Here is a 72,089-nt window from a genome sequence, read left to right on the forward strand (position 1 = left end):
ACAAAAACACCCACTTCTTATGAATGTGAGAATAATGCGCGCGCACGCACGCACGCACGCACGCACGCACGCACGCACGCACGCACGCACGCACGCACGCAACGCACGCACGCTACAATAATAAGTAATACAGTCCAGGGCAGTCCAATAAGACCGCAGATGAACCAGAAGAAATGTGGTGATGTCATCAAAAGGCATAACTGTAATACATTTTGAATCGTCTGTCTGAGTGACGGTCTGAGCGCAGTCTTCTAATCTGTTGACAAACAGATTAGTAAATATTTATTCTATATTCCTATTCCTTATAGTTGTTCTCTCTGCTCTCATACATACAGTATGTATATCTGCCCTGTCTCAGTCTGTGTTGTTGTTGTTGTTGTTGTTGTTAGTTTTTATGCCTACTGTGTTATAGCTATGCTATGACACCTGAATTTCCCATACAGATCAAAAACATGTATTATTGATTCAAATGTATTCTGTGTGAATTCATGTCAACTGAGCAACTTTCCTTCATTCTTGCCCTGATGAAGACCTGTTAGGTCGAAACATGTTGGCAGTTAGTTGCCTTTTAATTCAATAAAGGCGTTCCTCATTTTTTAACTTTGTGTGCCCAGATCCTTTTTATCCTTTATCCTTTTTTATCATGTATTGATCCCGTTTTTTTGATCCGTGTGAGCAGCTTTTTATCATGATCACATCCTGCTACCTCCATTGAGCACCTGGTTAGTTCCTCTTTTTATCATGATCACATCCTGCTACCTCCATTGAGCACCTGGTTAGTTAGTTCCTCTTTTTTCTCTTAGCAACTTTCCTTGTTCATTTTCCTTGTCCATATCCTGATGACATCACAGTCTCAGGTCAGAGGTCAGATCATTGGTTCTGCCTTCGGAAGAGAACATGGCGACATTTCGGCATGCTGTGACTATTATTGACTAATGGGTGTACCTTTAACCCATTCTGACCTGAGATCAGATTCTAAAAGTGTCTTCGATTTTTCAAAAATAGCAGACCTACAAGCTCGTATCGCGCCACTCGGTGGCGCGATATGAGCTTGTAGATCTGCTATTTTTAAATAGCTAAAGCACAACATGATGTGCCCGGTCAGAATGGGTTAAACTGAAAACTGATACCGAGTCTAATACTGTCCTATACAGTAAGTTTACAGAGTAGTAATTGAATAAAACAAGCTTGAAGTGCATCTTCCATTCATTTCAGTCCTATAAGCACAGGGCTATAGATCGAACCAAATTTGATATACTGTAGGTGAATAACAGTTTAAGGATACAACATAAACTGGCTGGTTATGTAAACAGTAGCCTACAACAACTTGCCCACAGACTGTCATCTCTTCCGTAGTCATTTGTCTATCTGATCGTGCCTGCATGACTGCAACCATACAATAAAGTTCCCTTTACATCTTGCCTATGTAAATATAGGAACCGTGTCATTTTATTTTTATTGTGTGTGTGTGTGTGTGTGTGTGTGTGTGTGTGTGTGTGTGTGTGTGTGTGTGTGTGTGTGTGTGTGTGTGTGTGTGTGTGTGTGTGTGTGTGTACAGTATACACACACACACACACACACACACACACACACACACACACACACACACACACACACCTGAAGTCTGACGTCACTTTCAGTAGAGGGTGCCAGTACACAGGTTCATGTATTTTTTTATTTGCATTGAAATCCCATTTTAGGTCGCTTTGCATATAAGAAATGTGTTTGAAAAATAAACCCATCATCCCGGCCTTTCTGTCAGGGGGGTGGCTGTGCGTCGTTAATGATGTCCATTCATATTTGATACAGCCAGTTTGAACAGCTACATATGAAAGCAATGTCGCTGCTAATATACGTCACGCCCAGCTGTCAACACATTGCGTTCCTGAGATTCTTCGTTGATGTAAGCTCAGCTGGCGGTGACTCGACTCATACTAACCACAAAATATTAAATATCAATACAAAATAAATAAATAATTAACATTGTGCAACGCCAACGGGCAGCTGCAGCCACCCCCCGCCTACCCGGAAATGTAGTGTAGTCTCTGGGTTGTTTGACTCGTTTCTAGCGCTTATTGTGTTACTCTTTGGGTATATTTGTACATTTCCACCTTCAGTCGATGCTTCATATCCATATGAGTGAAAAGGCCGGGATGATCGGTTTATTTTTCAAACGCAGTTCTTATTCATATAAGAACTGCGTTTGAAAAATAAACCGATGAGAGATCTAAAATCCCTCAAATCTAAAATGGGGATTTCAATGCAAATAAAAAGTACACAAACCTGTGGACTGGCGCCCTCTACTGACAGTGACGTCAGGACTTCGGCGCTCTATAGTAGCATTTTAGCTATAGATCTTTTTGAGTGGTGCAACCACTCCAAGGAACAGCAATGTCCGTGTTCACCTATGTGACTATGTGACTATGTCCGTGTTAACCTGAGCACCACTATGACTATGAGTACCAGTAGGGGCGCTGTTGTGCCAGAAACAGAGAGAGAGAGAGAGAGAGAGAGAGAGATAGTGCTGCACTGTTGCCTGCAATTTGGACCTCAGTTGAGTCAGTTGGCACTTTCCAAGACCGCTCAGTAGAACACTAAATCCAACACTTACACTTAACCAAGGCGCTTTACATAGATTCACCCATTCATACACCGATGGGCGGAGGAAACCATGCATTCATAGTCTATCTTGCTCAAGGACAGTTTGACACTAAGGCCTCTTTTAGACGGCGACCATCTCCATATAACACGTCAAAGTCCCGTTGCGTTCTCATTTTTTTGGACCATTTACATGAGAACGCACACTTGAATGAACACGCTACAAAGTGCATGCATATATATGCCAGGTCGCTAGGTGGCGCGTGTCCTTGTGGGGTCCGTGTGACGCAGCGCTTATATAAACCATAGACATAAGTCACGCATGCGTAGAACTACTTCCGTTCTTCTTCTACACAAAGTAAACAAACGTCACGTCCTCATCACACCTCCAGCAAACCGGACTATCCGACATGGTTGTTGTTGTTCGTTTCCCCTAGCAACTGACGCATGCCTATGACACCATGTAAAAACGTAGGACACGGGGCGAGCCGACCAGAGCTGAAGTAAGCCATGATGTCACAAGTTTTGCGGATCCACCGTTTTGCCTGTTTATATGGAGACCATAGGAAACGGCGTTCTAAAAGATTTCCACTCTGGGAGGTGGTTTCACTTCGTTGCGTTTTCACCTCCTGTGAACACGGTTCTCGTCTAAATGACAGCAGCAAACTATACTTTATTTTGCCGTTTTTTATGAACACCATCCTCGTGTAAATAGCACCTAACTCTGTCTCTGAGGGAGCCAGGGATCGAACTGTGAATCTCACAGTTTTCCCATCCGGCCACTCTACCCCCTGAGACTCTGCGGATCAGGGGGAATTCATTGATCATAATAATGATCATAGGCCTACATCACACAAAAACATAAAATAAAAAAAAACAGATCCTGCTTTCAGTTTATCGATCTGCTACTTTTGCCAGATTGGATTTGAAGACTCAAGATAACATTTTTGGATTTTGGACATATTGAGGTTTGCAAAGCAAGAGTAAGCAATCAATAAAACAATAGATCAATAGTAAACAATAAAAAAAAAAAGCAAAGCAAAAGTAAACAATCAATAGAACAATAGATCAATAGTAAACAATCAACTCACTCTGTCTAACTGGAAGCAGAGGCAGGCCAACTAAAACTATATGTTTACAAAGGTTGAGTCTTAATCCCATAGTCTGGCATGACAGTCACACATGATTGGCTGATCTGCACACAGTCCACTCCTAATCTAATTTGTTCACTTTAATAATTCTGGGAGGGGCTATTTGCGACCGCAGATCGCATTTATTCTGGGAGGGGCTATTTGGGGCCATTTACTATGGAATCTTGCATTTCCTGTCAGTGTAAGGTCACACCAGGCAAGCCCCCAGGTCATCGTGACATCAGACACCATATATGGTGCACAGGTCATCATGACACCAGTGACATCAGCTCCCATATTATGGTGCCCGGCCCGCCTATAGATCATCGTGACATCATCAGGGATGGATATCTCTGATGTCATAGTAAATGGGCACTGCTGTCACAGTTAAGCCCATATATGGAGAACCCCTGATGTCATCAATATTGGCCGGCAACTCTACATCTGACCTCAGACCTCCATATATGGATATATGTCAGAACCTGTTCGGACAGTATGTATGTAAGTTTTATAGGCTACAGGTATATATATATATATAAATATATATAAATTGCAATTAAAATACAGAGAGAGGTGTGTGTGTGTGTGTGTGTGTGTGTGTGTGTGTGTGTGTGTGTGTGTGTGTGTGTGTGTGTGTGTGTGTGTGTGTGTGTATGTCAGTGGCGTCAACTCCGGGGGTGCACAGGAGCAGAAGAACCCACTGGCAAAATAATAACACAACACAACAGCTCTTTTAAGAGCTAATAGCAGCCAGCCGCAGCGCAAATATGCGTGACTGCACCCACTGCCGTTATAGGAACCTTCCGCCACTGATGTATGTATGTATGTATTTGGTTAAAATGGGTAGGGTTTAAAAAAAAAGGCAAGAGTGTGCTCTGGTGCACTGGCCTAAAAGTGGGTCCTTAAAAACTGCTAAAACTTCTGAAATGTATGTATGTAGGTATGTATGTGTGTGTGTATTTTAAAAGGGGGGGCTTTTTGGTAAAAACCCCTGCCCGCAATACCTTCATATATTTAAAATGAGTCCAAAATAGGGTTACCAGTGAAGGGCCAACTGCCTATTCACTGGGGACTATATGCAAGGCAGAGGCGTCCACCCCCCTGAGTCCAAGTTTAAGCTAGACCGCATACCAAAATGTATGTATGTATGTATGTATGTATGTATGTATGTATGTGTGTGTGTGTGTGTGTGTGTGTGTGTGTGTGTGTGTGTGTGTGTGTGTGTGTGTGTGTGTGTGTGTGTGTGTGTGTGTGCGTGCGTGCGTGCAACCAGAGTTGACTTTCAGCGGCGACACCGGCCCGTCCCTCCGGGCTATGGGGTGTTGTTGTGGAGGTATAGCCTTTGCATCCTCCATCAGACGGTCGGCTCTTGGGACTTCAGTCCGCAGAGAGTGTGAGTCACGGGGGGGGGAAGTGGAACTATAGTGGAACTAACTAGACTACTACTAACGGCTGAGCTCAGCCAACTACACACACACACTACAGCAACATGACGGCTGCTGCTTCGCTGTGCAGGAGGAGCACAGCAGACTCTGGTTTCTGTTAACTATATAACTTCAAAACGGGACTATTCACGAAAACAACTTTATAAATGACAACTGACGTTATCCGTGAATTTCTGATACCTCGGGCAAAGTGCCACACCTTCGCTTAGAAGCGCAACAGGTAAGTTGAAACAACAAAACATCCCCCTATTGTGTCTGCTGTTCCTCTCTCTCTCTCTCTCTCTACACTTTCTCTCGTTGAGCTAATTCATTCTGGGAGTGCTGTGTGCTATATGGTTAGTGTTGTGTGTTATTATACAGTCGTTGATAATAGACTAATAATTCTTATAATTGTGTGATTAATACACAGCAACTGTAGAAAGTTTAGGCTATACGTACGTGCGTGTGCAGTCTTATGTCGGGGGTGCACTATAGGCTCTGCACCTGTTCCACATGGAAGCATATAGTTGTTATGATGATGACTATCACTGAAGTAGACAGAAACATGGTGTAGGCTATTATTATTATATATTATAATTATTATATTATATTATAATTATTAGTCTCTCTCTCTCTCTGTCTCTCTCTCTGTATTCATGCTTACTGGAAAACTACAGAAAAAACAACAAACAAACAAAAATAAACGTACAGAATATACAGGATAACTTTGTTGGCCAACACAGTGCAGTATGTTTTCCTCTGTGTGATATCTAAGCTACCAGAGAGAGAGAGAGAGAGAGAGTTTTCTTTTATATGGCATATGGCAGCCATGTCCAGAATGTCTCTCTATCACCATATGCCTCCAACAGATTGCAAATAGGTAGGTAGGTGCAGTTAATAGGAGAATGAATTGACTGGTCAGTCAGTTCAGTGTGTGTGTGTGTGTGTGTGTGTGTGTGTGTGTGTGTGTGTGTGTGTGTGTGTGTGTGTGTGTGTGTGTGTGTGTGTGTGTGTGTGTGTGTGTGTGTGTGTGTGTACATGGCCTTGGGCTGTGTTTGTATTTCCAACCAGAGAACCCGGGTCGATGCTGTTCTGTTGCCGTTTGACTGTAGCAGGCGCACATGCACCAGTGCTCCTCAAACCTTTTCAGGTCAAGGGCCCCCAAACAAACTGATATGTATTTGTGATGCTATGCTATGCCAATTACTTTGGCTGGGGACCCCCTGGGGGTCTCTGGACCGTCTGGACCACACTTTGAGAATCACTGACTGCGCTACAGTATGGTTATATGAACAACAAAAACAAAACTTGACAACCAATCATTTAATAAAAAGAATGATCAATCCGCGCTTTAAAACAAAATCCTTAAAAAGTTCAGGAGCTTAGGCCGATTTTATAACTATTTTGCCCCCTTATTCTAAAAGTACAAACTTTTGTGTATGTTCACATGACCCGATGAAGATCAAATAGATCGAGACGTTGTCAGATGTCTCAATAAAGAAAGTATTTTTGTACCTGTGGTGCTCCATCCATCATCTATCCATAGCATTATATATTACAGTTCTCACCTAGCTTCATAGAAGGTGTTTTAATAACTTATAAAAATAATTCAAGGACTACTAGTCTAGACTAGTAGTATCGATCCTAGTATCACTCCTCCTTGTGTTTACTGTAGCAGCTTAACCCATTCTGACCTGAGATCAGATTCATACGAGGTTTCCGCCGGACACACACTGGTTCTGATTAACCCATTCTGACCTGAGATCAGATTCTAAAAATGTCAGTCGTTCTTCGATGTTTCAAAAATAGCAGACCTACAAGCTCGTATCGCGCCACTCGGTGGCGCGATACGAGCTTGTAGATCTGCTATTTTTCAATAGATAAAGCATAACATATTATAACATATATTCAGTGGTATAAACTAAGGGCATTTACTCAAATACTGTATACTTAAGTGCAGTTTTGAGGGGTTTTTTTTCTTTTACTTTACTGCAAGTGTTTCCAATTTCCAATACTTTTCCTTCTACTCCACTACATCTCAGAAGAAAATATACTTTTACTTGACTACAATTATTTGAAAACTTTAGTTTGATTGATTGATTGATTGAAATCTTTATTAACAGTTTGTAGAATTTACAGTACATTTTAAGCACAAACTCAATACAAAGACTGTCAACTGTGAGTGGACGACCCAATTAAGCATTACACTTGTTTACAACAGGGTCCACATTGTTCAATTCATCAAAACATTTAAAGACATACAAACATTTAGAGACATACAAATAGACATTTCTCTGTAGGTAAAGTACAGAACAGGAATTCATCATATGGGAAGCAAAAAAGGGAAAAGATACTATATACAGTGAGGGAAAATGGGGTGGGGGGGTGGGGGGGATTCAGATTTTACAGAGGCCAGTTTCGAATTGCAGCCATCCGTAGGTGCCCTTTGAGAGCGGTTTTGAAGGAGTCAAGGGATTCACATGTCTTAATGACTGTTGGTAGGGCGTTCCACATTTTGGTGGCATAGGAGCGAAAAGAATTTAGTCCCTTGTTTGTGCCGAATCTGGGTTGTACATGGTTTGTTGCACTCCCTCTGGTGTTGTGGGTGTGGACTTCGTTTACATTAAGGAAGTATTTAGACAGGTACATGGGTATCTTGGTGGTGTATCGAATCTTGTGGACCAGACCCATTGCAAGATGCTGTACTCTGTCGTCGACCCTAAGCCATCCCAGCCTGTCAAAGTGGGCAGGGGTGAGGTGGGTTCGGGGGGTGAGGCCAAGTAGGAGCCTGACCAGTTTGTTTTGGGAGGTCTGGAGTTGCTATAGTAACTTTCTATATTTTTATTATTATTACTACATTATTATAATTATTACAAATTCAACAAATTTTTAGCTTGTATATGCACTTTATATTTCTTTGAAAACTTGTGAGAGGAGACATTCTGCATAAAGAGTACTTTTTACTTTTGGTACATTTTGATGCCAATACTTACTTACATACATACATATTATTGCCCTAGGCTATGTAAAAATGATGATTGGATAGTACACAACACTCACATTTATTCTCTCTCTCTCTCTCTCCACACACACTGGTCTGATGAACCCATTCTGACCTGAGATCAGATTCTAAAAATGTCAGTCGCTCTTCGATTTAAAAAAAAATAGCAGACCTACAAGCTCGTATCGCGCCACTCGGTGGCGCGATATGAGCTTGTAGATCTGCTATTTTTAAATAGCTAAAGCATAACATGATGCTGACACCAAAATGGGTGCCCGGTCAGAATGGGATAGGGTTGTTGTTGTTGTTGTTGTTGTTGTTGCCCTAGCCTAGCCCTTTAGATAGCACTTTATGTACACTCAGATAGTAGACTTAGGTTAGCATTGTTATTTTAGACAGACTTATAGCTCGTTACATAGACGGCACTAGAATTGCATTTCATGTAGTCATAGCACTTTATAGTACACATGTATATTATTGTATAATATATAATATAGTATAGTATGTTATAGTTGACATAGATACTCCACTGTTACGTTCTTAGTTTATACATGATTCATGATAACTACTTTTGATATATGTGATGCATGTCATGCTTTTTGTTCTTGCTTAAAGGTATATTCAGTGATTTCACTCAAAAAACCTTAGGTTTCGTTTTTGGCTGTGGGACCCAGCCTTTCGTCCAATCAGGATAGAGAGTCAAAAACGAAACCTAAGGTTTTTTGACCCCCAGGGGGTTAACTGGGGACAGGGAGGAACTCCTTATATGGCCAGCACACTATATAGTAGGGAGGATTATCACAACAAAACAAAAAAATAAGTGATGTTTGAATTAAGTGAAATCACTGAATATACCTTTAAATGTAAGTTGCTCTGGATCAAGAGCGTCTGCTAAATGCCTGAATTGAAATTGAAATTGTTGTTGATGTAGGTAGGCTACAGTAGGTAATAGGTATATAGCGATATTTTCAGAAAACCTATAGGTCATGATTTATAAGGCGTTTTTAGAATTCGGCCTCGAGCCTAAATGGGATAATCACTGCGATAAATCATACTGTATATTTTGCAAAACTGAAAAAATGAAGGTCTTCTTCTGCCATGGTCAGCTTTGTAGTGTACTTTCCCTGCACTACTTCATGTAGCTCCCCCCCGTTCCCCCCCTCCGTTCCCCCCCTCCCCGTCCCTCTGTCCAACTGTAGTCATTTGTTTGAATTATGGCATAATTATATGTATGGCATGATTTGTCATTTCAAAGATTTTAAAAAAGAGACTCCGCTGATACATGGGGTTCAATTAAATTATAGTTATTTACCTCGCTGGTAACACTAGCAATTGGTAATGCTAGTATGCACCCCCCATGTCTATGATGTATTATAAACATGCACAATAAGCTAGCTAATTATTAAATTGCATTCTAATTGCCTCTAATTGTATTAAAATTGCAGTATCCATCTCTATTCTTTTCCAAAGATAGACAGGAATATACTGTGCAGCGAACATTAGAGCCTGTATATCCCAAACCCCCCAGTGTCACAGCACAATAGACAACGTGCACGCTGCACAGTGCTCTGTAATTGCATTAACTCATTCTGACCTGAGATCAGATTCATACGAGGTTTCCACTGGACACACACTGGTCTGATTAACCCATTCTGACCTGAGATCAGATTCTAAAAAATGTCAGTTGTTCTTCGATTTTTCCAAAAATAGCAGACCTACAAGCTCGTATCGCGCCACTCGGTGGCGCGATATGAGCTTGTAGGTCTGCTATTTTTCAATAGCTAAACCACGACATGATGCCAACACCAAAATGGGTGCCTGGTCAGATTGGGTTAAAATGACAAAATGGCAATAGAGGAGCTACGCAAAGCAGTGTAGAGACGAGTCGTTCGCGGTCAAGTTAGACTACTTACTATATTATCCTCCTTCTGTGAGTATATGTGATTTCTCCAGAGACTGCCTGCCCCCCCCCCCCTTGATGAAAATGGATTTGTATGCCACATGGTCACCATGACAGCCCATGTGGTCTCCGTGGAGACGGCCACCCATGCAGGCAAAGCCCCACCTGGCTGCACCTGGTTTATTCAAATGATTGATCCTGTTAACCCATTCTGACCCGAGATCAGATTCATACGAAGGTTTCCACCGGACACACACTGGTCTGATGAACCCATTCTGACCTGAGATCAGATTCTAAAAAATGTCAAGTCGTTCTTCGATTTTTCAAAAAATAGCAGACCTACAAGCTCGTATCGCGCCACTCGGTGGCGCGATATGAGCTTGTAGATCTGCTATTTTTAAATAGCTAAAGCATGACATGATGCTGACACCAAAATGGGTGCACGGTCAGAATGGGTTAAGGCTCCAGAGCTCAAGGAGCACGGCGGTCAATTACAATACTCACCTCATATAACTCCATAGGCCCAGGCCAGAAATGTTCACTAATCAGGGACACTCAAGGTGGCAAATTCTATCTTTATTTTATATTATATCCCCAATACCCTTCCCAAGTGGTACAGTATAGCTTAGTTGCAGTTATCAGCCTTCAATGCCACCAAACATAGTTCCACAGAGTGGGAAAAAAAACGTAAAAATGAAGAATTATCTCTCTCTCACTCACTCACTTTAATCAATGAACATAATCATCACCGTCATATCAATATCCATTCTTCAGTATTCAATATCGTCCTCATAATCACTTTACCTATTTAAATCAAATCAACCCTAACATGCCTATTATAACACTCAGCAAAGAACATGTCATACAGAGGGAAAAACACCATTCAATCTCTTACAGACAGACAGACAGACAGACAGACAGACAGACAGACAGACAGACAGACAGACAGACAGACAGACAGACAGACATCTAAACAGACTTACACTGTTAAGATCCTTCTCAATAAATTAAAAGCAAACCATATGTATGAATTAATAGCAATTCATGGGTTTCAACCTAATTACATTTAAAGGTATATTCAGTGATTTCACTTAATTCAAACATCACTTATTTTTTTGTTTTGTTGTGATAATCCTCCCTACTATAGAGTGTGCTGGCCATATAAGGAGTTCCTCCCTGTCCCCAGTTAACCCCTGGGGGTCAAAAAACCTTAGATTTCGTTTTTGACTCTCTATCCTGATTGGACGAAAGGCTGGGTCCCAAGGCAAAAACGAAACCTAAGGTTTTTTGAGTGAAATCACTGAATATACCTTTAATAATGTATGCAAATAGGCTGAAAGGATAACACAAAAAAGGGTACTTGTTTCCATTGTGGTCAATTCATCAACATAGCATAAAAAAATCAAGTTAAACAACACAATAATACATGATCATGTGTTATTGTTTTTGACATGTCATCAACATGTCAAAAACAATGCATCGCAAGTTCGCAACGCAACATGTTGTGAGCTTGTAAATTGGCTGTCGCTGCTGAATGTTTTCACCCCAAATAAGGATGCTAGGGTTCATGTGGGTTAACCTTTACTTATCCCATTCTGACCGGGCACCCATTTTGGTGTCGGCATCATGTTATGCTTTAGCTATTTAAAAATAGCAGATCTACAAGCTCATATCGCGCCACCGAGTGGCGCGATACGAGCTTGTAGGTCTGCTATTTTTGAAAAATCGAAGAGCGACTGACATTTTTAGAATCTGATCTCAGGTCAGAATGTGTTCATCAGACCAGTGTGTGTCCGGCGGAAACCTCGTATGAATCTGATCTCAGGTCAGAATGGGTTAACCTTTACTTATAGTAGCTTAGTAGTAGCTATAGTGTCAAGCCATATGCTAGGATTACATACAAAGGCTGGCTTATCAAAGCTTTGATACATTTACAGTGTTGGTTTCAATTCATAGTTGTTGGATCTTAATAGTACAGTAAAGTGGTATCTGGCTGGTTAGATTGCCATCTCTATGGAGGTTGTAATTAAGAGCTGGACAACGCGTGGGAAAAAAAATATTATTTTGCCACTTGAGTGATATTGTAACAATGTATTGACCTTTCAGATACATTCATAAAAGCTGCACAAAGTTGATAAGGCGTCTAAATTGAACGCCTTATCAGATGTGGCTGTTTCCTTTTCAAACAGGGGAATGCACGATGGCCTGACGGGGTTATATATTGTAAAGAGTTAACAACTCAACCTTGAGTTCCTTGAATAATGGCTTTGTTTCCACTCGTTATTGATTGACCCCGAAAACCCAAACCTCAATCCCCCAAATAATCCCCCAAATAAAGTATGTAATTAGGAGTATTTAGCATGATGGAATGGGCTGCTCATGAGACTTGGCCTGCTGCATTATTGTGTGGTTTGTACTTCTTGTACGGCGTTAAAACGGGACCCATAGGAGGAAAGTACCAGAGAAAACAGGTGATATATGTAATGGATAAAGTACAATGTGCACATGAGCTGCTCGTTATTTGGAAATAAAACCCTGACAGGGGGTCCTGCTTAGTGAAGTAGATTCATTTTCCAATAATGACCTGTACTGTACATAATGCTGCTTGCTACTGTAACAAAATCAATGAGTTGACAGTAGTATAGTGATTTTAGAAGGCTTTCATTAGCATGCAGGCTTCCGCCCTCCATGGTTAAACAGAAAAACATAAAATAAATGGTTGGTTGCTATCGTAAAATAACAGAACGATTGTATATATTGACCAATTGGAATTCAGTATTTAACCAAAGCCATGTAATAAGCACATACTGCAAAGTAGTTCAGGTACTAGTCCAAGGCTATCAGGGTTTATTTTAACTCCCCATGAAAGAGTAAAAAGTAAACTAATAACTAATAATTATTGCCAGTCACATACTGTAGGCTGAATGGAAAGTAAAACAATCACATCAGTGAAGTGAGCGGTGCCTTTGGAGTCAAGCACAGTTGTTGACTTTAAACTAGAACGCAAAAATAATAAATATAATAATGGAAAATAAATAAAGAATACAAAAATGACATTGGTGTTACACTAAAAACTCAACTTCCCATCATGCACCTGTAACCCCAGACCAATACTTTCAAAGGCTACAAAAACAGCACTACTTGAGGGTAGGTCACCCAGAGGTATTGCAGCTGTCCGTACTCAAATAAACATAGGCCTACATAGACATAGAAATACATACATATAGAGAGTAGAGACACACACACGGCCAGTCATTGGAGCGGTTATAGGCAACGCTCAAAAACATTAAAATAAATGCAGTGGCTGGGAATTATCCTATAATCTTCGTTGACCGGTGTACCCCAGGGGTCTATCTGTAATGTATCCCACTCCTTTTTCTCCCTTTACACCAAATCTCTTTCCCGAAAATAGCTGATCTCAGCCCGTCCTCACCCAAACGGGTACAGGCATAAGTTCCGACATACTAATAGTCCGACAATCATTAGTCCGACACCCTACCCCTACCCCAAACCCTAACCTAACCCTAACTGCAAGCACGACGTAATCCATGTCGGACCAACGCATGTCGAGAACAACGGGTGATTTACAACACATGTCGGACTTCTGGTGTGTCGGATAAGCGCCCAGGGTCTATATCCGTGTCCCACTCCTTTTTTCCCCTTTACGCCAAATCTCTGTCCAAAAAAATTGCCGATCTCAGCCCAATCTCACCCAAACACGGTGAAATATGCACGGATTAGCAATTCTGTACATATTACACTGAAATCCTCCCCATAGACCGTGACGGAGGGGCGCCGTTTCTACCAAACTTGAGCCACGAGAGACTCCATACCGAGCTCACTTCCAATGTTGCAAAGTTCGGTAGAGCCGAGTCGGACCTAACCTGACGCTGCCAGATGGGGGCGGTATTGGGTAACCATGTTCCCCAACACAGCACTCATCTGGGATCTCTCAGGGAGTTGAGCTGACACAAATCCGTTCCGTACCGAACCAATCAGCGTGAGCTAAGGGCGGGATATGTGCGAAACCGGATGTGAAGCTATATAGACACGTCAATATGATTGGTTGTGTTTGCACGCCCACACGGTGATAGACAGACGGTCCCATCCAATCATCTACCAAGTATCTTGAAAAAATTGAACAGCCCCGTCATCGAATTTGCTTCCGCGATCCCAGATCCCAATAAGCTGTGACACAAATTTGTGTAGCAAACTTCTTGGTTCTGGCAGCGTCAGGTTAAGTCGGACCCCCGTCAGAGGGACAGGCATAAGGACGGTCCACACGGTTCTTATACCGCCACAGAAATGAAGTGACTGACAAATAAATAATGGCCCGATGGCCCAAACAGGCCATGAAAAAAATTAATCAATAAAAAACACAATGAGAATAACAGATTTCCCCCGCTATGAAAATGAATGAAAAATAAATTGCGATCAGGCGATTATGTATAACCATTGTGACAGGCCTATGTGGTGCAGAGAGGTGTGTGTGTGTGTGTGTGTGTGTGTGTGTGTGTGTGTGTGTGTGTGTGTGTGTGTGTGTGTGTGATGCATGTGTTTATTTGTTAGGATCACCATTAACTGACCTGGGTTCCAGTCTGGCTCATGAGACGAGTGTGTGGCTAGTTTAGCGGTTATAATATACAGTAGATGTACAGTAGGACGTTCGCTGATAGAAAGGGGGATTGTTTCGTTCATTTTCACTCTTCAGCATAAAAGAGGGAGGGAGAAGTCACCGCACACTGACTTTAGTAGTTTTATAGAATACAGAACGGCGTTTCGGTCCAACTGAACGTACCTTCATCAGGTGAAGGCTGAGCAGACTGAGGTCAGCTTTGAATGGCGCATCAGGCAGGGCTGTCTAGTGTGCATGCAAGGGGGAAATCAGGAGCACAGCGAGAGAAAGGGTTAAAAGTATATATATATATATATATATTTTTTTTTTTCTCCATTTCAGCTGTTCTTAAAATAACATAGTTGTGGATGACGGATTGGAGAAATATTCAGGGAATGTCTTCCTTGGCCTAATGCCGTGCACGCACGCACACACGCACACGTAAAGACAGACTGCCCTTTCTCATATGTTCAGTCTCACTTTGGTGTCAGCATCATGTTATGCTTTAGCTATTGAAAAATAGCAGATCTACAAGCTCGTATCGCGCCACCGAGTGGCGCGATACGAGCTTGTAGGTCTGCTATTTTTGAAAAATCGAAGAACGACTGACATTTTTTAGAATCTGATCTCAGGTCAGAATGGACCAAAGGCGTGCACCCATCTATCATGGTCAGCATCATATACTAATATGAAGGCTAGCTATACGTGTGTATCCGGGCAGTTTCTTTTCACATCCTGACCAAGTTTGCTTTACATTTTTCATATACATTTCAATTACTTCAGGTTACTGTAAATAACACACAGACAATATAGCTGGGTTGAAACATACGGGTACACATCTCATCATTGCTAAAGCTAAACAAACACTTACTTCCCTGTCACTGGTCTGATCCTCCCAAAAGAGTCAAACTAGCCGCAATTTGCAACTCTAGATTGTTTTACAATCTGTTGAATCTAGAGTTGCAACACCCTCCATCCACTTCCTATTCATGATTTTTGGTTTGTGATCTGCTGGTCTTAAATGACGTTAAACTCACCAACATTGCAGCTGTAGTCCAAGCTTGAATTATCCTCTTTCAATCTGCCGAGCTTGTTTTTCATAAAAATCCCCCGTAGACATGTTATGAGTTACTTTCTGTCCAAAATATTCCAAGAGTGACATTCCGAGCCAGCCATTTTGTATTTTTGCAACGTGCCGTAAAACAAGATGTGAGGGGGAGCGCTTGTTTAATAGAAGGCTGTGTGTGATGGGGCGTCGCACTGCGTCGGCCTCTTCTTTGGGTGTCTTACCTGCGCAGGTAAGATTCTATTAAACAAGCGCTCCCCCTCACATCTTGTTTTACGGCACGTTGCAAAAATACAAAATGGCTGGCTCGGAATGTCACTCTTGGAATATTTTGGACAGAAAGTAGCTCATAACATGTCTACGGGGGATTTTTATGAAAAACAAGTTGCGGCTAGGTCAGCATCATATACTAATATGAAGGCTAGCTACGTGTGTATCCGGGCAGTTTCTTTTCACATCCTGACCAAGTTTGCTTTACATTTTTCATATACATTTCAATTACTTCAGGTTACTGTAAATAACACACAGACAATATAGCTGGGTTGAAACATACGGGTACACATCTCATCATTGCTAAAGCTAAACAAACACTTACTTCCCTGTCACTGGTCTGATCCTCCCAAAAGAGTAAAACATGACTCCAGGGCTCCTTTCATAGGGAGGGGATTGTAATTGGAACGTACCACTTGAGAGGGGAGTTTGCATTTTACCTGACATTGTATATTGTCCATACAAAGAGTGGTGTTGCTAAAAACATGTAGAATACTTTGTGTATGGTGATAATTTACTTAATAATTATACTTAATTTGTGGCTTTAGAATTGTTTTCTTTGTTAATGTCACTTGAATTTAAAGGTGAAGTCATGTAGTGTTACTTGGCTAAAGACAGTTGGTTTGTCCCAACCACCCACTCCTAATGCTATCAACCCACCAGTAGGTTACTCATCAAGACCATGCAAAGGAGCCAGTATAGGCTGTACTGTTATAGCCTACTGGCTGCGATTAGGAATCGCGGAAGTGAAATTACTGCCGCCAAAGCCAAAACATTGTGAAACTGACCTCCGTGGCCGGAGTTATAGGGTTAGGCGTGACCAACTCCAGGTTTGACAATGGCTGACAACAACAAGACAACAACAACATCATCAGCGTCTCCGCTCCAGTAGAGCCTACTGGCTCCATTCAATGGGCTTGATGGGTAATCTACTGGTTGGTATGGGTTGATAACGCGCACCAAGGCCCGCCCCGCTCGATCCTGATTGGAGGAAGGGAAGGCCCTCCTCTATCCTGATTGGATGAAGGCTTACTCACCCACCACCAGCTGAGACTAGGGTGTTTTGACCCCTGCAGTTCACTGGGGAAAGGGGGGAACTAATTATATGGTCCTACTTTATAGTAGGGAGGATTATCACAAAAAAAGGGGGAAAAAGTGATATTTGAATTAAGTGGAATCACTGAATATACCTTTAATAAAGACAGCCAGTAGAGTCAGACTAGCTCTCTAGACAGTTTGAGAAATATTTGGTTGTTTATTCTGTACACGTAGCCCTCACACACACACACACACACACACACACACACACACACACACACACACACACACACACACACACAGCTTAACAACCTGAACGCTACATAATCCTGAAAGTATACTGAACCTACCGGACCACAGACACTGTCTAATAGAAACTGCCCAAAACTGTGTGTGTGTTCAGGTTCAACCCATGCATGCACCAATTTGAATTTCAACCAATACTATCATACAGTAAGTAACGTCATCCACCCATCAAGTTACCAACCTTAAACGTTTGATTGTATAGGCTGATTCCACGCGTTTTGTTATGGTGTCCGTCCCACTATATTCATTTCATCTCTGGACTTTAAAAGCCCCAAACAACACATCCACCAATCCATGGTGATTAATAATACCCCGGGGAATTCCTATCAACATTGGCACCATTGTTTTCCAGGCAGGGCATTTCAAAGGTCGGTGGGCACACGCGCACACACACACACACACACACACACACACACACACACACACACACACGCACACACACAATCTACAAAGTAGTTCAAATAATTGTAGTGTAGTAAAAGTACAACATTTGGATCCGAGATGTAGTGGAGTAGAAGTAAACTTAACGGAAATTGGAAGTAAAGAACACAAATACCTACAAAATGTAGGCTACTTAAGTATACGGTATACGTAAATGTACTTAGATTACTTTCCACGCTGGAGAAGCGTATATGATAGGGATGTCAGACCAGTTAGTCCACTTTACCATCACCACACCCTCACAAGTCAGCTATACACGAATATGATCTCCCTTCTCACTGTCCACACACACACACATGCATGCGCACGCACGCACGCACACACGCGCGCACACGCACACACACAAGGGTCAGAGAAAATAAATGATGACTATAACGTAATGGTACACCTTGCATATAGGCTGGCCTTTCTGAAAGATAGAGAAAGCTGCTGTGACAGACAGAGCAACAGTAGAGAAAGCTGCTGTGACAGACAGAGCAACAGTAGAGAAAGATGCTGTGACAGACAGAGCAACAGTAGAGAAAGCTGCTGTGACAGACAGAGCAACAGTAGAGAAAGCTGCTGTGACAGACAGAGCAACAGTAGAGAAAGATGCTGTGACAGACAGAGCAACAGTAGAGCGTTCTTGTCTGTTACGGTTCGGGTGTCTTTGTTCCACAAAGTGTCCTTGGACGATGCAAAAACGCTAATCCACGCCTTTGTTTTTTCTCGGCTTGATTACTGCAATGCACTTTTTTCAGGACTGCCTAAGAAAACAACTGACAGATTACAACTTGTCCAAAATGCAGCAGCCAGAGTTTTAACTAGAACTAAGATGAGAGAACATATTACTCCAGTTTTGGCATCACTGCACTGGCTTCCGGTTGTTTTTAGGATTGATTTTTAAATTATTTTACTTGTCTATAAAGCTCTCAATGGTCTCGCACCTTCCTACCTACATGACTGCCTGCCTAAATATGTCCCAAACCGCCCCCTAAGGTCTTCCACTGCTGGCCTGCTCGCTTTGCCTAAAAAAATGGCAACTAAAAAATACGGGGAAGCAGCTTTTTGCTTCTACGGGCCATCGGCATGGAACAAGCTCCCACTGTACCTTCGTCAGGCAGCCTCTGTAGACATTTTTAAAGCTCAGCTCAAGACCCACTTCTACAACATTGCCTTTAAGTGATCTTATATATATTTTTTGTTATTCATGTCCTCACTGTATTGCATTACTGCTTGTTTTTTAATGTCGTTGCCTTGCTTTTCTTTTATTCTCCATTGTTCTGTAAAGCACTTTGAGCTGCATTTCATGTCATGAAAGGTGCTATACAAATAAAGTTTTATTATTATTTATTACATGTCCGCCGCAGGAATTGCACGCAAATTCATATCTACGCCTCGAACCGTCGTCACTCTCCAACAATGCCAGCCCTGTCTCTCTTTGTGTTCAAATACCGTGTGGACAGAAAGGACAGGGAGAAGGGAGAGATTCAGGGAATTATCAGCAAAGCCCCATGTTTCTCTTTGCGATTATCCTTAAGCTGATGTTCTAACAACATGCCGTATATGTCGTAATGCCTCTATTTGGTTTTACTCAGTCGGTATGTGCAATGTTTAGACCAGCAGCTCTTAAGTCACCAGTTGCACGGATATGGTGGACGGTTTTCCTTTAGACAACAACAAGCCATCAGATAATGGTAGATGCATGTTCAAACAATATTCCCAGTAACTTAGTTTTTGAGCTGACATTTATATGCGGCGGTGAACTAAATTGTTTTAGTCATAGAATAGTCTTTTGAATAGTTTTAATTTAGTTTTAGTCACATTTTAGTCACTCTGGAATGTTGTATCGTTAGTCTAGTTTTAGTGAACTAAGATTTTAGTCGACTAAATCTACAGTTGATTTAATGGACTAAAATGTATTTTGGTGGGCCTTGATGCCGTCGATTTTACACTTGCTGAAAATAGGGATGGAGCTCGATAACCGATACCCGGGAAAAAAATCTGATTACAAGCTTATTGAGTACCCGTTATCAATAAGCTTTGAGCTTATCAAGCCTGTTATCGAGCATAGCAGCCCATGACGTCATGATCAATCAAGACAAGAGGCGACAAGAGGTCTTGGTCTAAAAGTGTATTGATCTGTCAACCAGCACTGTCTGGGTAAATTAAGCGAATTTAATTCGGTACGGCAGTGGCTATAGAGCAGCCGTCTTGGAATCAGCAGGTTCCCGGCTCCACCTGGCTGCATGTCAAAGTGTCCTTGAGCAAGACACCGAACTGCGATGAGCAGGTTGGTGCCTAGCATGGTTTCCTCTGCCATCGGTGTGTGGATGTGATTAGTCCTGTCTACATTGTAAAGAGCTTTGCAGAAAAGTGCTATAAAATAAAATACAGTACAGTAATTATTTAGTTTTGAAATCATTACAAACTTAATATTGAGTTTGTAATGATCATCTTTTTCTTTCTCTAATAACAACCTAAAACATGACAAAAAAAACTAAAAGTTGTCCTTTTATTTAACCCATTCTGAACGGGCACCCATTTTGGTGTCGGCATCATGTTATGCTTTAGCTATTGAAAAATAGCAGATCTACAAGCTCATATCGCGCCACCGAGTGGCGCGATACGAGCTTGTAGATCTGCTATTTTTTTTAAATCGAAGAGCGACTGACATTTCTATAATCTGATCTCAGGTCAGAATGGGTTAATCAGACCAGTGTGTGTCCGGCGGAAACCTCGTATGAATCTGATCTCAGGTCAGAATGGGTTAAGGTATAACCGCAAAGAAGACTTTCCCCGCCCACAGCAATTATTCAAAATGGCCTTGACTGCCATGGCTGGCTGCAGGCTTTCCCAGACTTCAATCCAATTCACATTTGGGGAAACAATCTACAGCTATCTCGCTTTTATTGCACCTCTTTTTCCAAGATGGAACGTTTCAATACCCTCCGAAGAAACCCATGTGTGAGAGAGAGAGAGAGAGAGAGAGAGAGAGAGAGAGGGCAGAATACAGAGAGCCAAGGTGCTACCGCTGACATTCCTCTCTGTCACTAATCCACCACCTATCTCCCCCTGTCATAAATACAGGGGCAATATAATCGGCTGGCATAACCCATTCTGACCTGAGATCAGATTCATACGAGGTTTCCGCCGGACACACACTGGTCTGATGAACCCATTCTGACCTGAGATCAGATTCTAAAAATGTCAGTCGCTCTTCGATTTTTCAAAAAATAGCAGACCTACAAGCTCGTATCGCGCCACTCGGTGGCGCGATATGAGCTTGTAGATCTGCAATTTTTAAATAGCTAAAGCATAACATGATGCCGACACCAAAATGGGTGCCCGGTCAGAATGGGATAAGTAAGGGTCAGATAAAAAGGGCTATTATGTCCTATGAACAATGGCCCAATATATCCGAATGAATGATCATCATTTGACACAGATTGAATTCTCAGCCTCATTACGACATTTTGGAAACTCTCCAAAGGCCACTGCATGATTGGTCATTTGGATTGTTCCTGCAAATATGAGTCAGCTTATTATTGGTTACCGTAAGGACTGTACGGCTGGCCTTGGAAAGCCCTTTATTGACTGGATTTGCTTTGAATCTCTGACTAATCCTGTAAGGTGTAGGCCTTTTATTCTCCTTATCTAGATTAATAGTTACATTACGTATTACACGCCATGACTGTAAGTTGCTCCATGGCACTCAGTCAAGTGTTTAACCCATTCTGAACGGGCACCCATTTTGGTGTCAGCATCATGTTATGATTTAGCTATTGAAAAATAGCAGATCTACAAGCTCATATCGCGCCACCGAGTGGCGCGATACGAGCTTGTAGGTCTGCTATTTTTTGAAAAATCGAAGAACGACTGACATTTTTTTAATCTGATCTCAGGTCAGAATGGGTTCATCAGACCAGTGTGTGTCCGGCGGAAACCTTGTATGAATCTGATCTCAGGTCAGAATGGTTTAATCATCAGAGCACTTACTGTACTGTAGGCTACTGTATCAGTAAGTGCATGCATCCAGGTAAAAAAAAAAAGAAGAAAATAAAAATGCCTGTGTCTGGTTTCAGTCTAAATAAGTCTAAATAAATCCAGTCTAAATACATACACAATTGCAGTTCCACACTAGCCTGGCACAGCCAGACTTCAGCTGCCTTCTAATGCATAATGCATATTGCCCGAGGCAGTGCAGCGCGGCGGTATATTGGTATTGCAAGGCTAGTTCCACACATGTACAGTTTGTACACTATACTTCAGCTATATGTACTCTACAGCTTGTGTGATATAAACTCTGCGAGCTGGCCTGTAATAACACAGAAACACCACTTTGGGGGGAGGAAGCTAGTCTATTGGTTACCGTTTGTTTCCCAAGTGAAGGGTGTTGTCATGGGAATCTGATCTCAGGTCAGAATGGGATAATGCATATTGCCCGAGGCAGTGCAGCGCGGCGGTATATTGGTATTGCAAGGCTAGTTCCACACATGTACAGTTTGTACACTATACTTCAGCTATATGTACTCTACAGCTTGTGTGATATAAACTCTGCGAGCTGGCCTGTAATAACACAGAAACACCACTTTGGGGGGAGGAAGCTAGTCTATTGGTTACCGTTTGTTTCCCAAGTGAAGGGTGTTGTCATGGTACTGTAGTGCTGGGGGATATAAAGCTAATAATATAGAAATTGCTGGTGACTTCCCTTCTGTCATGCGGTGTAATTCACCGCCGTAGCCTGCAGGCCAAAGAAGAGACTGCACAGCGTCAACACAGTATGGCAGACTGTGTCTCATTCACAGGCCCAATATTGTTTATGTGGAGAAATGACTCTTGCTCGTGTGGATATACTGTCTGTAATTACCAGTTGATTTACAGTACACCACCTGAAGATACAGACAGTATACACTGTTCAGTGGTATTTTTCATAATAATAATAATAATAATAATATCTGGGACTTATTTAGCACTTTTCAAAGACGCTCATGTGCTCATGGGCGGAACAAGAAAAGTGTATTAGAAAAAACAATTAACCCATTCTGAACGGGCACCCATTTTGGTGTCAGCATCATGTTATGCTTTAGCTATTTAAAAATAGCAGATCTACAAGCTCGTATCGCGCCACCGAGTGGCGCGATACGAGCTTGTAGGTCTGCTATTTTTGAAAAATCGAAGAGCGACTGACATTTTTAGAATCTGATCTCAGGTCAGAAGAAGAAGAAGAAATGCGTTCTGGTAAATCAAGTTTACCAAGGGTAACTGGACTAAGCATCAGATACTTGTTTACAGCCAGGCCCACATGGAGCATTTCATGGTAGTGGTTCAATGCCTTGTCCAAGGGCACTTCAACGGTGGTAATTTTAACGTGTCGGACCGCTGATTCGAACTGGCGACCTTCCGATATCTAGCCCGCTCCGCAATCCACTCGGCCACCGCTGCCACTAAATAAGAATGGGTTAATCAGACCAGTGTGTGTCCAGTGGAAACCTCGTATGAATCTGATCTCAGGTCAGAATGGGTTAAAAGAGTAGAACCTACCTCCACATGCGTTACGCCCCCCTAGTGAGACCTGTCACCTGTCGGGTGGAAAGAAGATGTTGGCTTGACGGGTATCGGAGGAGACCCGAGGCTTTCTTCACCCTCCCAATTGATTGACTGATTGTGGGGGTTAACAGAGATGGAGTACTTAATGTAGAGAGGCTGGGGAATTGGGAATTGCCTTTACTAAATTGGGACTTGGGAAGGGGGAAGGGGGGGGAAATGTTTTTCTTTTGTCTTGAAGGGGCATGTTTTGCACAATAACAGTCTTTTCATTATGTCTGCCCACGATCTCTGTGATTTATACGGGACTTCATGTCAAGGACTCCCCAAATGTATATATATTTGGCCACAGACACTGAAAATATGATGTACCAGGATGGAGGAACCCCTATATGATTATATATATTTAAAAGAAAACGTATCCAATATATTCCAAACATTTTCCAAAGTGCCACTTGTAGAGCTGATCCTTCATAACGCTATGATCACAGTGGCTGCAGAATGAATGAGGAAGGAAGTTAATGGTCAAACTAATGGTTTGTGAATCCCGACCAGCTCACAAACCATTCTTTTGACCATAATATCCCGACTCGGGATTCGGCATACAGTACTTCTTTCATGTCCCATCTCCATCCACATGCTAGTAGACGGATTCTTCTTTTGTTTTTCACTTCTGTTATTATGAGTGTTCTTCAGTACTGTAGTACCACGTGGTATGGATGTTTGTCTGCAGCCCTAAAGTCACAACTGCTGCAACAACTGAACATTTGTTCAAAGATTGTTGGACAACAACTTCAGAAACTTTATACATCCACATATGATAACAGCATCCTAAGGTTAGCAAGGAATATCACCTCTAATACTAAGCATGTGTTGTATGGAGAATATAGGTTGCTACCTTCAGGAAGGAGATATGGTGTACCAGCATACAATAAAGTCAGACTAAAGAGGTCCTTTGTCCACCAGTCGACCTTGAGGCTTAATCAGGAGATGTAGTAGCCACAGGATAATCTAAGCGGTGGATATTGCTCATGTCTCTATGTATGTAAATTGTCTTGTTCTTTGTGTTTTGTATATGTGTTTCTGCATACTTGGCTGCTGTGTCGCAAGACAACTTTCAGTGTGAACTGACAATAAAGTACTATATCATATCATATATATCATGTACGTGAAACACACCAGTCGTAGTTCAATAGGTTGCAGAGGTTCGATATATTGATAAAGAGTAGATTGTTTGCGCGCGCACGCGTGTGCGTGCGTGCGTGCATGCGTGTGTGTGTGTGTGTGAAGAGAGAGGTTGACACATAAGCGCGTAGTTAGTTAGTATGTCCTGGTCACTTTCCTGTTTCTCACTGTGTATCTAATAAGTATTTGCTCTATAAACACACTGAGACAATGATGTCACCTGTCCTGCATGTTGTAGACGCACTGGAGCCAAACTAACAGTATTAACTCCGTTTAAACACAGGGAACATTTGTCTTGTTTCGTCCTTCGCACGGAGATCTTTGGGAGTGGTCCTTGACGTTTGTTTGGTTATCAGGGCAGTCCTAGTATCTGGAGTTAAGCTTCTTGTGTGTGTGTGTGTGTGTGTGTGTGTGTGTGTGTGTGTGTGTGTGTGTGTGTGTGTGTGTGCGTGTGCGTGTGCGTGTGCGTGTGCGTGTGCGTGTGTGCGTGTGCGCGCGCCTGTGTGTGTGCATGTTGTCTTCTCGCAGCCCTTCTGACTTTGTGCCTTTCAGCTGACCAGCAGCAGAACGGCCTCCCCGAGGCAGGTATATATAACACTCTACAAACACATTGTCAGCACCCGGGCCAACGCAGGGAAAACCTTTTGCCTTGCAAATTTGCAACCCAACACTTTTTTTCCGACCGACACACATGCAGACAGACAGCTATTAGCAGACCTGTCTGCTGGTTGTAGAAGTGCACCAGGACAGAAAGTATACACACAGTCGTGATGAGGTTCTATACAGTGGCTGAACAGATCTGGCATACAGTGCTATAAAACCACAGGTTTTCAAAGTGTGGACATTTGGAAAGGATTTCGTTTCAGCTATATTTCAACCCATTAAAACCATGCAGGATAGCACCCGTGTCATTTTAGAATTTTAGTGTTGGCTATTCAAAAATGGCGGATATATAGTACATCTTCTGTGTTTTTTTACAGAATTCTCCTATTCTCCTGGCACAACACATTTTCAGACTAGAAAAAGTGCCCTTCTGGGCACAGGTCTCCACCAGGAGGATAGGAATGTTTAGGAGTAATATAAACATGTTTTTTGTTTGTTTGTTCCAATCTTTGCCAATCAGGATGGAATATGGGAAATGGTGCAGATCCGTGTTGATCGCACGCATGCACAATCCACCTGTTGGTGGCGCTATAACAGGCCAATGTGAAACGGGTGGGCTATATTCCTCAGCCTAGTAGGAAAGTGCGTGAAGGATTTCACGTCAAATTGCACGCTGCGTTCATGATTTGAGGCTTTTTGTTCAAAACAGGCCAATCCTGCAAAATTTGAAAGCCAATGTTAGCCAATTAGGATGGAATATGAAATATCAGACACATCCGTCTTGAGCACATGACTATGGAGATACTGTGTAACGATTTGCGGGATTTTTGGACAAAATCCGGAGGAGTAATATCCAAAAATGTGTTTTACAAAAGTCGGCCTCCTGGTGGCGCTCTAAAAGCCAGATGTGAACTAGAGAGACTGTGTACCAATTTGCGCGATGTTTGGACAAAATCTGTAGGTGTACTGTGCAAAAACTTGTTTTGCACAAAGCGGCCTCCTGGTGGCGCTATAACAGGCCGTTCTGGAAATTTTGGGGCAGAGGTTCATCGTTGGCATCCAGGGAGTGTGTGTGCAAAATTTGGCATCGACCGGGTTAACGGTGCCGGAGATTAGCTGCTCACGGACACACACGGACGGACGGACGGAGTGCAAAACATACTCTCCCCCCATGCCTTCGGCCTGGTGGAGACAATAAGGGTCTGCAGCCAAATGGCTGCAGACAGAGGCTGCAGCCAGAGGCTGGCTATTTGGGGTTCCTTGGCATGGAGGTGTTTAGGAACCCCGCCTGGACTAAACTAAAAGTCTAAAATGATCTCTAGCAATGTCTGAAGTCCATACTACATAGTGTATGTGTCTATAAATCAATGTCTGAAGTCCATACTACATAGTGTATGTGTCTATAAATCAATGTCTGAAGTCCATACTACATAGTGTATGTGTCTATAAATCAATGTCTGAAGTCCATACTACATAGTGTATGTGTCTATAAATCAATGTCTGAAGTCCATACTACATAGTGTATGTGTCTATAAATCAATGTCTGAAGTCCATACTACATAGTGTATGTGTCTATAAATCAATGTCTGAAGTCCATACTACATAGTGTATGTGTCTATAAATCAATGTCTGAAGTCCATACTACATAGTGTATGTGTCTATAAATCAATGTCTGAAGTCCATACTACATAGTGTATGTGTCTATAAATCAATGTCTGAAGTCCATACTACATAGTGTATGTGTCTATAAATCAACTCCAAAAAATAAAGAAAACATTTTATTAATAATATAGTTTTATATACTATTGAATGCAATAGGCCTCATAATGTAGGCTTTTCTGATTCCATGCTATAATGGATATTGTGAAGTGATCTGGTGAATTATATTAGCTTACGTGTATAGGGACCTTACTTGAATGCAACTTTAGTTTTATCTTTTGTGAAATAGTAAGCGAGGTACAACGAGTTTAAGTGGATTTGCCTTCCAATATGAGACTGCTGACATGCAGAAATACTTCATTTCCTCGTGCAGTTTCAAGACACTACAATCTTTAGTTCCAGGTCTGACTGCACTCCTATCATTTTGGTCACTGTCAGGCAGAAACCTTATATCTCCATTTTTCATCTTTCATCTCATGTTTTTCCATAAATGAAAGCCCTATTGTACACTTTGTCATGTGACAGTGGAAATTGCCAATTTGCAAGCTCACATTGCGTCAAAAGCTTGAAGATCTGCCATTTTTGCCATTTTGTGATGATTTTTGAAACATTTTGCCTATAATGACATGACCAAAATGTGGTCGTTATAGGTTGAAAGTGGTTACGCTTGTCTGTGGTTATTATAAATAATATATTTAGTCAATGAAAAGTATTAACAAGAGCTGGTTGTGACTGAATAATAACTACATTGAATCCCTTTGAACACTGTATACAATTGAGATATACAATGTTTCTGCCCGACAGCAACGCCTTGAGTTGGGACATGAGGGAACATCATGGGACTCTGTTTGGAAAAAAGGAAAGTAAAAAAAATATATATTAGCGTGGCTTTACCAAGTTTACCCCATGTCGCACAATGCAAACTAAAGAAAACAACATATATACGTCACAATGCGTCGCAGATCACAATGTGAGCTTGTAGATCGGCTATTTTCAAATGGACAAAATGTAAATAGAGCTGAAATGGTTAACCCATTCTGACCTGAGATCAGATTCATACGAGGTTTCCACTGGACAACACACTGGTCTGATTAACCCATTCTGACCTGAGATCAGATTAAAAAAATGTCAGTCGTTCTTTGATTTTTCAAAAATAGCAGACCTACAAGCTCGTATCGCGCCACTCGGTGGCGCGATATGAGCTTGTAGATCTGCTATTTTTCAATAGCTAAAGCATAACGTGATGCTAACACCAAAATGGGTTCTCGTTCAGAATGGGTTAATGTATGTTTTGTAATAATCAAAATCTACAAACTGATAATTAAAGTTTTCAAATAAATGTAGTGGAGTAAAAAGTACAATATTTGTATCCAAGATTAGTAGTGAAGTAAAAGTATTGGAAATTGAAAACGGCTTCAAAGGGCAAAAATAAATGCCATGGACTTAAATAATATCAGATGGCGATTGAGGCTCAAACCATTGGAAATACGTTTGAGGTACATACAGTAGACATTAGACAATATATTGAATATTAGAAAATGCATGTAATTTCTGCTTTATCCCATTCTGACCGGGCACCCATTTTGGTGTCAGCATCATGTTATGCTTTAGCTATTTAAAAATAGCAGATCTACAAGCTCATATCGCGCCACCGAGTGCCGCGATACGAGCTTGTAGGTCTGCTATTTTTTTTTTAATTGAAGAACGACGGACATTTTTTAGAATCTGATCTCAGGTCAGAATGGGTTAATCAGACCAGTGTGTGTCCGGCGGAAACCTCGTATGAATCTGATCTCAGGTCAGAATGGGTTAAAACTGCCATAGCCTTCCGGCAGCACACAGCGCTATTGTCGGCCAAGAGATTTGAAGTTGAGGGAAAACAGGAGCGGACAGACCTAGTTTAGATAGATCCCTGGGAGACCCTCGGACAACTAAGCAGGGTTTAACCCATTCTGACCCGAGATCAGATTCATACGAGGTTTCCGCCGGACACACACTGGTCTGATGAACCCATTCTGACCTGAGATCAGATTCATACGAGGTTTCCACTGGGACACACACTGGTCTGATGAACCCATTCTGACCTGAGATCAGATTCTAAAAATGTCAGTCGTTCTTCGATTTTTTCAAAAATAGCAGACCTACAAGCTCGTATCGCGCCACTCGGTGGCGCGATATGAGCTTGTAGGTCTGCTATTTTTCAATAGCTAAAGCACGACATGATGCCGACACCAAAATGGGTGCCCGTTCAGAATGGGTTAATAAGTGTTAAGTGATTAAAAGACTAAAAGAGTCATTTCACTGGGGGTTCTGTGGAAAGAGGCAGGAAAAAGAGAAATAGTGGCATTCAGCAAAATGCTCCGGCTGGCTGGGAATCAAACCAGAGACAGGCATTCGATCGGTACGCGTCCTAAGTATACTCGGCTATCGGTTAACCTTTTTTTGCCATATCACAATATTACGATATGTAATCTCAAAATACCAGACTATAGTCTCATATCCACAATATTGATATACAAATACTGTATACAACAGTTGCCCATTCATCCTACAGTATACTGAAATGTCAGGAATGTATGAAGATGTGAATTTTTTTTAAATAGATAGATACTATCATACTGGCCAATTCTTCCCATAGCACGCATTGTAGCCCTATAGGACAGGGGCCTATATATGTCCTCTTTCTGTTGCCTGAGGCTGGCTTGATGTACAAGTGCACCCCTTGGACATGAAACTAGTATAATGATATGATATGATATGATATGATATGATATAGTACTTTATTGTCAGTTCACACTGAAATTTGTCTTGCGACACAGCAGCCAGTATGCAGAAACACATATACAAAACACAAATAACAAGACAATTTACATACATAAAGACATGAGCAATATCCACCGCTTAGATTATCCTGTGGCTACTACATCTCCTGATTAAGCCTCAAGGTCGACTGGTAGACAAAGGACCTCTTTAGTCTGACCTTATTGTATGCTGGTACACCATATCTCCTTCCTGAAGGTAGCAACCTATATTCTCCATACAACACATGCTTAGTATTAGAGGTGATATTCCTTGCTAACCTTAGGATGCTGTTATCATATGTGGATGTATAAAGTTTCTGAAGTTGTTGTCCAACAATCTTTGAACAAATGTTCAGTTGTTGCAGCAGTTGTGACTTTAGGGCCTGCAGACAAACATCCATACCAGGTGGTACTACAGTACTGAAGAACACTCATAATAACAGAAGTGAAAAACAAAAGAAGAATCCGTCTACTAGCACCGAAGGATCTTAGACGGCGAAGGAAGTAGATTCTTTGCTTTAATGCAGGGACTTGCAAACCAACCCTTGATGCTGAGTGCCAAGCAGGGAGGCATCGTCTCCCATTTCTAAACCAACCCTTGATGCTGAGTGCCAAGCAGGGAGGCATCGTCTCCCATTTCTAAACCAACCCTTGATGCTGAGTGCCAAGCAGGGAGGCATCGTCTCCCATTTCTAAACCAACCCTTGATGCTGAGTGCCAAGCAGGGAGGCATCGTCTCCCATTTCTAAACCAACCCTTGATGCTGAGTGCCAAGCAGGGAGGCATCGTCTCCCATTTCTAAACCAACCCTTGATGCTGAGTGCCAAGCAGGGAGGCATCGTCTCCCATTTCTAAACCAACCCTTGATGCTGAGTGCCAAGCAGGGAGGCATCGTCTCCCATTTTTATACCAACCCTTGATGCTGAGTGCCAAGCAGGGAGGCATCGTCTCCCATTTCTAAACCAACCCTTGATGCTGAGTGCCAAGCAGGGAGGCATCGTCTCCCATTTCTAAACCAACCCTTGATGCTGAGTGCCAAGCAGGGAGGCATCGTCTCCCATTTCTAAACCAACCCTTGATGCTGAGTGCCAAGCAGGGAGGCATCGTCTCCCATTTCTAAACCAACCCTTGATGCTGAGTGCCAAGCAGGGAGGCATCGTCTCCCATTTCTAAACCAACCCTTGATGCTGAGTGCCAAGCAGGGAGGCATCGTCTCCCATTTCTAAACCAACCCTTGATGCTGAGTGCCAAGCAGGGAGGCATCGTCTCCCATTTCTAAACCAACCCTTGATGCTGAGTGCCAAGCAGGGAGGCATCGTCTCCCATTTCTATAGTCCTCCGTGTGACCCGGCTGAGGAACTGAAGCCCGACCTCCAAATGCAGTGGACACTGTAAGCACAAGGCTGGTGACTGCCCAAACCTATAGTAGTTGTCTCCACCAGGCCGAAGGCATGTGGGGAGAGTATGTTTTGCACTCCGTCCGTCCGCGTGTCCGTCCGTCCGTCCGTCCGTGTGTCCGTGTGTCCGTGAACAGCTAATCTCGGCCACCGTTAACCCGGTCGATGCCATATTTTGCACACACACTCCCTGGATGCCAACCATGAACCTCTGCCCCAAACTTTCCAGAACGGCCTGTTATAGCGCCACCAGGAGGCCAATTTGTGCAAAACAAGTTTTTGCACAGTACACCTACAGATTTTGTCCAAACATCACGCAAATTGGTACACAGTCTCTCTAGAGCCATTCAACGAAACGGGTCTTTCAGATTTATCAGACTCCATCCTGATTGGTTAAGATTGGCTTCCAAAGTTCACAGGAGTGCTCAGTTTCAAACAAAATGCTGCAAATCATGAACACATCGCGTGATTTCCGTGAAATTGTGCACCCACATTCCCACTAGGCCGAGGACGAAATGCCACATGAACAATTTCAACTCAGCCTCAAGGTGGCGCTATAACTGGCCGAAAAGTGTTTTTACCTCTAACTGCACGGATCTGTGGATAACCTGGTGGAGACCTGTGCCCAGAAGGGCACTTTTTTTTATGAATGTTTTTCCAGATCCCCGTTGATAATAACTGTGCAAAAATAATGAATCAGATGCACATGCTATGGTCTAGTATAGTGTCTCTCAAAGTGGGGTCTGCCCCCCCCCCCCCCCCCCCCCCCCAGGGGCACATCACACAATGACTTATGGCACGCAAACACCAAATACAAAAAGTGTTGCTTTTTTGTAAAAAATTAATTGTTGGTGGGGGGAACTTAACAAAGGCAGGTATCAATAGTTCTTCTGGGACTGGGGTTTTTCCCAACTAAGTGATTCAGAGTCCATGCAAAGCCCTATATAATGCCTATGGAAGAAACAAAGTTACAATTAGTAACATAACATGCAATCTTCACCAGCCATCTCATTCTAAATTACAATGTTGGCGTGTGTGTGTGTGTGTGTGTGTGTGTGTGTGTGTGTGTGTGTGTGTGTGTGTGTGTGTGTGTGTGTGTGCAGCGCTTAACCCATTCTGACCGGGCACCCATTTTGGTGTCAGCATCATGTTATGCTTTAGCTATTTAAAAATAGCAGATCTACAAGCTCATATCGCGCCACCGAGTGGCGCGATACGAGCTTGTAGGTCTGCTATTTTTGAAAAATCGAAGAGCGACTGACATTTTTAGAATCTGATCTCAGGTCAGAATGGGTTCATCAGACCAGTGTGTGTCCAGTGGAAACCTCGTATGAATCTGATCTCAGGTCAGAATGGGTTAATACCGCCCGATCCTGCATCCTTCCACCAAGATGTGAGCTTCACCTGAGGAGAGGTTCAGCAAACATTAAGCACTGGGCTGACGCCACCCCAGGTGCATCACATCAGCCTGAATTACCCTAGGCACATATAGCTCCCTTCCACCACAGTTTGCCCAGACAGTGCTCTGTACTGTCTTTGATGCTAGAACCTCTCCTCTGCCCTCCGCTTACCTCGTGGAATTGGGGACCTATAAGCAACACTCCATAATACAAATAAAATGTATGCAAAAAGAAAAAGAAAAAACCCCAATAAGTGTGACATTGTACACAGGATTGGACCGATAGCAGCTCACAAAAGGCATGCCGTAAATAGCTCACAGCGTGTCACACTCGTGACGGGCTGTGAGCAGCATGTACATCTGATTATTCACTGAGCACAACGCCAAGCACAAACCAGGCATAACTCAGCTAGATCCTTTGCTGATTTTTAGTTTTGCTTATGTTTGATGAATTGAGTACAAAGGACCCTGATGGAAACAGGAGATATAGTGCTTTCCTTGGGTGTTTAATCCTATAAGCAGACCTTGTATTGAACTGTACTTTCCTGTGCTCGTGTTTGCAAGCTGTTAACCCATTCTGACCTGAGATCAGATTCATACGAGGTTTCCACTGGTCTGATTAACCCATTCTGACCTGAGATCAGATTCTAAAAATGTCAGTCGTTCTTCGATTTTTACAAAAATAGCAGACCTACAAGCTCGTATCGCGCCACTCGGTGGCGCGATATGAGCTTGTAGATCTGCTATTTTTCAATAGCTAAAGCATAACATGATGCCGACACCAAAATGGGTGCCCGTTCAGAATGGGATAATGAAGTATTCAATAAATCAATACATCAAAAGCCTAGTCACACAAAAGCCATATAGCCATTCCCTGAAGAAGACCTTACAGGTCGAAAGGTTGGTTTCTGTTCATAAAAGCATATACTTTTTTTGGTGTATATGGCTTATTCACACAGCACACTTTAAACTATACAGGTTTCATGACATTCATTTTCATTTTTCCTTTAGGTTTTATGACCTCAATTACACCCCTGCACACAACCTAAACTTTGAACACTGTTTTTCTGTGGCCTGGGGTTTTCTCTCTGTGTGTTCTGAAAGCCTTTTGAGCTGCTATTTATTGCAACAACAAAAAAAAAAAAAGCAGATCTACAACTCATAATGTGCTGCGTCGCGGCATGTTGTGAGCTTGTACGATCAGCTATCTTGCTCCTTTTGTGTGACAGTGTAGTACTACGGTGATGAAGGAGGGTGTTATAGTGGGAGAAGAAAACCCATATAATGTTGAAATATGGCGATGGAGGGTTTGTGCCGCGACGGTGACGACGATGAGCCTCACAGAGGAGGATTAATGACCCAGGGAGATGTATGGTTGTACAGTAAGAGCTTCAGCCTGATCCATCACAGTGTTTTTGTATGAACTCCACCGGTCTTGATGGGTACGGTATGAACGTGACATTTCTGTTTTACCGTCCACAACAGGCTGCTGCCCCCCCCCCCCCCCCCCGCGGGGCGGCGGTGGCTCAGGGGTAGAGTGCCTGGATGGTAACCGTAAGGTTGCCAGTTCGAACCCGGGCTCCCCCAGAGTTACTGTCGAAGTGTCCTTGAGCAAGACACTGAACCCCTGATCGCTCCCGATGTGCTAGTTGGTGCCTTGCATGGTTTCCGCTGCCATCGGTGTGTGAATGTGTGTGTGAATGGGTGAATGTAATGCACAATCTCTGTAAAGCGCCTTGGATAAAGGCGCTATATAAATGCACCATTTACCATTTACCAGTAGAACTCACCTTCCACTTGCACACTTGGGGCAGTAAAATTAATGCCATTAATTAAGAAGAAAAAAAGCCCTGTAAATTCAGATTGTTTTCCGGTGGTAGTAGTGGTGTTTTGTAATGATTTTGTGAATTTGTCTGGTTAATTACAACATAGCATCCATCCATCATTATGAGGGTCAATTCTCTTGACTGTTCAAATATAACGTTCCTGGGCCAGCCATAGCTACAAGGATGATCTTGAAAAGTCACTAACTTAACCCATTCTGACCGGGCACCCATTTTGGTGTCGGCATCATGTTATGCTTTAGCTATTTAAAAATAGCAGATCTACAAGCTCATAGCGCGCCACCGAGTGGCGCGATACGAGCTTGTAGGTCTGCTATTTTTGAAAAATCGAAGAGCGACTGACATTTTTAGAATCTGATCTCAGGTCAGAATGGGTTAATGTCTACCCCTGAAGCAACAACAGTGGCCAATCTGATAAGTGTGTCTGACACGACACAGTACGACATCTGAAAAGATGCTATTATTCCCCATGTAAAATATGGCTTGGAAAACACTGTGAATGATAAAAGGCTGGCATTTGAATAGTGATAATATGTGCCAGATATTTGCTGGCTTGAAAAATATATAGCACGTCGTGCTGTCAACTCTTTGTCACGCATTGGAAAGTATAGCCGAGCTACAGCAGTACAGTTCTCAATGTGGGGTCCGGGGACCCTCAGGGGTCCTTAAGGGGAGGTGGAGTTCCAGGGGGTCCTCCCAGCAAAAGTATAGTTAACATAGCATCACAAGCCTTTAAACCACTTTATCCATTTATATACATTGGCTATTGAGAAATAGCAGATGTACTTAAGCTCACAACAAGCTTGTACGTCTATTTTTGAGGGGGGCTATAGCTCCTCCTATGTCCAGCTTTGAGTGTTTGAGTAAACACAAACATTGAAGACCAAAGTGAGGACGAAAAATTGTCAAATTGTGATAGGCCCGACATGATTGGGTGGGAGATGTGAATGAGGTGACGCTGCATGATGACGTATAATGATAAGCACGCCCCTCACTTCACACAGGTGCGATTTTATTATTCATAATATTTTTTGTTTGGAAACTTTTGAATAAATCTGATAGTTTTAAACATAAGTGTTCTCTTCTGGGTGTCCCCGCCCCCCGTCAATTTGAGGGTCCTTGACACGGAAATGTTTGAGAACCACTCGTCTACAGAAGGAGCTTGTACAGTATATAGCTGAACTAAATGTTTGAGAACCACTCGTCTACAGAAGGAGCTTGTACAGTATACAGTATATAGCTGCGTGCCATCTTGAGCCGCCACAACCGGCACGCAGCCAAGTACATACAAATCAGCCTTTTAGTGTCACTGACTGCACCAATGACTGCACCGGCATGAGTCCTCGAGAGACAAATAAATTCCTGTATATTTTCTTTGGCCCGGCTGTGATTCGGTGCGCTGGCTGCAGGTTACACAAGAGGTAACTGATGTGTCCACTGACCCACAGGGTCGGGGTGTTGGCTGGTAATTACCTCACTGAAACCTTACAAGCATCTGTGTGCCATTTTAGCTATATATATAACAGTGGTTTAATGGAACAGTGGTTCTCAAAAATAGCAGATATACAAGCGCACATCGCGTCACGTTGTGCCGCGCTGCGAGCTTAATGTACATATGCTATTTTTTTGGGGAAAAAATGTGTTTGCTTCTATAGGCACAACCTTTTCAGATTGGGGCTCGATCTGTGTGGCCATAATACATATCATTTTGGGGGAGTCCTGCTTGGCACGAAGAAAACAGATTTAGAAGACATTCATAGAATGTATAGCCTCAGGTCTTACTGGGTTACGATTGGAAAGCGTTCCGTCTTGTGGGAACATACATCGTCCCCCATGCGCTCTACAAGGAGAGGCTGTGTCCTCTCTCTCCTCACTTTCTTAATGCTCCCTCTCTGACTCTCTCCCTGGCAGACAACCTATTTGAGACTTTGGCCATTAATTATTTACCCAGACAATGAAATGCCAAAGCCTCCTGACACACACCGGCAGGCAGGAGAGAAAAGGTCACCGCACCATCCTCGCACACAAGCACGCACGCACACACACACACACACACACACACACACACACACACACACACACACACACACACACACACACACACACACACACACACACGATAGAGGATAGTGATGGATGACAATAACATCTTTATCTGAGATTCAGGGAGACACGGTTTTCATCCCGACGTACCAATGCCGTAGAGACCAAGGACAAAGCCAAACCTGATGGATGGACCCAAATCTTCAGGATATCTCTAGCCCATTCTGACCTGAGATCAGATTCATACGAGGTTTCCACTGGACACACACTGGTCTGATGAAACCCATTCTGACCTGAGATCAGATTCTAAAAATGTCAGTCGCTCTTCGATTTTTCAAAAATAGCAGACCTACAAGCTCGTATCGCGTCACTCGGTGGCGCGATATGAGCTTGTAGATCTGCTATTTTTCAATAGCTAAAGCACGACATGATGCCAACACCAAAATGGGTGCCCGGTCAGAATGGGCTAGAGAGTCCTCTTGAAAAAGGGAAAACGGTTGCATGTAATGGATTCAAAAGGAATATAAAGAGATTGTAGATTGTATTCAAATAATTGAGTTTGAAATCGAAAAAGCTTTTTTCACTATAGTTTTGCATGACACCAAGTATATAAACCAGGGTTTTATACTGGCGGTTAATCGGGTTTCACTTGATTTGTTTAAAATAAAACATGTGTCTTAACCCATTCTGACCGGGCACCCATTTGGTGTTAGCATCATGTTATGCTTTAGCTATTTAAAAATAGCAGATCTACAAGCTCATATCGCGCCACCGAGTGGCGCGCTACGAGCTTGTAGGTCTGCTATTTTTGAATAATCGAAGAACGACTGACATTTTTAGAATCTGATCTCAGGTCAGAATGGGTTAAAGAATGTGCACTTCCCGATTATTCGATTAATTGAAAAAAAAAAAATCAACAGTATAATGACAATAGCTATAAAGAATATCATCTATAGTTGGAGCCCTATAGACTGCATGTCAGGTGAGGTGAACGTCTCCGTCCAATTGCAGTCCAAGTGTGTGCTGCCTGTGATGCTGATTGGGCAGGCCAGAGACTCAAAGAGCGAATCATGAAAGGGCTTTTTGCAGTAACCTTCTCCTCGATGAGGGGAGGGACCCGGGCATCGTTTAACCCATTCTGACCTGAGATCAGATTCATACGAGGTTTCCGCCGGACACACACTGGTCTGATGAACCCATTCTGACCTGAGATCAGATTCTAAAAATGTCAGTCGCTCTTCGATTTTTCAAAAATAGCAGACCTACAAGCTCGTATCGCGCCACTCGGTGGCGCGATATGAGCTTGTAGATCTGCTATTTTTCAATAGCTAAAGCATAACATGATGCTGACACCAAAATGGGTGCCCGGTCAGAATGGGTTCAAAAATGTCACCTACCCCGCAGCTGAATGAGACTGGGCCCGTTTTGAAAACTAACAAAGGTGATAGTTCGTACGTGCACATCATCCACTCTATAGCCAAGGTGCTGGACAAAGATTTCCTCCTCCTCCTGTTTTGAAAATTCCCATCGCTGTGAATTTTTTGAGGACATTTGTGCCTTGTGTTGTTGTTGCATCTTTCAACTTTCGGGTATACGTTTGTGAGATAAAATGTTTAAATGAATAATGCTATTTATTTTTATGTCCCCTCCTCACAGCTCCTTTCCACGGCTGGCCAAATGGGGTGCCGATGCTGCCGGATGATAAAGAGGTGAGAAGTGTGTGTGTGTGTGTGTGTGTGTGTGTGTGTGTGTGTGTGTGAGAGAGAATACAATTGTTTGCACAGACCAGTGGTTTTCAACCAGTGGTCGGTGGACCACCAGTGGTCCTTAACCCATTCTGAACGGGCACCCATTTTGGTGTCAGCATCATGTTATGCTTTAGCTATTTAAAAATAGCAGATCTACAAGCTCGTATCGCGCCACCGAGTGGCGCGATACGAGCTTGTAGGTCTGATATTTTTTTTAAATCGAAGAGCAACTGACATTTTTAGAATCTGATCTGAGGTCAGAATGGGTTCATCAGACCAGTGTGTGTCCGGTGGAAACCTTGTATGAATCTGATCTCAGGTCAGAATGGGTTGAGAGCTTTCCAGGTGGTCCCCAGCTAAATGATGGAGAATTGGTAACCAAATGGAGCCTTGTACTGTAGATGCGCTCAATGCGCCACGTCGGGGGTTGTAGAATCTACAATGTAGATCACCTACAGTATTATTTTTGCGTTGAACCTTTAGATATCAAATAGCTAGAAAGAGATTCGGTGTAGAGGGAGAAGAAATGGAGGGGGGTGCACTGCTAGTATAGAATCCTGGGGGACTCCAGTCAACAACGTAATGGTTTAAAATCACAAAACCCACGACCTTCAATCGCTCACTACAATTCCCCGTGCTCCCCGATGTATCTGTCCGTAGCCAACTAGCCCATTCTGACCGGGTTTTGGTGTTGGCATCATGTTATGCTTTAGCTATTGAAAAATAGCAGATCTACAAGCTCATATCGCGCCACCGAGTGGCGCGATACGAGCTTGTAGGTCTGCTATTTTTTGAAAAAATCGAAGAACGACTGACATTTTTTAGAATCTGATCTCAGGTCAGAATGGGTTCATCAGACCAGTGTGTGTCCGGTGGAAACCTCGTATGAATCTGATCTCAGGTCAGAATGGTCAACTAGACAGCCTTTTCCCGTGGCACGCCACGGGGCCAAATATCTACTCCCCCGCATAACGATTTTCCTTTGGGTTTTTTTTGTGGTCCTGTTTCATGCAGATAGTGAGAGGTCCATTTATAATGTGTCTGGACTCGGGGCGACCTCACTGGGGCTCTTTGTATAACCCGTTCTGACCTGAGATCAGATTCATACAAGGTTTCCGCCGGACACACACTGGTCTGATGAACCCATTCTGACCTGAGATCAGATTCTAAAAAATGTCAGGCGTTCTTCGATTTTTTTCAAAAATAGCAGACCTACAAGCTCGTATCGCGCCACTCGGTGGCGCGATATGAGCTTGTAGATCTGCTATTTTTCAATAGCTAAAGCATGACATGATGCCGACACCAAAATGGGTGCCCGGTCAGAATGGGATAAACGGCGGGTCAATATGCCAATATCCATCAGCTGCAGGCTGTACCGTACAGCGCTCAGCACAGGACTGGGGCCCTTTGTTAGGAGCCAACAAAGCACTGTCACCGTTAATGTTCTTGAGGTTGAGGTATATGGCGAGAGATCGAGTGAGAGTTTTATTTATTTAAGTTCACATAGCGGAGAGTCTCCTCCTCAAGTGTCTCTCTCTCTCTCTCTCTCTCTCTGTCTCTCTCTGTCTCTCTCTGTCTCTCTCTGTCTCTCTCTCTCTCTCTCTCTCTCTCTCTCTCTCTCTCTCAGGTCTCACGTAGTTAATTTGTAGTTTGTGTCCTGGGCTGACACTGAATTGATCGTTTGGGTCGGACACACACACACACACACACACACACACACACACACACACACACACACACACACACACACACACACACACACACACACACACACACACACACACACACACACACACACACACACACACACACACACCACCCTCTTAGCACATTTTCTTCCTCTTTCCCTAGTTCGTACTGTCACACACACACACACACACACACACACACACACACACACACACACACACACACACACACACACACACACACACACACACACACACACACACACACACACACACACACACACACACACACACATCACATGCCTCCCTCCCTAATTGCCTGGTGTGGGGTGTCACATTTCTGGGCTTAGTGGCGTGTGGCGATTGGCAGGGAGGGTCGGAGTGGGTTACTAGGTCAACTCCCACTTACACCAGCCGACACGTACTGACTGTATGGGTCTCCTCCCAAAGCCTCCACCAGGGATCCATACATTTGTAAATAAACAAACCAAAAAACAGACATATTCTTAACCACTAAAGCCAATTATTTTTTACCGGGAATGACAGCCACTCTACAAGCTCTCAATGCATCACATGAACAGGTGTAGTGAGTGAGTGAGCTTGTAGATCTTAGGTTTAGAATAGTTTGTCAAAACTTGCCCAAAATGGGGACAACTTGCAGGCTTATGGGGTTAGTTACCATGTGTTACATTTTGACATTTTTGTACTTTTTTACTCGTGAAAGAGTACTTCTACATGGTACTTTTACTTACAGGAGCCAATTCCGTGTGTGTGTGTGTGTGTGTGTGTGTGTGTGTTTGTGTGAGATCATGTGCTACTCAAAACAAACACACCAGACATTATATAACTTTGTTCGGAAACAAGACGGCGATTAACAACATTCCTGCTCTTGGTACGGAAGGGAGGGGGGGGGCGAGCTCAGGAGGTAGAGCGGTCCGTTTGGGGACCAGAAGGTACACGGTTCGATCCCCTGGCTCCTCCCTGCTTATAGCGTCCATTTAAATTGTTCTGCAACTCAACTGCCAGATCACAGTTTTAAACGTTTTTCCCCTTTGTGCCTTAACCCATTTTGGCCTGACCCTCGAAAACAGACCTCAAACAAGCTCGTAGCGCTTGTAGATCTGCTATTTTTTCAATAGCTAAATCATAACATAATGCTAACACCAAAAGGGGTTCCCGCCCCCAAAATGGATTAAATTGATTTTGTGCAAGCGTCCCCATTCACTTATAGCAAAACATAAATAAAACATTTAAAAATCCACTCCACACTGTTCATCACAACTTAAGCGGTGTAATGGTATTGTTGGCATAAAATCCATATAGGCATGGCTATACCTGCTGCATTCTACATGAGGCCTGGGTCTCTGTAGTAGGAGGATGCAGGCAGAGATGGGCAAAATACATTGAAAATGTATTTTGATACAAAATACAAATACTGGGTCAAAAAATGTATCTAAATACAAAATACAAAATACATCTTCCATCCCCATCGAAATACAAATTACAAAATACAAAAAAGTATTTCAAATACGTATTTCAAATACATTTCAAATACTGCCCATCTCTGATGGGCAAAATATATTGAAAATGTATTTTGATACAAAATACAAATACTGGGTCAAAAAATTTATCTAAATACAAAATACATCTCATTTCTTCCATCCCAGCGAAATACAAATTACAAAATACAAAAAAGTATTTCAAATACGTATTTCAAATACATGTATTTCAAATACTGCCCATCTCTGAGTAGGAGGATGCAGGGCTTGGTATTGTGATGGCATCCTGGGGGCGTGGAGGACGTGAGGCCTGGGTCTCTGTAGTAGAAGGATGCAGGGCTTGGTATTGTGATCGCATCCTGGGGGCGTGGAGGACGTGAGGCCTGGGTCTCTGTAGTAGAAGGATGCAGGGCTTGGTATTGTGATCGCATCCTGGGGGCGTGGAGGACGTGAGGCCTGGGTCTCTGTAGTAGAAGGATGCAGGGCTTGGTATTGTGATCGCATCCTGGGGGCGTGGAGGACGTGAGGCCTGGGTCTCTGTAGTAGGAGGATGCAGGGCTTGGTATTGTGATGGCATCCTGGGGGCCTGGGTCTCTGTAGTAGGAGGATGCAGGGCTTGGTATTGTGATGGCATCCTGGGGGCCTGGGTCTCTGTAGTAGGAGGATGCAGGGCTTGGTATTGTGATGGCATCCTGGGGGCCTGGGTCTCTGTAGTAGGAGGATGCAGGGCTTGGTATTGTGATGGCATCCTGGGGGCCTGGGTCTCTGTAGTAGGAGGATGCAGGGCTTGGTATTGTGATGGCATCCTGGGGGCCTGGGTCTCTGTAGTAGGAGGATGCAGGGCTTGGTATTGTGATGGCATCCTGGGGGCCTGGGTCTCTGTAGTAGGAGGATGCAGGGCTTGGTATTGTGATGGCATCCTGGGGGCCTGGGTCTCTGTAGTAGGAGGATGCAGGGCTTGGTATTGTGATGGCATCCTGGGGGCCTGGGTCTCTGTAGTAGGAGGATGCAGGGCTTGGTATTGTGATGGCATCCTGGGGGCCTGGGTCTCTGTAGTAGGAGGATGCAGGGCTTGGTATTGTGATGGCATCCTGGGGGCGTGGAGGATGTGAGGCATCCCTAATTGTTGCCTCTGTCACCATGACCGTTTACACATAACACAGGACGTGCCAATGGCTTCAACCACAACAAATGGAATTGTTTGCACAAAAAAAGCGGACAAATTGACAATGCCATGATGTCGTGTTGTTGTGTTAATTAATAGGGCTGGGGGGGTAATCGATGTTCTATTGATATTGTGACATGGAGACTTGATAAGTCTGCGATTTAGGATATGGTAAAAGGCATTGTAGAAGATGTGTCTATTGGTCTGAAAGCAGCAGTCCTATACACTATACCCCCCCCCACCCTTCTCTTGCCATACAGGTTTATAACCCATTCTGACCTGAGATCAGATTCATACGAGGTTTCCGCCGGACACACACTGGTCTGACGAACCCATTCTGACCTGAGATCAGATTCATACGAGGTTTCCGCCGGACACACACTGGTCTGACGAACCCATTCTGACCTGAGATCAGATTCTAAAAATGTCAGTCGCTCTTCGATTTTTCAAAAATAGCAGACCTACAAGCTCGTATCGCGCCACTCGGTGGCGCGATATGAGCTTGTAGATCTGCTATTTTTCAATAGCTAAAGCATAACATGATGCCGACACCAAAATGGGTGCCCGGTCAGAATGATTTATAATAGTGTTTTGGTCTGTCTCAGGCTTTTTTTTCTTGTCTGTTTTTCGTTGTTGTAAACAAGCACTTATAAGCGAGAAAGTGACTGATGTATACTGACTTGTTCGTCATTTTTGTGTCTGGCTTCATGAAAGCAACGCTCATCACGACACCGAGGACAGGCGGGAGGGAGTGAGGGGAGGAGGAGAGAGCATTAAAAACTCAACTCCTGTGAGTGCTGTGAAGGTGGAGGGGGGGGGGGGGGGGGGGGGAGGTGGCGACGATGGGAGAGACAGTAAGGTGGTAAAAGCAGAAAGCACTTGAAAGGAACACTGAAAGGAGCAATTCAGGTCACTGTGGATTTTCTCTGTGACATTATAATGCTTCAGTTATGCTCCCCGTCGCATGACGTTGTCTCTTGCCAAAATAAAATTGCTGATCTACAAGCTCACAACACGTGACATTGTAAGTAGGACAACATACATTGGGTCTGAACAAGGCTTAACCCATTCTGAACGGGCACCCATTTTGGTGTCAGCATCATGTTATGCTTTAGCTATTTAAAAATAGCAGATCTACAAGCTCATATCGCGCCACCGAGTGGCGCGATACGAGCTTGTAGGTCTGCTATTTTTGAAAAAAAACGACTGACATTTTTAGAATCTGATCTCAGGTCAGAATGGGTTAATCAGACCAGTGTGTGTCCAGTGGAAACCTCGTGTAAGAGTAAAACGGGGAGTATCAATAACTCCGCCAATATAGCAAGAATGTCACCTATTGCCCATAGGTGACTTGTAGTACTTGTGAGCAGGCCAAGAATACAGTCCATCCATGCACACAGGATACAGTCAGGATACAGGATACAGAATACAGTCCATCCATGCAAACAGGATACAGTCAGGATACAGGATACAGAATACAGTCCATCCATGCAAACAGGATACAGTCAGGATACAGGATACAGAATACAGTCCATCCATGCAAACAGGATACAGTCAGGATACAGGATACAGAATACAGTCCATCCATGCACACAGAATACAGTCCATCCATGCACAGGACTTTAGAATACAGTCCATCCATGCACAGGACTTTAGAATACAGTCCATCCATGCACAGGACTTTAGAATACAGTCCATCCATGCACAGGACTTTAGAATACAGTCCATCCATGCACAGGACTTTAGAATACAGTCCATCCATGCACAGGACTTTAGAATACAGTCCATCCATGCACAGGACTTTAGAATACAGTCCATCCATGCACAGGACTTTAGAATACAGTCCATCCATGCACAGGACTTTAGAATACAGTCCATCCATGCACAGGACTTTAGAATACAGTCCATCCATGCACAGGACTTTAGAATACAGTCCATCCATGCACAGGACTTTAGAATACAGTCCATCCATGCACAGGACTTTAGAATACAGTCCATCCATGCACAGGACTTTAGAATACAGTCCATCCATGCACAGGACTTTAGAATACAGTCCATCCATGCACAGGACTTTAGAATACAGTCCATCCATGCACAGGACTTTATAATACAGTCCATCCATGCACAGGACTTTAGAATACAGTCCATCCATGCACAGGACTTTAGAATACAGTCCATCCATGCACAGGACTTTATAATACAGTCCATCCATGCACAGGACTTTAGAATACAGTCCATCCATGCACAGGACTTTATAATACAGTCCATCCATGCACAGGACTTTAGAATACAGTCCATCCATGCACAGGACTTTAGAATACAGTCCATCCATGCACAGGACTTTAGAATACAGTCCATCCATGCACAGGACTTTAGAATACAGTCCATCCATGCACAGGACTTTAGAATACAGTCCATCCATGCACAGGACTTTAGAATACAGTCCATCCATGCACACAGGACTTTCACATTCAGTTGAGCGTCTGAGCGATGAGGATTTGAAGATCGGAATTTGTAAGATCAGGGACAAGACATGAGGGAGAAGGACGACTTGTCACGGTGCGACTCAAGACAAGTAATATAGGAGCCAAAATGCTGGAGCAGAGAACGTCAACTTAAAGTATTTATTATACTGAAAACACTATATAACATAATGGGAACAGAACACCATAACAACATCTATACTCAAGCAGGGAACATAAGGAACTGAGGGTTTAACTAGACACAGGGATCACAATACACAGGTGAACAGAACAAACAATCAACACAGGGATTGGCTGGGAGACTAACAGGACACAGGTGGAGAAAACTAGTAATCACAAGGAGGTGAGACAAGACAAGCAAACACAACTTTGGCAGAACAGGAAACACAAGGGCATCACTACATAATAAAAGTACACAGTATACAGATTATAGTTCATGGCAATACAGTTTGTGACACAACTTTACAGGTGAGAAAGAAAGACGGGAAAGGGCGAGAAGAAAAGATAAGTGAGGGGAGGATACTAGGATAGAAGATAATATGGCCCGCGGGAAGATGCTTCAAATGAGTGAGAAGTGAACTGCATGGGTAGTGGATTAACAACATAGAGTATATATATCTATAGAGAAGACACCCGAGTTCTCCTCCCATCCACTTGCATTGAGTTGCTCAAAAGCGCATGAGGCGGATTCACTCCTCCTTCCTGGTAGGAACAGAGTGCATTCTGGGACGGATTGCAATGGTGAGTGGCCCCAAACACATGAACGCGCTGCCGTTGAACGCGCACGAGCGTCGTCCGTCGCGAACGTGTACAATGATAGTCAACGGACAGCGCGTTCATGTGTTTGGGGCCAGGCTGCAATACCTTCATTCGGCCACTATGTCCATTTCGCCTCAAGATTTCCTCTGGGTGCCTTCTCTATAAATATATATACTCTAAGATTAACAAGCACAAACTACATTAGAAAGAAAGATGTCGTATGTGCTTGTGCTTGAGAGATAGAGAGAGAGTGAGATACCAGAGAAGAGAGGGGGAGAGGTGTGATATTGAGAGGGGCACTGGAAGGTTATGATTCTTGGAGGGGGGTCCCGTACGCAGCACACAACATCAAGAGAGAAGTGCGTATGGAACACACGCCCATGTTCACGGGTATGGAGCTAAGATAAGAGAGGTGAATTGGTGAAGTTTACGTTTATACTCAATTCAATTTTTATTTCAGACTCAAGGTCCATGTGGAAGAAGGGACATCCGCACACTGCCACTTGCCAGTTCAGAGCAATTTTATTAATTGAGCAACGTTTCGGTCTTGCGACCTTCCTCAGGCTTAATTCAAGGATGGGCTGACATTGTCACTAAATACATTTCAGGAAGTGTAAACAACCAATCAAAATGCATGTAATTTATCCAAACAGATAACAGCTGTGAAGAACCTTGTCACGTGACTTGAAGGTGCAGTGTTTCTGTGAACATTCCTCATTATATCATTGAAAATAACAGTTTACAATAATACAAGGGAAAGATAATTATACATAAATGTCATGCCATACAACATACAAGGAAGACATACAGTAAAATGAGCAAATAAATGTCAAATCTAAGATCCTACTCTGTCCGAAAGAGTGGAAAAGAATAAGAAAAAAAGAATAAAACTCAAGACTCAAGGTCCATATCACATACAAAATTACATAATACACAAATAAGATGTAATAAAATAAAAAAGACAAATGAAAATCGTGAATTGAAAATGATGCTCGCCGTCTGTAGAGGCTGTTCTGTTGCGCCATACGTCTCCAAATCATGGAAGAGCACCACATGTTGTACTAGCAGACATTCTCTTCTATTTTCGCTGTGCTACATGATGATGATGAATGTATGAAGAAGTATACATAATATTATATCAGAGAACCTTCAGGCTTACGTGGTGGTCATGGTTGGAATCACCAAATCCCTAAAAAAAGAATGCGTGTCTGTCTAGTGTATGTGTGCACAATAACGTGATGCATGTAATGTGCGTATAAGTCACGGCACAGTTCCATTCCTCCTGTCTACCCAGTTGTCTGTCTTCTACTCAGCTGTGAAGATTTCGAAGACACTCAGGTGCTATTTACACGAGGATGGTGTTCATATAAAACGGCAAAATAAAGTATCGTTTGCTGCTGTCATTTAGACGAGAACCGTGTTCACAGGAAACGCAACGAAGTGAAACCACCTCCCAGAGTGGAAATCTTTTAGAACACCGTTTCCTATGGTCTCCATATAAACAGGCAAAACGTTGGATCCGCAAAACTTGTGACATCATGGCTTACGTCAGCTCTGGTCGGCGCGCCCCGTGTCCTACGTTTTTACATGGTGTCATAGGCATGCGTCAGTTGCTAGGGGAAACGAACAACAACAACCATGTCGGATAGTCCGGTTTGCTGGAGGTGTGATGAGGACGCGACGTTTGTTTACTTTCTGTGTAGAATAAGAACGGAAGTAGTTCTACACATGCGTGACTTATGTCTATGGTTTATGTAAGCGCTGCGTCACACGGACCCCACAAGGACACGCGCCACCTAGCGACCTGGCATATATATGCATGCACTTTGTAGATGAGAACGCAACGGGACTTTGACGTGTTATATGGAGATGGTCGCCGTCTAAAAGAGGCCTCAATCTGACCGTATTTTACAGACGGCATGAATGAGTGTTCTCCATGCTGCACTCCAGTGTTGTTTTTGCCAGAAAAGTTTGATTTTAGTCATAGTCTCTTAAATACTTTTAATTTAGTTTAAGTTTAGTCACCTGGAATGTTTTAGTGTTAGTCTAGTTTTAGTTGGGCCTTGATGCCGTCGTAATGACTGTTTTTACACTTGCTGAAACTAGCCGATCTACAAGCTCACAGCGCGTTGTGAGCTTGTAGATCAGCTATTTTCAGCATGCAAACCATGTAAGTGTAAAATGACTTTATACTGCATCTCTTGTCCACGAGTCCCTCCCTAACATTTTAGGCTAGTTATTATTTGTTGACGAAATTGTCAGTATATTTAGTCTTAGTTTTAGTCGTCATAGCTTAGTCTTCATTTAGTTTCCATTTAGTTTTCGTCAGTGAAAACATTTTCGTCTTAGTTTTAGTCATCATAGCTTAGTCTTCATTTAGTTTCCATTTGGTTTTCGTCAGTGAAAACATTTTCGTCTTTAGTTTTAGTCGACAAAATCAACACTGCTGCACTCCCATGACATGCATGGATGTATAAAGTCTGCTGATAACATCCCTCCTCCACCAGAGTCTGGAATGGATCTTTGTCTCGTTTTGTTTGTTTTCTTCGACGTCTGACTGTGTCGTGCGTTCTGAAGTGTAACAATGGCATCTGGTGAGGAGTGGTGAGTGACTGCACCGCGGTGGGTGGCCTTGTTGTGTCACAGCCAGGGGGGCAGTCAGCCAGATATTTCGTGAAGCCTCATTTGAAATCGGTAGTTCATATAATGGCCTGTTGAGGCGCTGGACTGGACCCAAAAAGCCCCATAGCTCCATAGAGGCCCATGTATTTTGGCCCAACTTCACCTAGACTGTATTACCTTAATAAACATGGTCATGAATACTTTCTTCTTCCAGTCACTAGTTTAAAGTCTCATTTCTAATGTCATAATATTCTTTTTGGAAAATTATGGTCCCATTAATTAAAAAAATGACCATAAAGAAAAAAAAAACATCGCGTATGTTCTAAGGGGCGTGGCTACCGTTACAGTCTATGATCGGGATTCTCCTCCCACTCGAGTCAAAATAAAAACCAACGGAGAAAAAGGGGGGAAGTCCCGCCTCGTTGTCTGGGCAGCCAATGGCCAGCTGGTCCAAAACGGAGCCAGCCAATGGCCAGCTGGTACCAAACGGATCTAGAAAGATGGCGACTTACAGTGCAGGAATAACAGGCTTCATTTTACGTCCATGTTAGACCCGGGGAACGCTTTGTCCATATTTTTTACAGTCTATGGTCACAGCGCATGCCATGGATTCACGCAGTGTCAGAGTCTGACACCCGGAGCCCCCATGCCTACAGTCTGACACCCGGAGCCCCCATGCCTACAGTCTGACACCCGGAGCCCCCATGCCTACAGTCTGACACCCGGAGCCCCCATGCCTACAGTCTGACGCCCGGAGCCCCCATGCCTACAGTCTGACACCCGGAGCCCCCATGCCTACAGTCTGACACCCGGAGCCCCCATGCCTACAGTCTGACACCCGGAGCCCCCATGCCTACAGTCTGACGCCCGGAGCCCCCATGCCTACAGTCCTGTGGAGCCCCCATGCCTACAGTCCTGTGGAGCCCCCATGCCTACAGTCCTGTGGAGCCCCCATGCCTACAGTCCTGTGGAGCCCCCATGCCTACAGTCCTGTGGAGCCCCCATGCCTACAGTCTGACACCCGGAGCCCCCATGCCTACAGTCTGACACCCGGAGCCCCCATGCCTACAGTCTGACACCCGGAGCCCCCATGCCTACAGTCCTGTGTGTCGGGCCGTTTTTAAGTCTGCTGTCCAAGTAGTGAACAGCAGGACTGCCCTTCTTTCTTTTTTATCCCATTCTGACCTGAGATCAGATTCATACGAGGTTTCCGCCGGACACACACTGGTCTGATGAACCCATTCTGACCTGAGATCAGATTCTAAAAATGTCAGTCGCTCTTCGATTTTTCAAAAATAGCAGACCTACAAGCTCGTATCGCGCCACTCGGTGGCGCGATATGAGCTTGTAGATCTGCTATTTTTAAATAGCTAAAGCATAACATGATGCCGACACCAAAATGGGTGCCCGGTCAGAATGGGTTATACAAAAGACAAGCATGCAATTTGGGTTTTATTATGGGGGGTGGTGCTTGCTTTTATGAGAGCCAATGCTGCGGCATGATCTCTAGGAATATCACTTTTAAACCACCGTTCATATAGTGCGGGAAATGGATGAAGTGATGGTATGTTGTTGCCGCAGTGCGATACAATGGTATCGTCTGAAAATGGGAAAGTTCTCGATTCCCTGTCGCAAGGCCTTGAGCATTGCCACCAGTGTGTGTGTGTGTGTGTGTGTGTGTGTGTGTGTGTGTGTAAATGTGTGTGTGACTGTGTGTGTAAATGTGTGTGAACGGGTCAACCCAATGCATACATTGTAAAGTGCGTTGCGCCACATAAATGCAGACCACTTACATGTCTCTCTCTGTTCTGTCCGTCCCCCCCCCCCCCCCCCCCCCCACAGCTACATCTATGACCCGTCCGAAGCGGGGGGGGATGGGAGGAAGAGTGACTCCGCGGGCAGCTCCCTCTACCAGCCTCACAGCCTCTCGGGGGACGCCCTGGGCGGCCCCGACGCGCCCAGCGGACACAACAAGCAGAAGCAGGGCCTCCACAACATGGGCTACAGCAAGTCCAGCGACGGCACGCTCAAGTTCGAGGCCGACAACAACCACTTCAACAGGCTGCACGGCGGCGGAGGCGGAGGCGGCGGCGGCGGCGTGCTCGAGCGGGAGCTGGCCAGACACGGAGGGGGCGCGCCGCCCTGCTGCCCCGACGGCCGCCTGTACATCATCCAGCCGGAGACCCCGGGGGGGCCGCGATGGCCCACGCAGGGCCGAGGCCCCAGCCAGGTGCCCGTCTACCCCAGCATGCAGGACTACGACTCCACCACGCCCTCCCTCCCGTACGGCCACGACGACAGCAGGAAGAGCCACCACGGGGACGACGACAGAGGCCACGGCTGGGACTCGCCCGACATCGGCGGCGGCGTGAGGCGCAGCGGGACGACGCGCAGCGGGAGCCTGTCGGCCGACGAGGGCGTCGGGGGGACGCCGGACCCGGGCGACACGGGCGACGAGGGGAGCGTCCGCTCGGTGGACGTCCACACCAGCACCACCAGCGTGTCCTCCTTGAAGACGGCGGACGGCACCATGGAGAGCGGGATCTGTGACGTGATGAGGGGCGAGGAGGAGGAGGAGGAGGAGGAGGAGGAGGAGGAGGATACGGAGGAGTGCAACAATGACGCGCAGAGCGTGACGGACTCCATGGTGGCGGAGGCCCTCGCCGCGCTGGAGGCGGCCACCGCCGGCGAGGAGTGTGACTAAAAGCTCAAAGCCCAAAACCGGAGGCGGGACGAGACGGTTTTTAGCGGCGTGATTATGTCCTGTTGTTGCACGTCGACCCAAAAGTGATTCAACTGGGTCAATTCAAAGGCCCAAAACCACACCAATGGGTCGCCCATTGGTGTGGTTTGGGCCGCAGAGATCAGGAACATCCAGAGGGTCTCACGGCTCCTCGTTGAGCGTCGCAGAAACGTATAAACTCTATAAGTGCAAGTGGCTCGGAGCCGAGGAGATGATGCCACTGCAGCCTGAACGATACAGGAGACACTGCCACAAAGAAAAAAACGACATTTTTTTATACAAGAACGAACGTGGCACGATAGATGAATGAAGATAAATCGAAATGAAGGAAAACCGGTTTACAAAATACATGCTTTTTTTTTTTTTTCCCAGAAAAACATTTTCCTAAATTTATTATGGATCGTTGTCGTTATTTAACCCATTCTGACCGGGCACCCATTTTGGTGTTGGCATCATGTCGTGCTTTAGCTATTTAAAAATAGCAGATCTACAAGCTCATATCGCGCCACCGAGTGGCGCGATACGAGCTTGTAGGTCTGCTATTTTTGAAAAATCGAAGAACGACTGACATTTTTAGAATCTGATCTCAGGTCAGAATGGGTTCGTCAGACCAGCGTGTGTCCAGTGGAAACCTCGTATGAATCTGATCTCAGGTCAGAATGGGATAACTGCAGTCACTCAGACATTACCATGTCCATTTCGCTAAGGAAAGGACAGAAGAGTCAACACCACAACATTTGTATGAAGGTACAAATGAAGAAAGGATCTGGTTTCACAGATTGTGAATACTGCCAGCAGCCAGCCATACAAAGCCCATTTCTTTTTTCCTTCTTTATTTTTTTTTAAAACTCCATTTGAATAAATCTAGCTTTCTACACACTCCTCAGACTCAGAAACTCCACAGTACTTTGCCATAATATGAACTACTGCTCCAGATCATAGATAGCAGAGAGCAAGTAGTAACACAGCACAGAGGCAGCACAATTAGCAGGTTGCCCTTCGCCCCGGCCCATTATTCAAGAGAGTCAATATTTTCACAGTGAAGACGCGGCGGTGCTTTGCCAATCATAGCCTTTTGTTTTGTTCAGGGAGCTCGCCCCGTGTTTCACCGACATCAGAGGAAAGGTCATCACGCTATTCTTTTTTTCTTTTTGTATGTACCAATAATGCTCTGTCTTTGTATTCTCTTTATTTATATGTTCGGTCAGGTTACTCAGGTATAAGGACCTGGCTCAGTAAATACCACGGAGAGATCCCCGGAGCGTTGTGAGAACTCATGAATTCATGCAAAGACTGGTTTGTGTGTGTGTGTGTGTGTGTGTGTGTGTGTGTGTGTGTGTGTGTGTGTGTGTGTGTGTGTGTGTGTGTGTGTGTGTGTCGGGTGGAGGGGCAGATTAAAGTGCATGAAAATACGGGCCTTATTTATAAAACATACACTGTTTTTTACTGCATTGTTTCTGGTTTCAAAGAACACACAGTATGTGAACGCTAAATTTAATAGCATACAGTATACACTGCTATCAAAGAACACACAGTATGTGAACGCTAAATTTAATAACATACATACAGTATACACTGCTATCAAAGAACACACAGTATGTGAACGCTAAATTTAATAACATACATACAGTATACACTGCTATCAAAGAACACACAGTATGTGAACGCTAAATTTAATAACATACAGTATACACTGCTATCAATCCGCTTTCTTCTATCTATTGCAATGAGTATACGTTCAAATTGACTTGCTAATAATGACAAAGATTTATTTCTGTGATGAGCACGTTTCCTTGTCTGTATTTTCAGTAAGGACTTTTTTTTTTATAAATGAGGCCATTTAGCACGCAGTAGCATAACCCATTCTGAACGGGCACCCATTTTGGTGTCAGCATCATGTTATGCTTTAGCTATTGAAAAATAGCAGACCTACAAGCTCGTATCGCGCCACCGAGTGGCGCGATACGAGCTTGTAGGTCTGCTATTTTTGAAAAATCGAAGAGCGACTGACATTTTTAGAATCTGATCTCAGGTCAGAATGGGTTCATCAGACCAGTGTGTGTCCGGCGGAAACCTCGTATGAATCTGATCTCAGGTCAGAATGGGATAAGAGAGCACTTCCCGCCCGCTGAAGCAAAGACGGTATTTTCACGTGAAACCTAAACTTTAAACCAAAATCTTAAGGTCACTGGAGAGACCTCAAATAACGATAAATAATGATTTTCCTATTCTTTTTTTAATCATTACTGATTTTTAAGAATATAATTAATTTCTGACATCGTGCGTTGGCCAGAAAGGAAAGTACTGGGCTTGCCGTTTGTCGTTTCTGGCCTGTGACGTTAGCTCATCTGAAATTGAACTAACTGAGGTTATAGACGGTACAACAGAAAATATATTTTTGCTAAAAGACAACACATTCGGTGGCCTTTTTAAAGAGTTATAACTACCGGTATATGAAGAAGAAAAAAAAAACTAAGCTTTTGTTTAATGAATAATCTTCCGGAAAGATTTTTTTTTTTCATTGTTTCATTTCATTGTTTGCCTGCCAAAATCATTTCCTTCATCTCATGTGTTTATTAACGTACAATAAAGAAATGTATTTTAAAAATGTCGTGCCAAATATAGCCACTGCACTGTCAGCTAAAAGCTTTAACCACTTAAACCCTATACTTTGTTGACTGGGGTTCCCCAGGGCTCTATATGCGGTTTGATTGATTGATTGAAATATGTATTAACAGTTTGTAGAATTTACAGTACATTTTAAGCACAAACTCAATACAAAGACTGTTAACTGTGAGTGGACGACCCAATTAAGCATTACACTTGTTTACAACAGGGTCCACATTGTTCAATTCATCAAAACATTTAGAGACGTACAAATAGACACTTCTATGTAGTTAAAGAACAGAACAGGAATTCATCATATGGGAAGCAAAAAGGGAAAAGATACAATATACAGTGAGGGGAAATGGGGTGGGGGGGGGGGGGGGGGGATTCAGATTTTACAGAGGCCAGTTTTGAATTGCAGCCATCCGTAGGTGCCCTTTGAGAGCGGTTTTGAAGGAGTCAAGGGATTCACATGTCTTAATGACTGTTGGTAGGGCGTTCCACATTTTGGTGGCATAGGAGCGAAAATAATTTAGTCCCTTGTTTGTGCCGAATCTGGGTTGTACATGGTTTGTTGCACTTCCTCTGGTGTTCCTTTTCCCTCCCCTCTAAACCAAAACTCTTTGCCGGAAGCAGCTGATCTGCATAAAGCTCACTGCATTTTATTTTTATTATGACACGTGGTTGAGTCACTGGCACTCCAAGCCGTTTTCTTTTTGGTTCGTCACAGAGCTTTCATAATACAGATCATCTCCCCTAGCCCATTCTGACCGTGGCACCCATTTTGGTGTCGGCATCATGTTATGCTTTAGCTATTGAAAAATAGCAGACCTACAAGCTCGTATCGCGCCACCGAGTGGCGCGATACGAGCTTGTAGGTCTGCTATTTTTGAAAAAAATCGAAGAACGACTGACATTTTTAGAATCTGATCTCAGGTCAGAATGGGTTCATCAGACCAGTGTGTGTCCGGCGGAAACCTCGTATGAATCTGATCTCAGGTCAGAATGGGCTAGAGAATAATGCATCTCCTCTTTCACTTTGACTTTTTACTCCATTGAAGAAATGTCCAAGTGGAACGTGGTATACAATGTCTTGTGTGGGTGTGTGGGAGTGTATGTGTGTGTGTGTGTGTGTCTGTGTGCGTGTGTTAGCGTGCGTGCGCACGTGCGTGCATGCAAGGAAGAATATGAGTAATGATTGTTCATTTGTGTGCCTGTTTCCTAGCCTGGCTCCAGCCCCTGAATCGCTAGCCTTGCATTCAGTGTCTGGGGTGACGTTGTAGAAAAGAAAGGCAGGGTTTTCTAGTCTGTCACTATAACGCAGAGGGTCTGGCAACCCGTTTTCTAGTCTGTCACTATAACGCAGAGGGTCTGGCAACCCGTTTCCAGTCCGTCACTATAACGCAGAGGGTCTGGAGACCCGTTTATAGTCTGTCACTATAACGCAGAGGGTCTGGCAACCGGTTTATAGTCTGTCACTATAACGCAGAGGGTCTGGCAACCGGTTTATAGTCTGTCACTATAACGCAGAGGGTCTGGCAACCGGTTTATAGTCTGTCACTATAACACAGAGGGTCTGGCGACCCGTTTTCTAGTCTGTCACTATAACGCAGAGGGTCTGGCAACCCGTTTCCAGTCTGTCACTATAACGCAGAGGGTCTGGCGACCCGTTTCCAGTCTGTCACTATAACGCAGAGGGTCTGGCAACCCGTTTCCAGTCCGTCACTATAACGCAGAGGGTCTGGCGACCCGTTTATAGTCTGTCACTATAACGCAGAGGGTCTGGCAACCGGTTTATAGTCTGTCACTATAACGCAGAGGGTCTGGCAACCGGTTTATAGTCTGTCACTATAACGCAGAGGGTCTGGCGACCCGTTTATAGTCTGTCACTATAACGCAGAGGGTCTGGCGACCCGTTTCCAGTCTGTCACTATAACGCAGAGGGTCTGGCGACCCGTTTCCAGTCTGTCACTATAACGCAGAGGGTCTGGCAACCCGTTTCCAGTCTGTCACTATAACGCAGAGGGTCTGGCGACCCGTTTCCAGTCTGTCACTATAACGCAGAGGGTCTGGCAACCCGTTTCCAGTCTGTCACTATAACGCAGAGGGTCTGGCGACCCGTTTCCAGTCTGTCACTATAACGCAGAGGGTCTGGCGACCCGTTTTCAGTCTGTCACTATAACGCAGAGGGTCTGGCGACCCGTTTCCAGTCTGTCACTATAACGCAGAGGGTCTGGCAACCCGTTTCCAGTCCGTCACTATAACGCAGAGGGTCTGGCGACCCGTTTCCAGTCTGTCACTATAACGCAGAGGGTCTGGCGACCCGTTTCCAGTCCGTCACTATAACGCAGAGGGTCTGGCGACTCGTTTCCAGTCTGTCACTATAACGCAGAGGGTCTGGCGACACGTTTCCAGTCTGTCACTATAACGCAGAGGGTCTGGCGACTCGTTTCCAGTCCGTCACTATAACGCAGAGGGTCTGGCGACCCGTTTCCAGTCCGTCACTATAACGCAGAGGGTCTGGCGACCCGTTTCCAGTCCGTCACTATAACGCAGAGGGTCTGGCGACCCGTTTACAGTCCGTCACTATAACGCAGAGGGTCTGGCGACCCGTTTCCAGTCCGTCACTATAACGCAGAGGGTCTGGCGACCCGTTTACAGTCCGTCACTATAACGCAGAGGGTCTGGCGACCCGTTTCCAGTCCGTCACTATAACGCAGAGGGTCTGGCGACCCCTTTTCAGTCTGTCACTATAACTTTGTACCTAATTGGATTTGTCCGACTGTAGGAAAAAAGCTTTCGCACACCTAGGAATCAGGCGTATGCACAGGTGCGTAGGCAGGGCTTAAAGTTCTCAGTCCTGAGGATCTCATAGGGGTCATTTAATGAGCTCAGTTTTGCGCAGATTTGCAAAAACACATTTTCAGTCTTGGGATTGTTTTTGGCTTTAAGCCCTACATGTGCGTAGGCCAGTGGCCATCAATGAAAGGAATGAAAAGACACCCGCAGGCTCAAACTGTATCTGCTCGGTACACGAGTATTTTCTTTTTAATAATGCAACGTTTCGGTCCCTCCGGAACCTTCTTCAGGCATGTTGTATTTGTCCGACGCCATTTAAAATTCACCCGTTGTTATGTTGACATCGTCTATCCCGCCGTGCCTAAAATCTTTTACACAACCCCGCCGGGGAACATCGAGACGATAACGCACCGAAAAAAAGATTAGCATCGGTGAGAGAAACTCCATGCTTTGGCCACTGGGTCCACACTGTGACAGAGACAGAGACATTTATACGAGGGGGGGGGGGGGGGGGGGGGTTGTATTTGTGCAGGAGGACAATGTGCGTTGTTTATATGGATTCCTGCCTTCATCTCTGTATAATGAGCGTGGCTGTCGCCGAGGGACAGAGTGTTTAAGCTGGACTGTCACAACAGTTAAGAGCCTCTGTAGGCAGCGGGGCGAAGCCCCCGGCGCTGCACTGCTAATGAACACCTCGGGGCTTTGCCTGCCAGGCACGTGGAAGAGAGAGAAACACGCCGCCGGGGCCTTGGAAACGCCACGCGCGCCGGTGGCTCGTTTAAGCTGCCGCACGTCACATCAAAGGCGGGAGATGAAGTACTCGAATGTTTTACTTAAGTAAAAGTATCAATACTGCAATATAATACTATTTTACAAGTTGCAAGTATAGGCCTATATTGGAATCAAAATATAGGCTACTTAAGGTACCCAAAGGTAGAAAGTAGGCTACTCATTGTTGTGCAGAACCATGTCAAAGTTTTCAAATGTATAAAGATCTTTTGAGAATAGATTCAAATGATGCGACTGATTGATTGAAGTATTTATTAACAAGATTGGAGAATTACAGTACATTTGAAGCACAACTCGATACAAAACTGTTAACTAATCTAATCTAAATCTACAAAGTAACTAACTATAGTAACTTAACATAAATAAATGTGGTGAAGCAAAAAGTACTACATTTGGATCCGAGAGGTAGTAAAAAACAAAGCCTATTAGCAGTGGCGGAAGAAGTACTCTTGATTTTATTTATTAATGTATTGTTATTTGTAGTAGTAAATGCACCTCTTAGTTACTTTCTGGCTATTGGTGCGACTGTGTTGATGTCTCCGGTGCTGCACTAATAGGGGACAGAACCAGAATAGCATGGTTGGACATTATCTATTCATCTCATCCACCCCCTGCGTCTTAACCCATTCTGACCTGAGATCAGATTCTAGAAATGTCAGTGCTCTTCGATTTTTCAAAAATAGCAGACCTACAAGCTCGTATCGCGCCACTCGGTGGCGCGATATGAGCTTGTAGATCTGCTATTTTTCAATAGCTAAAACATATCATGATGCTGACACCAAAATGGGTGCCCGTTCAGAATGGGTTAACTCCCTCCCTCCCCCCCTCTGTAGGCTCTTTAACTTTGTTCTTAATTGCACACCATGCTTCACCCAATTAAACACAGCTCATTATAGCGCTTAGTTTAGAAAACGTTCTTCCGGCATGACGCGGTCAAAGTTTTTTTTTTTTTTTTTTTTTACTTAAGTGAAAGCAGCAACACCAGAATGGCATATTACAAATACACTTAAAAGTACCAAAAGTAAAATAATGCGATCCTTATGCAGAAGAGTCCAACTTTTTTTTTGTCAAGCTCTTTTGAAAATAGCAGGAGCAGATCTTAAAGCTCACCAGAGGGTGAAGATGGGCATTCGTTTGCCCTGTGACAGCAACTGGTCAGAGAGAAGTATTACCACTTAAACCCATTCTGACCGGGCACCCATTTTGGTGTCGGCATCATGTTATGCTTTAGCTATTTAAAAATAGCAGATCTACAAGCTCGTATCGCGCCACCGAGTGGCGCGATACGAGCTTGTAGGTCTGCTATTTTTTGAAAAATCGAAGAGCGACTGACATTTTTAGAATCTGATCTCAGGTCAGAATGGGTTAATCAGACCAGTGTGTGTCCAGTGGAAACCTTGTGTGAATCTGATCTCAGGTCAGAATGTCCCTCAGGGCTCTATGCTAGTGTATATTTTGCTTTGTCATTGCGGGGGAAGGCAGCTAATTTAGATTTCAGTTTTAGTCACAGTGTCTTCAATAGTTTTGTTTCATTTAGTTTCAGTCACATTTTAGTCACCTGGAATGTTTTAGTGTTAAGTCTAGTTTTAGTCGACTAAATATAAGATTTCAGTCGACTAAATCTACAGTGTATTTAATCGACTAAAATGTATTTTGGTGGGCCTTTGTTGTAATGGCAGATTTGACACTTGCTGAAAATAGGCGATCTACAAGCTCTAGAGCTTGTAGATCTGCTATTTTCAGCATGCAACCAAGTGTAAAATGACTTTATACTGGATCTATTGTCCACTAGTCCCTTCATAACATTTTAGTCTAGTTTTTATTTGTTGACGAAATTGTCAGCATATTTAGTAATAGTTTTATTCGTCATAGCTTAGTTTCCATATTCGTTTTCATCAGTGGAAAAAGGTAGTCGACGAACATTTTTCGTCTTAGTTTTAGTCGACGAAATCAACAGTTTAAATCTGACATTACTAACCCTACCCCTAACCGGACTAACGGTGCATAGCCCCCCCGACCGACAGCGTGTTGTTGTGAGCTTGTCGATCTGTCATTTTCTGCGAAAGCATTCGCCAGATGGTTAACCCATTCTGAACGGGCACCCATTTTGGTGTCGGCATCATGTTATGCTTTAGCTATTTAAAAATAGCAGATCTACAAGCTCATATCGCGCCACCGAGTGGCGCGATACGAGCTTGTAGGTCTGCTATTTTTGAAAAAATCGAAGAACGACTGACATTTTTAGAATCTGATCTCAGGTCAGAATGGGTTCATCAGGACCAGTGTGTGTCTGGCGGAAACCTCGTATGAATCTGATCTCAGGTCAGAATCGGTTAACATGCATTGCATGGCCCTGGAGGCTCTGAATAATGTGTCTATCTAGTGAGTCTGTCATCACGCCACTCCACCATAACCTGTTTGGAGCTGCTTTGTTCACCAGTGGTGTCAATTTTGCCACATGATATTTTCAGGCAATATCAGGCAGAACATTACTTTCTAAATTGACAGTCAGACTCAGACATGATTGGCTCCAGTTTCTCAGACTCATGTCGTTGACATTATTACCACCTAAACCCCATTTTGGACGGGAACCCCTTTTGGTGTTAAGCATTGTTATACTTTAGCTATTTTTGAAAAATCGTGAAAATGTGGCACACATCTTTGAATATTACATTCTTTCAGAGCGAACGTTTTTTAACTCATATCTTTGCTTCTGGGAGGTCCCTGGAACAACATATCTTCACATCAATTACACATCATTTTTGGGGTCCTTCGGAAAACTGTCATGATTTAGAAGACATTTGTAGAATCTGGTCTCAGTCCTAAATGGGTTAAACATCATCATGTACAAAATGAAGATGGTGATTTTTTTTGTCCCCTACGTGATCTTTTTGAATAAGACATGCAAGCTTAGACTAGACTAAAGGTCGCTTTATATTACATGAAGTCACACAAAGGAATACGTCGCTGGCAGCCTTAAGGCCATCAGACCTCATTACCAGTCTGGGTATGAGTGTGCATCATGTGTGCTCTGGAGAGAATGCTGTGGGTGTGGCCGTATACAATAATGACCAGTACCTGCTCACTCCATATTCGCAACATAGAGCACCGAAGTCTGACGTCACTTTCAGTAGAGGGCGTCAGTCCCCAGGTTCATGTATTTGTTTAGTTGCATTGAAATCGCCATAGGAGGAGTTTTAGATTGCTTCATATAAGAACTGTGTTTGAAAAATAAACATGTCATCCCGGCCGCTTCACTCATATGGATATGAAGAATCAACTGACTGAGAGAAAACGCTAATGTTACTGCTGCTGAATTAGTTAGATTTTCGCTAGAAGCAGACTGTATCATATATGAGTGACTGACTGTTGCAAACGATACAGAGACACCTCCCTGACAATAACGCAGAGACAGCTTGTTTATTTTTGGACCACAACGCTTATAGTAGACGATATTAAGATCACCCCATGTTATTCTCCATAGAGAAACTACTTCCGTGAACCAGGGGAATCGTCGGGATGAGCGAGTTACGTCAGGACTTCGGTGCTCTATTGAGGACACAGCAAGTCGTGGAAAATCGTACTCACATTTCTTACTTAAGTAAAAGTATCAATAGTGCAACATAGAAATACTCTGTTACAAGTCAGGAATTCAAAACGTACTTGAGTATTAAAGTACAAAAGTATTGGTATCAACATTTGAAGTTTTCAAATGGATAACAATCTTTCTAAAAATGGCAGATAGCCGATCGGCTGATTTAAAATGACTGAGGGTAATAATAATCAAAATCTACAAAGTAACTAGTATTTTCCAATAAATGTACAATATTATAGTACAATATTTGGATTCCGAGATGTAGTGGATTAGAGGTAAAAAAGTATTGGAAATTGGAATTTGACTCAAGTACAAATACCTTGAAATTGTACTTAGGAAAATGTAATCCACTTAGTTACTTTACACCACTGTTTAACAATAATTTAACTCTCAAGAGTTAGGGATCTAATAAAGGGTCCATTTGGTTACCAACTCTCCATTTCGCTGATGGGGACCACCTGGAACCCCCTCAAGGACCGCTGGTTGAAAACCACTGGTCTACCAGATTAATGGTAAATATATACATATACTATTTCAACTTTTCCTCTAATGATGAGGCTACATTACTGTAGCATGCAGCAACAACAGCAGTTTGTTTTTTCTCACAAAGTGTGTTCACACATAGTGTGTTTTGCGGCAGGCTGGCAGACCAAGGAGTTCATCTCGTTTAATCATCGTTTGTTTGTTTTAGGCGGAGCTTTGCTTATGCACGCATCCTACGCAGTTCCCCATGTCTGTTTAACCCATTCTGAACGGGCACCCATTTTGGTGTCAGCATCATGTCGTGCTTTAGCTATTGAAAAATAGCAGATCTACAAGCTCATATCGCGCCACCGAGTGGCGCGATACGAGCTTGTAGGTCTGCTATTTTTTGAAAAATCGAAGAACGACTGACATTTTTTGAATCTGATCTCAGGTCAGAATGGGTTCATCAGACCAGTGTGTGTCCAGTGGAAACCTCGTATGAATCTGATCTCAGGTCAGAATGGGTTAAATACCTTCAGTGGCACTGCGTCTCACACCTTTATTAGCCTGCGTCTGTGTGGAGACATAACTTAATGCAGCCCGCAGAATACCGCTTTATTATTGTTTTCAGCTGTTTCAAATCCAAACATGCAGACACGCTTTAATTACTTCGGTTTATATAATTATGTAGCTTAATGACTATAGTATTACAAAGTTCAAGATAATAACATAACTAACTAAAATGCATTTGATATTAAATAAAAAGGTTACTTTTCAGGATTCCAAAAAAAAAAACAGCACCAAATAATTCAAATATTAAATTCAAACACAGCAAAAGAAAAAGCTGTAGATCGGCTATTTTTGTTATGTAATAATATGCAATGTGGCCCCTCTGGAGTGAGGTTGGAAATATAGTGGCCCTCTCCATCGTCAAAGTGGCCCACCCCTGGTCCACATGCACAGGTTGGCCCTCCTAGTGTGTACAGTATCTGACTGACTTGTTTGTGCACAGTGGAGAGGAGAATAAATGTTGAAGTCTACATGTGTTATTTTCATTTGGTCCATTAGCCCATTCTGACCTGAGATCAGATTCATACGAGGTTTCCGCCGGACAAACACTGGGTCTGATGAACCCATTCTGACCTGAGATCAGATTCTAGAAATGTCAGTCGCTCTTTGATTTTTCAAAAATAGCAGACCTACAAGCTCGTATCGCGCCACTCGGTGGCGCGATATGAGCTTGTAGATCTGCTATTTTTAAATAGCTAAAGCATAACATGATGCTGACACCAAAATGGGTGCCCGTTCAGAATGGGTTAGGCAGTGCGTCATGCATAGGTGTACTGTTAATGTTTGTTTTCATCAAGGCCTTGCTGGAGTTAATGAAGTCGTGTCACCCTAATTGACACGTCTTTAAAAAGGGAAACATTAAGGGAAACATAAATAACATGTTATTTAAATAAATAACACTGTTAAATGTGATGACTTTTGACCATAATTCCTCAATCAAATCTCCCTGACAAAGCTATAGGAATCCGAGAGCCCAAACTAAACCAGTTATTAAAATGAGACTTCCGGTTACAGCGCCATTGACATTGGATTAGTCTTGGCTTAGACTTTGGGTACAGGGACAGTGGATAAATGGTGCATTTATATAGCGCCTTTATCCAAGGTGCTTTACATAGATTGTGCATTACATTCACCCATGTGCATTACATTCACCCATTCACAATTTCACACACACATTCATACACAGATGGCGGCGGAAACCATGCAAAGCACCAACTGGAGCAATTAGGGGTTCAGTGTCTTGCTCAAGGACACTTCGACACTAACTCTGGGGGAGCCCGGGTTCGCCCTACCCCTGAGCCACCGCCGCCCCGTAAAAATGCACAACAGCCAAGGTTGTTAATGGTTAATGTTAATGGTTAATGTTTTGTTTTTGCTTGAAGAGAGGGCTTTAACCATTTCCATTTCAATGCTTGGCTGTTGTGAATGTGAGTGAGAGAGATGCAGGGCAGACAGTGTGCACTCGTGCGTGTGTGTGTGGGGGACACGGCGTAGAATCAATCAATCTTTTTAAACCCTCTATACTTGGCCGAGGAAGCCTTTATACTTGGGTCCACGGTTTGCTTTTTCAATATACCGGTAAGCGCTTTGGTTATTTTCTCAGGACTGGCAGTTGCCAGAGCGTTTAGCACACTTCCTCTACCTTTGGGGAGGTTTGTGTATAGAACAGGGACATTTTAACAGCATTAACATGACCCGTGACCTCAGGCGTCGTCTTGTCTTGGTTAATCACCATTTAGTCTGCTTTAGTCTACAAACATATATCAGTGGTCCTTTGGATGAAACAATTGACATGTACAAATAAAAATAGAATAATCCAATCATACACTATAATCATAGTATTTTATCTTAAGGTAAAAAATAAATCTCCTTGTTCAAGCTGACTTCCCAGGATGTTGGTTAAAGTTTAACTACAGAAAATGTCTTAGGGTTTTACATTATATTATCTGTACTTTTAAAGTCACACTGCGGGCAAAGCAAGAACTATATTATTCAAAAGGAGCAGTCACCAATGTTGTCTTTGCATTGCAACTTGGTTAAAGACTGCTTTCCTGCCCGTGACGGTGACCCCGTCTAATTTCCCACAATACAATCGAGAGGCGTAGAGAGAGGAGACCTCGGGGGAATCGAATGCTGTGTCATGTTTGTGTTGTAGTAAAAGGAAAGGGCAGTGAGCCATTTTAGAAGGTCACTGAATACCAAATTAGTTCAAAAGTGTTAAACATTGACTGGACCAACGCCCTCCCCCTCCCCTTTCCTAAATATCTCCCCCTAAAAGAAACTCCCACAGGAGACGAAGCACCTTCATCTTGGCCGATAGCCAGGACCGGAGATAAAGAGGTAAGGCGTGCAGCCCCTTGCAGCCTGGAGGCCTGAATAATTCATCGCCCACCGAGATAAATTAGCCTCTTATGAAGTCATGCAAGGAGTGAGAGAGTTATTATTATCTATAATGCCTCCATGTGCATAGCTAATTTCCCTATGCATATGTCATGCTCATCCTGTTCTAAGGCTGCTCTGTGATAGAAATAGAGACGACAGGCAGCGAGAGACAGAGGTGGGTGTCGACGTTCTTTCCAAAGCTAAGCGCTACAGCAAACACACACAAACACACATGGAACAAGAGTCAATATTTGCCACAGATCCTCCTGTTGCTGCTTACTCACGTCCTGCACCGTCAACCGCATTTTAGCTTCCAACAGGTTTTTTTCACCCTGAAACCAAAGTGTGTGTGTGCGTGTGTGTGTGTTAAGCCTAGAGCCACGGGTGGGGTCATCTACCCTTGAGTGCCTTTTTCTTTTGACATTCTCCTACCACTGGTAAATGCTCATATACTTGTCAACACCTCGAAAGACAACCCTGCCTCTGGCGCTACGAAATGACAAATCTGCACGCAAAACACGCCTGGCGGGGTGCCTGCACACACCATGACGCAGCCAGTTAGTCCACGGACCGGATGCTATACTCGTGAGTTGCAGCGAGGAAGACCCGGGTTCAACCCATTCTGACCTGAGATCAGTTTCATACGAGTTTTCCACTGGACACACACTGGTCTGATGAACCCATTCTGACCTGAGATCAGATTCTAAAAATGTCAGTCGTTCTTCGATTTTTCAAAAAATAGCAGACCTACAAGCTCGTATCGCGCCACTCGGTGGCGCGATATGAGCTTGTAGATCTGCTATTTTTCAATAGCTAAAGCATGACATGATGCCGACACCAAAATGGGTGCCCGGTCAGAATGGTTCAAATCAGTCTCCCATCTCGTCTCAAATGTCTCCATTTTTTCAGACCTCGGTTTCCTGACTTTACACTGGAATATCTAATGAAGCAAAAATAAAAAATATATACATATTTAACCCATTCTGACCTGAGATCAGATTCATACGAGGTTTCCGCCGGACACACACTGGTCTGATGAACACATTCTGACCTGAGATCAGATTCTAAAAATGTCAGTCGTTCTTCGATTTTTCAAAAAATAGCAGACCTACAAGCTCGTATCGCGCCACTCGGTGGCGCGATACGAGCTTGTAGATCTGCTATTTTTCAATAGCTAAAGCATGACATGATGCCGACACCAAAATGGGTGCCCGGTCAGAATGGTTCAAATCAGTCTCCCATCTCGTCTCAAATGTCTCCATTTTTTCAGACCTCGGTTTCCTGACTTTACACTGGAATATCTAATAAAGCAAAAATAAAACATATATACATATTTAAAGAAAGTGACGCGACTTGTGACATGCCTATCAGAAACCTTATTCCGTAAGGACACGGTAATGCATTCTAATATAACGTAACGGTGACAGTAATTCAAATATAGCCTACTTTTTAAATTATAAGTCTTTCTTCCTTATTTGTACGACCTGTTGAGGTACAGTATATGGAACTCTTGTCTTGTGAGACCCAGTGGAGGAAAACAACAACTAGGCCTATGTACTGCAGGCTATGTACTTTTATTTAAGTATTTACATTGTTGTGATACTGATGAAATAAACATCAAAGATGCTTTGCACAAAGCAGAAAGTGCAAGTTCCTCCTCTTGCTGGTATTCCTTGGTGGCAGCTGGAGGATCTGAGCATTTACGACTACCAGCTGCGGGGTCGTCAACTTCGAGACATATTTTACTATTTTCGTGCCAATAGCTTCCCCAGATTGTAAACTTGGATGTCTTGTTTTTGCCCTTTTGTCCCAGAACAGAATATGTCAGGGTGGGCTGGCCGTCTGGGACATCTCCCCGTGTTCCCTACAGCTGGGATTTATCTCTGCTGTCGGGCAGAAATCTGACACGACAAAAACTACCAGAGTTGATTGGTTAAGGCCTCTTTCCCTGCCGAACCTGACTTTCCCAAGAGTTATGTTTTATCTGCCGATTTTGATAACTTCTAAGACAGACAAGGTTTTCCGCTGACACTTTGTGATATGTCGGGATGACCTTTTACGATGGTCACTGAGGGGGCGCTTGTTTTTCAGGCGGCCGGATTAAGGTTGGTGAGGGGTCTGTTAAAACAACTGGATTAAGGTTGGTGAGGGGTCTGTTAAGACGACTGGATTAAGGTTGGTGAGGGGTCTGTTAAAACAACTGGATTAAGGTTGGTGAGGGGTCTGTTAAAACAACTGGATTAAGGTTGGTGAGGGGTCTGTTAAAACAACTGGATTAAGGTTGGTGAGGGGTCTGTTAAAACAACTGGATTAAGGTTGGTGAGGGGTCTGTTAAGACGACTGGATTAAGGTTGGTGAGGGGTCTGTTAAAACAACTGGATTAAGGTTGGTGAGGGGTCTGTTAAAACAACTGGATTAAGGTTGGTGAGGGGTCTGTTAAAACGACTGGATTAAGGTTGGTGAGGGGTCTGTTAAAACAACTGGATTAAGGTTGGTGAGGGGTCTGTTAAAACGACTGGATTAAGGTTGGTGAGAGGTCTGTTAAAACAACTGGATTAAGGTTGGTGAGGGGTCTGTTAAAACAACTGGATTAAGGTTGGTGAGGGGTCTGTTAAAACGACTGGATTAAGGTTGGTGAGGGGTCTGTTAAAACGACTGGATTAAGGTTGGTGAGGGGTCTGTTAAAACAACTGGATTAAGGTTGGTGAGGGGTCTGTTAAAACAACTGGATTAAGGTTGGTGAGGGGTCTGTTAAAACAACTGGATTAAGGTTGGTGAGGGGTCTGTTAAAACGACTGGATTAAGGTTGGTGAGGGGTCTGTTAAAACGACTGGATTAAGGTTGGTGAGGGGTCTGTTAAAACGACTGGATTAAGGTTGGTGAGGGGTCTGTTAAAACAACTGGATTAAGGTTGGTGAGGGGTCTGTTAAAACGACTGGATTAAGGTTGGTGAGGGGTCTGTTAAAACAACTGGATTAAGGTTGGTGAGGGGTCTGTTAAAACGACTGGATTAAGGTTGGTGAGGGGTCTGTTAAAACAACTGGATTAAGGTTGGTGAGGGGTCTGTTAAAACAACTGGATTAAGGTTGGTGAGGGGTCTGTTAAAACAACTGGATTAAGGTTGGTGAGGGGTCTGTTAAAACAACTGGATTAAGGTTGGTGAGGGGTCTGTTAAAACAACTGGATTAAGGTTGGTGAGGGGTCTGTTAAAACAACTGGATTAAGGTTGGTGAGGGGTCTGTTAAAACAACTGGATTAAGGTTGGTGAGGGGTCTGTTAAAACAACTGGATTAAGGTTGGTGAGGGCAGAGGGTCTGTTAAAACGACTGGATTAAGGTTGGTGAGGGGTCTGTTAAAACGACTGGATTAAGGTTGGTGAGGGGTCTGTTAAAACGACTGGATTAAGGTTGGTGAGGGGTCTGTTAAAACGACTGGATTAAGGTTGGTGAGGGGTCTGTTAAAACAACTGGATTAAGGTTGGTGAGGGGTCTGTTAAAACAACTGGATTAAGGTTGGTGAGGGCCGAGGGTCTGTTAAAACGACTGGATTAAGGTTGGTGAGGGGTCTGTTAAAGGACTAGAAAGCCTGCAGTTTCTATTAGCTTGGATTCCCCATCGATGTCGTCACTGGTGGACGGGTTTCTGAACTGCTTACAGCCCACCTATGAGACACAGACAGAGCAGAGGACCTAGTACATGAAGATAGGTTGAAAAGTGGTCCTTTAACACCCAATACTACAGCGTGACCCATTCTGACCGGGCACCCATTTTGGTGTCAGCATCATGTTATGCTTTAGCTATTTAAAAATAGCAGATCTACAAGCTCATATCGCGCCACCGAGTGGCGCGATACGAGCTTGTAGGTCTGCTATTTTTGAAAAATCGAAGAACGACTGACATTTCTAGAATCTGATCTCAGGTCAGAATGGGTCAATCAGACCAGTGTGTGTCCAGTGGAAACCTTCGTATGAATCTGATCTCAGGTCAGAATGGGTTAAAAGTAGCAGACCCACAAGCTAGAAACACGGCGCAATGGGGACTAGGTTGGTGGAGGGTGTGTAGAGCCCAGGATCACATTAGATGATTGACACAGGGGTGAAAAATGGGTTACAAAATCGTGGGATGAAATATATATATATATAAAAAAAAGAAACAGGGCGCAAAGGGACCATGTTTTGGGCTCGTATACTTTAGCTATCTTTCATTTTGAATCCTGAAAAAAGAACCGTCTCATCTCCCATTACCTGGACATCATTTGAAGACATGACAACAAGGCAAGGGAGCCGCTGAATGTTCAAAGTTCAGGTTCTGCGCAGGGTGTAATTGAGGTCATAAAACCTTAAAAGAAACACAAAAAATAAAAAAATACATGAAAATAAATGTCATGAAAGCGGCCCCCGGCCCCTGGAACCGACTCAAGGACCCCTGGGGGGCCCCCATAGTACCCACTTTGGAAGCACTGAGATAAATGACCTTTTCATTACCATGCTCAGAGCTCAGAGGATACAGAGAGAGGAGAGAGAAGGAAATGAGAAACAATGCTAAGATAGATGGATGGTTAACAAATTAATACATAATGAGCTTACCAGTCAATGGTCACTGCTGCAAAACGGAGGTGGTAATCACTGTGACGGACATATACAAACAGGTTAAAATAATAATCATCTTCAGTTCATTTACATAATTGTATTTTATTATTAGCGTCAACAAATCTTTAAATTAGCTTGTCCTTGGTAGCATCTTTTGGTCAATTCATCACAACGTAAAATTATACACAATATAATAGGTCTATATACTGTACACTCGGATATCAAAACATTGTCAAAATATGTACAGGTTCAAGGTAAACAAAAAACAAAAACAAGGAGACGAATCTGACACAGAAAATTAACAAGAGTGGGAAGGGTTTTTTTTTTTTTTTTTTTTTAAGATATTTTTTTGCGGCTTACGCCTGATTTTTTAAGGGATAGAAAGTAGGCTGACAGGAAACGGGAGAGAGATGGGGGGATGACATGCGGTAAAGGCCGTGTCGGGTCCGGGAGTCGAACCTGCGGCACACCGCGACTGGATCACCAGTCCGGTGCCCAGACCGTTACGCTACGGCCTGGGCCAAGGGTTTTTGATAACCATAGAGATAAAGAAACAAAATCCTTGGGAGAATCTTGATGAACTTCTTGTTTGAGGTTATCTCCAAACAAGAGGTCTTGAGGGGGTTCCCAGGGGTTTAAGAGGTCTTGAGGGGGTTCCCAGGGGTTTTGGAATAATATGTCCCTGGCATGGATGGATCTTAACCTTGAATCTCCCAAGACAGTACTGCCCTAAACATGTTAGTATGAAATACAAAAGCACCCTGGAGGAAGTGGACAGAGAAAGGGGAAGAGCCATCTGTAATCCACGTAACTCGAGAACCGTTCGCCCCACCGACTTCAAATTCGACACACACGTTCCACACACCCACAGGGAGTGCAGTGCCCGGTCTCGAGTCGGCCGCACCCATGGTTGTCCAGAACCGCCACAAAAGGCCTTTTTTATTTGGCGGCCATCTTGAAAAATGACCGCCATTTTGGATTTTTCGTTGGCTCGGTTAAAAAAGTTAAAGAGGTGACCCAGAGGCATGTTCATGCCAAATTTCACGCTTGTATCACCAAGTGAAAGATCGTTCCTATTATCTGCTGTACTATTCTTTAGCTATTGAAAAAAAAGAGCTTGTAGATCTGCTATTTTTGAAAATTTGTGAAAATGTGTTCAAATCTTCGAATATATATTATTTCACAGCAAACATTTTTAACTCAAATCTTTGCTTCTGGGGGGTCCCTGAAACAACACATTTTCAGATGGGGGTCGGCGGCCGATTACATATAGTTTTTGGGGTCCTGGACATGAAAAACTTTGAGAAGCACCGATACAGAAAACTATCGTGATTTAGAATACATTTGTAGAATCTTCCTCATGTCTAAATGGGTTAAAATAATGTTGTTGTTTTTTGCAGAGGGGTGAAGTGGCTCTTATGGCACAGCATTGGAGAGGTCAGCCGTCTAGAACTGTGAGGGCACACTGGTGGGCCGTGAGGATATTGCAATTGGTCCCCAAAATAATTGGCAAAACAAATATTGTAATGATTATATAATTTTAATATAAAACATTATGATGTACAAAAAAAAAGCCATGTTATTTTTTTTTTCTCTTTAAAATCTTGAAAACACGACTTTTCATTGTAATACCAACACATAGGATTAGGAACTCCGTTCCATTGCTCCGAACCAGACCACAATTTAATTGATCTCTAAAATACACATGGTTTGAAAATGCGCCCATTTGACCACTTCACACGGCAGATTATGTGCTCAAATGGGTGGGCCCATTTGACCACTTCACACGGCAGATTATGTGCTCAAATGGGTGGGCCCATTTGACCACTTCACACGGATATATGTGCTCAAATGGGTGGGCCCATTTGACCACTTCACACGGCAGATAATGTGCTCAAATGGGTGGGCCGCCAAAACATCAAGTGATCAGCAATCCAGAAAGGTTGTGATCCCCTTTTCTAGAAAGTCTGTGACGTTTTTTTCTGGAGTGCAAACTAAAAAGTCTCCCAAGCAATTTGTAGGCATTATTATTAGACCCCATCTTGTATACAAACTAATATACATTGTGGAAATTAAAGACCTCCAAATTTTAAAACACATTAAAAGACATTCAGTCTACTTGATTTGTACAATATGAAATCATTTTGGCTCACTGAGAGACACTGACACACACGCAAGACATACAGACCAATGATAAAATTGCATTTCTAAAACCCTTCATGACCTGACGTTTGCTGGTAGCAAACAAACATCTAACTGTCAATTCATTGTTGGTTTCGAGCGAGAGAACGAACACACACACACACACACACACACACACACACACACACACACACACACACACACACACACACACACACACACACACACACACACACACACACACACACACACACACACACACACACACACACACACACACACACACACACACACACACACACAATGAACAAAGTAATGAACAAAGTAATGAAGAAAGGTAGCATCATCTAGCCTGTATTTTCTATAATTCTATAATTAGGCTCTGGAGGTAACTCGGATGAGATTCCGTACTTGGCATCGTTAATTTAAACCATTCTGACCTGAGATCAGATTCATACGAGGTTTCCGCCGGACACACACTGGTCTGATGAACCCATTCTGACCTGAGATCAGATTCTAAAAATGTCAGTCGCTCTTCGATTTTTTTCAAAAATAGCAGACCTACAAGCTCGTATCGCGACACTCGGTGGCGCGATATGAGCTTGTAGATCTGCTATTTTTCAATAGCTAAAGCATAACATGATGCCAACACCAAAATGGGTGCCCGGTCAGAATGGGTTAATTTAAAAAAAAAAGGCATTTAGAAAGTTCCAGTACTGTAGCTCCCGTTCTCGGCTTCTAAACATTAGAATTCTAGTCCGTTCAGAAAATGTCTTTGATCAAGTCTTCAAAGACTTGAACAAAAGTGTGTTGATGTCAGACATACAACATAATCATCATTTTTGGATATTTTTTTAAAATGGAAAATCGTCATCATCATCATCACAGAATGCTTCACAGGTCGTTTTTGTTTTTTGGTGAAATGTCGTAAAAACGTAAAAATGGAAGGCAGATCGGCAGGTCAGCAATTTGCTTTGAAGATGGACACTTTTGGCATTAAAAGACACGTGGGCTCTTTACAGAGAGAATACAGATTCTGATGAGTCCACTTTGCCATTCACAAACACAAACACATAATGGAAAGGGCTTGGACTGGGCATGTTAATTCCCAGGTGTCGTGAACACGCAGCCATGGTCAGGTGGCTTATTTGGTTTCTCCTTCCATGTTCGGGAGCCATGAAGACCAACACACACTCACA

General features: G+C 43.5%; 1 protein-coding gene across 1 annotated transcript; it reads left to right on the forward strand.

Annotated features, from left to right (window-relative positions):
• Positions 1-5,255: 5,255 nt before the first annotated feature.
• Positions 5,256-50,794, forward strand: LOC310876150 (uncharacterized protein; the record flags this gene model as incomplete). Its single annotated transcript, XM_083789595.1, has 3 exons — positions 5,256-5,393; positions 37,903-37,955; positions 50,053-50,794. Coding segments are annotated over exons 2-3 (774 nt in total), but the record flags the coding sequence as incomplete, so codon positions are not given.
• Positions 50,795-72,089: the final 21,295 nt, after the last annotated feature.

This window comes from Protomyctophum parallelum (assembly GCF_964188405.1).
Source record: "Protomyctophum parallelum genome assembly, chromosome: 18".
In the NCBI taxonomy this organism is placed as follows: domain Eukaryota; kingdom Metazoa; phylum Chordata; class Actinopteri; order Myctophiformes; family Myctophidae; genus Protomyctophum; species Protomyctophum parallelum.